Here is a 72,089-nt window from a genome sequence, read left to right as displayed (position 1 = left end):
CTGGAACTGACCAAAATCATCACTATTTCACTAGCATGTTTTCCATTCTATCGACTGATATTGAGAAACAGCCAGTAAAACCATAAAAACTACCCTAGAAAACGCCTCAAATTTGCTATTTCAAATGAAATACTATGTCAGAGATTTGTTTTTTCCATCATGCTTTGTGCAAGACAAGATTTTTTTTTATATATAGATATTGCACAGACCCATTCTCTCATGCCTAGCCCAAAAATTTACTGCTCAAATTATATTTAAGGTAGCTGTGCTTAACCCCTTCACTGTTGTAAGTCCCAAAATTAAGTGTTGACAATGCTGGGAATTAAAAACAAAAATTGTATGAAGTGGTAGAAAATCTTTCACAAGTCAACAATAATAAAAATACAGAATTTGATGATAAACTTAGAATGCTCAGGCGTAAAGTTGCCCATCTGGGCACTATTCATGCATCAGCAATTTTGCTTGATTTGGGTCCTATTGTAAGACTTTCTTTGCTCAGTTTGATGAAATTCTTAGCTATTTCACTAGTATGTCTTCCATTTTATCAGTTGAGCACAAGATGTCTGTTCAACTGTCAGAACTACACATTAAAGTGCACAGAATTTGGTAATTTGGCCAATTTTACACAAATTTAAAAAATAATTTAATAGTCCAAAATAAACATTAGGTATTCCAGTCACTAGAGCAACCTGTTTTCTATTTAATTACAAAAAACTAAGTTTTCCCTATTGCTTGGAGTAATAAAATAAAAAATGAATGGTCATAGTTATGGGCATCCCAGTAATTGAAGCAGACCTAACAAAAACCCATAAAACAGAATGGAGGGGATTTGGGGGGAGTGGGGGGGGCTTATCAATCCTCAGGAAAAATTGTGAAAATTCAAATATTTCTGCTATTTTGAACCTGATTTCAGGCTGCTTTTTGTCCTGAAACCAGGCAAAAAAAAAAAAAAAAAAAACTCCTCGGTCATTATTTTAAAAAACATGGTCAGAAGTTTGCTTTTTCAGTTGTACATCACATGGGACACGATTTTTTCTATGCACACTTATTACGCACCCATTCTCTCGTCTAAGCAAAAATTTACCGCTCGCAGCATATTTGAGACCACTGAGCTTAAAACGTAGATCTACATGAGTGATTTGCATCAATAGCTTAGATCTATACAAGAGAATGAAAGGGTTACAACATAATCTACATGAAGAACATTGGCATCAGTGACATCGATCTTTGTATTAGACAGTGAAAGGGTTATGAGCCCTTCCTTCATTAAATATAGTATTGCTTTCTTCTGGTTAATATTGACATTCATGAGCAAGAATGACTGCAAACCGATATGGGAGGTGTTAATGTCTGTGAAATTCCAAGGTTAGTTTTCAGTTTGGTGTACCAAGCACCCTATAAAGGTACCATGAATAATCAAATTTATTTGTAAGTTACTCATCAGTAAAGATGCTAGATAATTGAAGTGACCCAAAAAGAAAAACAAGTTTCTCTTTTTAACTTGAGTAATATATACAGGAGAAGGGGTTACTAGCGCCTTGCTCCTGGCATTTTAGTCACCTTTTACGACACGCATGGCTTACAGAGGAAGAATTCTGTTCCACTTCCCCATTGAGGGCCTTTTATTAATTTATGGCCATGTGCCATCTCCAGTTTTAAAGTGAAATAGCATATGTATTTTATGACCCACTATTAAGAACCACTACTATTTCTATGAAAAATTTCTGCACTGCCTTGCCTGTAATACCTTTAATGTATTTTTGCTGGTCTGGTGCTCTTGACCACATTTAAATCACACTTGCTTGTTTTTGATGAATGCATATTATTTTACTATTTTTTCTTATTTTCATACATGCTATTTTATTGCCATTTTAGCTGTTTCATGGTCACTTGACAGAGCTTGAATATTCATGGATGAGCAGATAAGTGAATGTCAAGTACTGAACATGAATTAGTGGATAAAGTAAAGAATTTCAGGATACAGACTTGAATAATCTCTTGCATCCTTGGAGATTCTTTCCAATATTTCTTCATGGCCTGCCATTTAACCCTAAAAAATTCTGTCTGTAAAGCTCTTTCTGCAGTAGCATTTGATATTTTCACATCTTCTAAGAGTCTCCATTTCCAATCAGCTTAGGCTTCTTGGTTGACACAGCCTTAGTACTGCAACTTGCTTCTTTGTAAAGCACCACCAATTTCTATGGAACTACTGATGACTCTTAGGGGGGACTCCTTTATTTGCCCATTCAGGTGTTTCATCCATTAATATAACTGACTTTTAAGCGTGTTTTAATCTATAGTTGCAAATATGTATTTTGTTATTAGGTAGTAGGTTGGTAGACAGCAACCATCCAGGGGGGTACTACCGTCCTGCCAAGTGAGTGTGAAACGAAAGCCTGTAATTGTTTTACATGATGGTAGGATTGCTGGTGTCTTTTGTCTCTCATAAATATGCAAGATTACAGGTACGTCTTGCTACTTCTACTTACACTTAGGTCACACTGCACACACATGTACAAGCATATATATACACACCCCTCTGGGTTTTCTGCTATTTTCTTTCTAGTTCTTGTTCTTGTTTATTTCCTCTTATCTCCATGGGGAAGTGAAACAGAATTCTTCCTCCGTAAGCCATGCGTGTTGTAAGAGGCAACTAAAATGCCAAGGGCAAGGGGCTAGTAACCCCTTCTCCTGTATATATTACTAAATGTAAAAGGAGAAACTTTCATTTTTCCTTTTGGGCCACCCTGCCTCGGTGGGATACGGCCGGTGTGTTAAAAGATGATGAGGTATCTTGTTACCCCAATATTCATCTCTATCTTGTGCTGCAGTTATCTTTATAGTACATTGCCTAAAGGTTATGTAGGTTGGTGGACAGAACCAACCAGTGCTGCTGCTGCTGCATCACTGGTTGGAAATTTGTTAACAGTTTTGCACTCTGACAGGATTGCTGGTCTTTATAATCTCGTGAACATTAGTATTTTGGGTAAATCTTGAAGACTTCTGCATGCATTCAGTATACACTTAGCTCTACTTGCCTGTGTTTCTTTTAATAGCTCACAGTACTTTTATATTTTCTTACCACTTTGATGCTAGGTATGCGATAAGATGATACTGGGTGGCACTAACAGATATATGCACTGTTATTTTCTTTTTACTTAATGTCATACTCTTATGGATCTTACTAGGTGTGGGACTTTACAGCATTTCGTATTTAGGTGTACCAGCAATTTTCTTCTTATTCTTTTCTAATTCCCTGATGTTTCTTGGCATAGAAGCTGGTGAAAGTGCGGGTAATCTTTATTTGAAATAATACAATGAGTGCCTTTTTATTTATGCTTGAAACAAGTAAGGTTTTGAATCTCTCTGCATGTCCACAATTATTTTTCCTTAAAATTATGAGATTAAGCATAGCTTGTACATTCATAAAGGAATTAAAGTTTTCACATTCCTGTCTTAGAAATTCCCTTGCTTTAGAGGTTATTCACTTCTTGATATAAGACTTTTGGAATGATTTCTATCTTTACTGAAAGTTTCTTTCTACATGTTATATCATATAAACAGCTGCCACTTGCTTTGTGTAGCCATGAAAACATTAATAGTAAACTTGGTAATAGTATTTTCAAAAGGCTATTTTTAGACACCTAATTTTGAATGTGGAAGATTTGTTGCATTATAATATATAGATACTTTAAATTTGTGAAATTTTGTATTTAAGATGCAAAATTTAAAGTAACAAGTTTTCAACAAGATTAGTAATGAGTTTCTCTGTTGACCACTTGTAATGTGTGGCAGGGTAGCAAGGTGGGTGGGGGAAGCGGCAACGGCACACCTCACAGCACCCTGCAAACATCCCACCCAGATTCTTGCGTTCAGGGCAATCCCAGCCACAACGGCAGCAGGACCATCAGCAGCGACAGCAGCAGCAGCGATGGCAGCACCGCCAGCAGCACCAGCAGCAGAGCCAGTCTTTCCAGCAGTTCTATGGCTTTAACAAAGAACACAGTTTACAACAGCTGCCACAATACACATATCAAGACAAACAAGAACCTTGGACCAGTCAGCCACAAGAAAAGCAAACAGGTGGGTACACAGAAGACTCAAGAACTGGAAAGCCTCAGACTGATGAACCACACACCAAGGAAGAGGGGGAGTCTAGATGGTGCAGGCAGACAGATACCCCATGTACCTGGATGTTACATGGAAGTTATGAACAGCAGCAACAACAGCAGCAGCTTACAGGACAAGGTTGCTGGGACTGGAGAATGGAATGGATGGCTGCCAGTGACAACTCTGGGGATGAGTGGGGGATGGAAGCCCCATCTGGGACATTCCTCCTCGTGCCTTCGCCATACTGGAGGAATGACTCCCCTTCCTGGCAATCCTACGTCCCAACAGACATCCCACCTGCTAATGTCCCCATCCTGGACATCCCTTGGATGGCCTCAGATACCATCACCCACTCACCCTTTCAACCCCAAAAACACCATAACCCATGCCAGTCACAGCAACATCAACAAAGCCATGTGGTTGCCACCACAGAGTCCTTCAACCCACAGCAGGACTTTGTCATGTGCAGGAGTTCAGGTACAGCAATCTTCCCAAGCTCCACAATCCCCAGAAGACCCTCAGGTATCCCATACCATCACACCATCAGTTCAGGCCAAGGGTACAGCTTCATTCTTGGAAGCAATTACCAACACCACCACCAACACCAGCTCAACTACCAGTGCTTCCAGCAACAAGACCAACAGTCCCTTGAGCAAGCAAATGCATTCAGTGAGCCCTTACCTGGCTCCCTACCCTGGGAGTGGAATCGAACAGATAACTTATGGATGTATGAACCAACAACCATTGCTAATGATGCCGTATTATCAATATGGAGGAACAGTAACACCATATTACCAGTGGGCAGCTCCTGTAGTGATGCAGTGGCAGTTAACCCCTACGCCTACAACACACCATTCGACCCCAACTTTGACAACGGTAGCACCAAAGATGTCGGGGACATGTCAGCCTCACTCAACTTGGTCTTTCACTCCTTGGAGTCCTGAGGATAAAGGAAATCATAGTCCTCAAAGCATAACCGTTAAATCTAGTAAGGGAATATTAGATTCGTCTAGCAATAATTTATACCCAGGACCAAGCCAGGGAAATACCACACTGGACAAGAAGAGTCCTCATAATGCATATAAAGTACAAACTCCAACTAGTTGTGCAAGCCTAAATACATATTGCGAGAAATTGTCTACACAGAAGAATACTGATGATTATGAGGTACCAAATTCAGAGTCTAAATATAAGCTCTTGCCCTCTCCTCACAAAGCTGCTTCCTCTCCTCAAAAGTTCCCCCAGCCAGTTCTTACAAGTCCTCCTGAGGTAGCTCCTGCCAGACTGTGTGTTGGTACTCGTACAGAAGGAAATATCAGTGTATTGCCACCTTTATGTGGTGACCGTTGCACGTCGATGCCCATTACCCCACCTCCGACTCCCCTGCTTGAAACAGACAATCTTTCGGCTGCAGTTGCTAAGCTGAATGGATCCTAAGTGCACTGCATGATGTCAGTCTTAGCTGACTAGGTATTATCAACACCAAAGCTTAAGATTTTGTTGTCTAGAAAGTTATTTGGTCAAGAATATCTTTGATACATGACTTACTAGAAGTCATCATAGGAGAGCATAATAGGACAGAAGGTATCTTCATTATGCATATTGTGTTCATTATTTTAAGGGCTTTAAAAAATCCTAGAAATCTGTGGTTGTGTTGACATTGTGAATAAATTGTGGCTCTTGTAATTGTGCCAAAGTCTTCCCTCCCAACCCCTTTGTCTTGGCAACTCCAGTGCACCCTTGATCTCTCTTCGTATGTTAAAACTCGTGTCTTTATACAGTGTAAAAAACAATTTTGCCTGTGCTTTGGCCGCTAGAAGGCATGTCTCAGCAAGTTTGCTCATTTGCTACTTATTTTTATAATTTAAGTAACAAAATTATTAGTAGCCGTTGAAAAAATATACAAAATCACTTTGGTAAAGAGCAAATTGTTTTCTGAAATGCTCTTATACTTATCAGTTTTATTTTCAGAGCACAATATAGAGTAAATAGATCTTTGCATGAAAGTGACCATATGCAGCACTTTATACATTATTTCATTGTTTAAAATGATTTGGCTTCAGCAAATTAAGTACTCTCTCTCATTTTCCCATGTTTAAAGCAGAGATTTGCATGTACTTTGCTGTGGTGATGGCATTAAACAGGGAAAAATGGTGGAGGGGGATCAAATGAACAATAAAAGAAGCAATGTTATGTATATGCTAAAAATGGTCAGTTTTCCTCTACATATTTTTTATTTTTATTTTTTTTTTTTCAAATTTCCAGTATATGAAATGAAGAATATTCATTTCTCAAAGGATGCTGGACCAGGGAGGGAAGCTATCACTAAGGCAGTAAAAGTTTTGTGTTGCTCTCCCCCTCGAAGTGTGTGTACATAAAGGCATTTGTAATAGAATTTCTAGAATCTCCTCTTCAAGTTGGCAATTCTGACAAATGGCTGACCTGCCATTATCCTGATAATTTGAAGACAGAGATTAGTGTAAATTTTTATTGACACAGCTTATAATTTTTAATGCCAAATTAAAAGCTCAAAGTTTGCATTAATTTTTGAGAGATTTTGGAAATTCTACTTTTGATATATTCTTATATGGTGGATGACAAAGGAACCAAAGATATGTATGATAGTTTGAAAAGGAATGTGATTTTTATATGTTAAAAAAAATTATGTGGTAAAGACTCAATTTTTACCTAAATTTTTTTAAATTGTAAAAAAAAAAAAAAATCCTTTATCAATATGTAAAATTTCCAACTGCTGTTAAGGAAAAGTGTTGTCATGGGAAAGTGCTGGGTTTTACTTATATTTCTTAGAAAATTTATTCAACTTCTTTAAACAAAGGGAGGCACACTTTGGTTAGTATACACATGCTGCAGATATCATTGTATTTTATGGAAATTTTATTGCCTTCACTTGTTGGATCATTACATATTTACTGATTAGATGTGTATAATATTGTAAAGGAAAAATTATTTTAATGTGCACTATACAATGCATGGGAGCTTTGGTGTCACATATACTGATGCATAGTCTCAACCTGTTCACAATAGTATAAAAAATTTAATTAATTTGCATTAGTGTTACTTTCCCTCCCATTATGTTTTCAGTGCAATATTGCCTTTATTTTATGTATGTTTTAAGCAGAGATCTATCAGTTTTATTTATTTCTATTTATACTATAAGCATATCATCCTTTAATATTCCCTATTGGTTGTGAGTCAGTGTAAGCTAGTGATGCTTACTGTAAGTTAAGGTTGTGCTTGAGAGAATCTGAGGTATCCTTTAAGATGTAGTGTTATTACACTTCTCACTAATGCTTGATGATTTACTGCTAGCCAAGTGTTAGATTTTCTACTTGCCCACTAGTATGCTACGATTGCAATGATGTATTGGTTACAATATGCTGGCATATTAAAAAGTTAACATTTGGACTTGTAAGAAAGCTACAAGCTCTAGTATATAGTGGTAAGTGTAATAACACTGCAGTGTGGTTGTTTGTAATATGAACCATTCATAATTTCAAGATGTGGATCTTTAATTTGGGGCATTTATACGGAAACATACACTGCCATGTGCAATGGTTTATTGCCTTAAGAAAATGTATACTCTTTGACAGTGGGATCATTTACAGCACAATAGGTCTTAATCTAGAAATGCTTGAGAAGCTAGAAACCTATTTCAGTACACTGTTAAAGTACTTAACATTGATATGTATTTAATGGTATGAACTTGTAAATTGGATCTGTTATATGTATTGTAATTGATCACTATGCCTTATGGATTATGCATATGGAATTTGTTTCCATTTGTAATGTAAAAAAAATTCTAGTTCTGGATACTGTAACTATGGGATAAGAGTAAGTGCCTGTGAAGCAAAGAAACCAGTTGGTTGTACTTCGTGTGAGTAAATCAAGTAAGAAGATTTTGTCTTTTATTTAGCTGCCTACAGTCTGACATTTAAAAGATGTTTTTATGTACAGATGTGTGAAGAGTTTACAGCCATAAACTGTATCTATATACTCAGTATAAATCTATATAAAAACTTTAATACAAATGTTAGGCCAAACCTGCAAAGAAATTATAGTAGACAGTAGTTCCATCAGGTGTTCAATTTAGTTTATTGAAAACTCGAAATAAAGGGAAATACAGAAACCTTTACATAGCTTATTCAACTGTTTGGCTATCAGGTGGTCTTCTAGCAGATCCACTGGTGCTGGAAGTACTGCTGGAGGCTGCCTGCAGGTGTGGGAGTAGCAGTTGAAGGAACAAGATTCCTGGCATTCTTTCTGGTTGGCTTGCCACCATTGTTAGGTGAAAGATTGCAGTGCATGCTCTTATCTAAATGGGCCGGCTCTCCTGGAAACCACACATTACCTCCCTGCAAGCAACTTGCCATAGTCAGCTGAACCTCCCTTTTTTTTTGGGGGGGGGGGGAAGAGATTGTTGAACTCTTTCAACTTCATTCAGCCCTAATTTTATCGAATCTATACTATGGCGACCAGATATATTCTGTGGCCTCTCCCGCAGCTCTTTTTAAACTTGATCCCATTCGTCATCAGAGATTGTTTGTCCAGGTGCTTTTCATTCATTCCCTATTGAGAGCCTATATGCAGTGGCGAATGTTAGTAAGTTTATTCAGGTATACACAAATATTTACATAGATTATCATACATAGCAGCATTTGTGTAGAGAACATAGGATAACCCAAAAAAGTAAGTGACTTATTTCCATTGCAGTCTTTGAATGATCAGTGCGATGCCCATTTCCTCCGTTATTTTGTCTGCTCTCATGACCTTCATGATCTTTCTACATATAGGATGGTAACCGACATTAGTAGAGGGCTATTATTTTTTCACCACCCATGTTTACTCTGCCCCTCTTCTCTTTGTCTTCACTCACTCTTGGCTTCTCTTCAATTGCCCCCTGTTGATATGTTTATCTAGCATCTAACTTTTCTCTCTACCCTCAGTAGGTTCCGATAGCTTGAGTGTTCTTCTCCACTGCCATATGTGAAAGCTCAAATACCTACAGTTGCTTCTTGCTCTTTTTCTCAACCACTTCCAGTCTCGTTCTCATGCCATTGCAGTTTACACTGATTGTTCTAAATCCTCTGACGGTGTTGGATTTGCAGCAGTGTTCCCGAACAGTGTAGTGTGAGGTCATTTATTAGACTTGACTAGTATTCTCACAGCTGAACTGCATGCAGTTTTCAGTGATTATATGTATTGCATCCATGCCTACCTCAACATTTGTGGTAGTTTCTGACTCCTATAGTGCTTTGCAAGCTATTAAAAAAATTAATTTGCCTCATCCCCTAGTTCTTCATATACAACTTTGGTTGTGCTGCATTTTTAGCAAAAATGAAATTTTCTGCTGGTCCCTGGTCATGTTGATGTTCAGGGCAATGAACAGGCTTCCCCTCAAGGGAGGTTCCTTGATACTGGTGAGGGGCTCTTGATCTAGGAAATTGGATCTGTGCTTTGGTTCCCCGAATTGAGCCTGAATACCTTCCTTTCCCCCTCCCCCACATACTCTAAAATCATGCAGATTTAATGCTCCCGTGATTATTATAATGAACAGGCAGACTCTGCTGCATGGTCAGTGGTACACGACCTTCCTGTTTTATATAGGCGTATTCCATTCTGACTTGCTGTAATCTCTAGCCACCTTTGCAATCATTGGCAACAACCTTTGGTCTAAGTTGATTAATAACAAATTACATATATTCTGTCAAGCAGTGTTTAGGATCCTGGTCCTCTTACCATCGATGTTTTCTTTTTGATTATAATAATAATAATAATAATACCATCGATGTTATGGTTGTGACCCCGCTTTTCCGTCTTCACATCAGGCACAAACATCTCGTGGAGAGGTCCCCAGTTATATTCTGAGATGAGAATTATCAGGTTCCAATTTCAGTTTGCCATATTCTATTGGATGTCCTATTAACCAATGAGCACACAGAATTCTCCTCCAACCTCATCACCATTCTAACACTTTTCTTCCTCGCTGATGGCCCTACCTTTGACACATTCACTGTCTGACTATAGTATGGCAGCAACAGATTTATTACCAACCTCTGATTATACTTCCTTTAGCACTCTTCACTGCCCTGTTGTACTCTCCACCCTTGCTAGTCTCAGATAAAGCATATTAAACAGCACGCCCAACCCTACAATGCTGTATAACCCTTGAGGGTTTAGCTCGAAATGGGTGATTTTGCTAAGCTTTGCTCGGTTCTCCCCTCAAGGAAGGTTCCTTGATGGTGGTGAGGGGCTCTTGATTTAGGGAATTGGATCTGTGCTCCAGTTCCCCGAATTAAGCCTGAATCCCTTCCACATTCCCCCCAGGCGCTGTATAATCCTCCAGGTTTAGCGCTTCCCCCTTGATTTTAATAATAATTTGCTCGGTTCTGGAGGCATCATCTAGATGCTGTGCCCCAGGTATAGTGCTGTATGACCCTTGTAGGCTTAGCGCTTTTTTTATAATGTGCTCCAGGTAACAGGTAGTTTTGGGTATGTAGTTAATTTTCATTTATTCTTGATGTACCCCATTTTTACTTGATATAAATGAAACAAAATCTTTCCTGTATCCCACATGATCATGGCACATTACAGACCAGCACAGCCATGTACCCTTCTCAGAACTGTCTCCTCTAAGTAATGTCCTGTTATCCAAACCCCCCTCAAGGAAGGTTCCTTGATGCTGGGGAGGGGCTCTTGATCTAGGGAATTTGATCTGCTCCAGTTCCCTGAATTAAGCCTGAATACCTTCCACATCCCCCCCCCCACCTGCGCTGTATAATCCTACGGGTTTAGCGCTTTCCCCTTTATTATTGTTACCCAAACCTGGTACTGGTGTTCTACCAGCCCTTCCTCCCCTCTGGTACACCTTCATGGCCTTTACTAAGAAATTTGATTTTCCCATGATGCAATGATTCACGAATTTTGTCAAGGGCAGAAAGTTTCAACCATCTACCAAGAAAACATAAACGATGATGCTGACATGGCTCCCAGTCATACACTAAAAAAATAAAACCTGGTAACCTCCCAAGAACAAAAGTTTTCCAAACACGACAATAAGTTTTTTTTTCATTTCCAACTATGAATCCTGATGTGTACCTGAATGACCACATACAAGATGCATATCGTCAGGGTGAAGGTTGATGATCAAACTGATAAACATTTCTCCACACCATTGGAAAGACCCCAGTGATAGTCTGCTGACACTTGACCCTCGATACGTGATTAGGAACTTCAGCACGGTATGACCCTAAAGGGTTTAGCACTTTATGATTATAATGACCAGGAACTGTTGTCCCTCGGACAACATGGATTGTTCAAGGATTACACGTGCTGCATAACCCTTGTGGGTTTAGCACTTGGTTTTGATTATGATTGTGGAAATTTTTTACACAATTTCCTAAATGTAGAACATATAAAAGAATAATATAATAATTGCATAGTAAAATGTGATGCTATTTGGACTCTTCGAGGAATTTCGAGTGAGGGGGAAGCAAAACAGCCGGGGGAGTGACGCCGCAGAGGAGACGCCATATTGAATTTAATGTGTTAACACTAGTTTGAATTGTGCAATGTAATCGGGTGTTCTCGAGGGTCAATTGATGTATATCGGCCTCACTCTGTAATTTAGAAATTGTTAGGTAAGACACATATGCAACAGTTAGGTATCTTTATTTCGAAACGTTTCGCCTACACACCCCTCAAGGAAGGTTCCTTGATGTTGGTGAGGGGCTCTTGATTTAGGGAATTGGATCTGTGCTCCAGTTCCCAGAGTTAAGCCTGAATGCCTTCCACATCCCCCCCCAGGCGCTGTATAATCCTCCGGGTTTAGCGCTTCCCCCTTGATTATAATAATTAGCCTACACAGTAGGCTTCTTCAGTCTAGTTAGTTTAATATGTTTATTATGCACCCCATACCCATCCTGTGGGCGGTAGTCAAAAGATTACAGAGGTACATAATTGATCCAGGGACTGGACTCCAAAGTTTTGATAGCTGAGCTTCTTCAGTCGAGAACAGAAAAGTTGATAGAAGCAGAAGAGACTTGGAGACGATGTAATCAGTCCATTACCCAGTTTTGAGGTGGTCAGTCCCTCAGTCTGGAGAAGAGCATTGTTCCGTTGTCTGAAACAATATGGAGTTGACGATACGATACGATAGGACTCACAGGTAAGGACCCACGAGGGGCGAGGGGCAAGTGGGGACAGTGCGAAGAATAGACGGTGAGAGGAATGTCTTGAGTCGAAGAGAGAAGAGTCAGGACTAGACCCAACTGCTAAGCCTGGATAAACAATAACGAAGACGACGTAAAAGACAACAGGGACTCTGCGGGTGCTGACTGCAACTTACTGGAAGCATATCAACTTGCAATGACTGGATATGGTTCAGGGACACGTTGCTGCAAAGGCGACGCAAACGCACACCGCAAGCACTTCAGCCCTAAAAACGCACAAAGACACAGCTATACGGCAATGGCACTTTTAAGTTATTTGAATTTTTAAGCAAAAGTCAGATAATTTATTTGTATTGTGGTGGAGGTGCCGGATCATGCTATTTGTGCTTGGGGATCAACTGCAGCAACACACCTAAAGCCAATAATAACCCAACAAAAAGCTGCAGTAAGAATAATCACTAAATCCCGGGCCTGGCAACACCCCCCCCCCCCACTCTTCATAGATCTAAACTTACTCCCTGTTCAGTACATCCACACTTACTACTGTGCAATCTACATCTACAGGACCTTAAACTCCAATATCAACCTTGACCTAAAACGCTTTCTTGATAGTTGTGACAGAACCCACAGGCATAACACCAGACACAAACATCTCTACGACATTCCCCATCTCCGACTAAACCTTTACAAAAATTCAATGTATGTCAAAGGCCCTAAAATCTGGAACACCCTACCTGAGAACTCTAGAACTGCAGACACATTCATCACCTTCAAAACTACCATTAGAAAACATCTTATCTCCCTGATAAACCCCATCAACTAACTACACGAATACCACCTGGTGGTTCACACTTACACTCACTCACCCATTTGACCATAAACAGAAATATTAATCTCAATCTTAAAATAATGAATCCTATGATACTCCAATACTGAAACTATGTACTGTGCCAAAACAAAAGCATTCACATTGCTAAACTCACAAACTAGTATTTAGTCACTTAGCCATAATACCAACTTACCTCATAATTTGTAATATTTTAAAATAAAGAATTAAACTAAGTATGCCCGAAATGCCTAGCCATGCTAGGCGTTCTAGTGGTACACTCTCGAATCATTATTTAACTACATGTAAACCACACAACAACCAAATTCTGTAAATTCAACATTGTAATCTTTATAGAGAATAAAATTTGAATTTGAATTTGAAAAAAGATTTACGTCATTGTAAGGACGTCTGAGAGTATCTGCTAAGTATGTAGTCCAGTAGTCATGATATGCTTCAAGTCTGTCAAGTTGTTTGTCACTATGTGTCTTCCAGTATACGTTCAAAGCTGGTGTGTTTGTCGTGAGGTGGAGAGATTCAGGTAACAAATTCGTCCCACCTCACCCCCAACACCCAACGTAATGCACGATTCTGGATACGTTGAAATTTTAGTGCGTTTGTCTTGGCGATTAACGTCAGAGCGAGTGGAAAGTAAGAGAGTAGAGGACGAATGAGTGCTTTGTAAAGATGTAGTTTTGTCTTGGGACTGGCTCCTCGCAGCTTATGTAACCTTGAGAGTGCAGTTCCCGCCTGTGTGGTCTTTGCAGTAATGTGAGATTTCAGGTTCAGTGTGTGGTCGAGGGTAACACCAAGGACAACTGTCGAGAAGGAGCGTGGGATGGGGGTACGGGAGGTGCTTGTTTTGAGTTCGACAGGAGTGGGGACATCACGCATTCTATGGAAGTAAGTGATTTTCGACTTATTTGGGTTGGTTTTGATTCGCCATAATAATTCCCAGGCGGTAATCCTGTCGACCTCTCTTTGTGTTCTGCGTGCAAGGAAACGAAAGTTTTCATGTGTTGTGAGTTGAGTGATGTCGTCTGCGTAAGAAAGGGTAAGTGTGTTTGGGTAAAGAGGTTCAGGTAAATCATTCGTGTAGAGTATATATAGGGTGGGAGACAGGACAGAACCTTGGGGTACACCCGCTTTTAATGTGAAATAGTCCGAATAATGATCTCTGAACCGTATACGCATCGTTCGGCCATCTAAAAAGTGACATAATAATTTCATCATATTTACAGTTAATTCAAAGGATGTACAAAGTTTGTATTTTAATCCTTCATGCCAAACAGTGTCAAAAGCTTTCTCTACATCTTTGGCGACAAGGGCGGAGGTACAGTTCTGGGCTTTATCGATACGTACATAGTTCAGGATTATATTCAAAACGTCTTGGGTAGATCGTTGTTGTCGGAAACCGAATTCGTCTTTCAGTAAGCAAGTTATGTGTCTCTAGGTGGGTCCTGAGTCGCATATTTACAAGTCGTTCAAAGGTCTTACCCAAAATTTCAAGGAGGCTAATAGGTCTATAGTTCTTGGGGTCAGTCAAGTCTTTCCCAGGTTTTGGTATGAGACATGCAGTTGCAGATTTAAAGAATGGGGGGAAATAGCCAGATGCAAGAGAGGCATTAAAGAGGTCAGTGATAGCAGAAGCAACAGAAAGTGGAAGGTGACGAAGGACTGAATGTGACAGACCTGAAGCACCTGGAGCTTTTTTAGGAAGGTGTGTTAGTAAGGAGTGAACATCATTTACAGTAAAAGGAGAGTTTAGAGGATGCGTGGAAGATAGGGTGTTTAGGTTTATGATTGGATCAGGATTGGTTAAATCTTCATGGTTGGATACCCATCTCTCTATGTCTAATGTATGTGCTATGACAGCTTGGTCTGGTGGATGTGGGTGGAAGATGTTTTCCCATATGTCTTTGAAAATATGTACCGCTTCAGCAGGGTCAGAGATCTGTCTGTTGTTGCTGTTTATGTGTCTAAAGGTTGTGGATCGAGGGGTGCCTGTAAGTTTCCGAATGGATGACCAGAATGCTTTGGGATCTCTTGTACGCTGTACATCTGTGTTGTTTATAACTGATTGCCAATGTCGGGCGTGGTCATCGTCTAGGCTATGGATGATATGTGTACGTATATATGGAGTTGAAGTGACAGGATGGAGCCTTATATAGCGCCAGGAGGTGAGACGTAGGTCACTACTTACTCTGTCTCCCTACGATCCCCGTTGGGGAGGGGAACCTTTACCAGCGTTGTCTTCACCTTGACTTGCACGATGAGCTACGCAAATCGTGTCAAGATCAAGCCAACAAGTGGTACCGTTGATGATTCAACGAAGATTGCTCTTGCAACTGTTGTTCAAGGAACACTGAAAGTTAAATTCAACACCATTTTGTCTCTGAAAGAAGCATTCATTGTTGTGTGTCACGATGATGCTGAAGCAGAGAAGCTACTCACTACAGATGCCACCACTACACTTACTGCTCAAGGGTTTACTGTTATGTCATCTCCTGCCCTCAAGGCCAGGAAATCAGTATTCCTTAAAAAACTGGACAAGATTCTGACGTCTCTATCACCTGCAGAACTCAAGACATCCATCGAGACTCAAAATACTTGGGCTACTGTTGACAGCATCACAAAAATCCCGAATGCATCGTCCATGCTCAAGGTCACCTTCACCGACGTTAACATGGCTGCCACTGCCCTGAACGAAGGTCTTGCTGTTTACTACTACTTCATCAGTCCAACTTACATCGAAGCAGAGAGATATCAGTACATCCAACACTGCTGGAACTGTTATTCTTACCATCACACCACCAAAGCATGTCCAGTAAAAGACAAGAAGTTCTGCACTACATGTGGTAGTGAGGGACACACCTTCAGTTCCTGCACCATTGCTACTCCACCACAACCATCGTGCTTAAACTGTAAAAGTAACGACCACCATACACTGGCAGCAAAATGTCCTACACGAAAGGATATTGTGAAGAAAACACAAGAAGCAGCAAAGAAAAAACCTACTAGCAACACACCAACGTATGCAGCAATTGCAAAAATCCAAGCTAATACTACGAAATTACTTCAAGCTACTACTCAGCCAGCCTCCACCATCATCACTCCTCCAGCTTGTGACGTAACCAAGATCCACTACTGTCTCATATACGCTCACATGCAAAATATGGCTGTACCTGGATCTTTTAACTCGACCATCAACGAGTTATTTGCACTAAATAATATGCCATCATTTATATTCCCAGCATCTCCACCTTCGGAAGAAATACTAAAATTCACCAAGGACTTAATCAACACCTCTACGCCTGCAGCTCCAACACCATCAACAACTAGTGACGTCACTCCAACAACGTCCAATGAGAAGTCTCCATCGCCTCCACTCCTAAACGAGACCGACCAATCAGAAGCCTTTCCACCAGAAACATCCTCTCATTCGTCCATTGAAGAAGAAGAAGAAGAAGAAGAAGAAGAAGAAGATGAAGATGAAGAAGAAGAAGAAGAAGAAGAAGTTGAAGTGGAAAATGTACCTTCACCAGCACCAGAACCATTTGAAGGTGACGATTATCTTGATTGGCATGGAATAATTTTCTTTACCACAGACAATTATCCTCAAGACATGGAACCAGCTGAACTCAAATCTCACCTCATCCAAAAAACAGTCAAGTTTCTTGTAGATACCGAAGCTACTTGTGGAAAAAAAGCTGCTAGAACTGAACTTGCAGACCTTATAAAGCATGCTGAAAACTTAATCAAAAACCCTCACTATCGACACTCGTTAACTCGTCTCTTTAAACTTCCTCTCCAACGATTTAAACGTTTTGACAATGGAACATCACTCAGTTACTTAGAAAAAATGCAGAAAAAAACACCACAAGTCTAGATAACCACCAAGCCATTATGAAATGACCAATCAACGTTGAGCTCCTCCCTTGTCGCCTGCAGCCACCAATCACCATCAAGAAGCAGTAATCTTCCATCCAGCAAGTTGCAGTCAGCTCCTACAGAGTTCCTGTTGTCTCTACATCGTCTTTCGTCATTGTTATCCAGGCTTAGCAGTTGGGTTTAGTCCTGACTCTTCTCTCTTCGACTCAAGACATTCCTCTCCCCGTCTATTCTTCGCACTGTCCCCACTTGCCCCTCGCCCCTCGTGGGTACTTACCTGTGAGTCCGATCCTGATCCTGATCCTAGGTCACTACAAGAGGCAAGAACGCAGATGTTGGGAGGTCAGGTCCCTCTCAAATCCAGCCGTTCTCACTAGTAGAGGTTGTCGAAGTTGATTGCAGGTCTGTACCAAGATACCCTTGTGTTGCAGTGTCTGACAGATTGAACATTAAAATGGTATAAAATACCGACAGGTTGTTAGGTAAGACACATATGCAACAGTTAGGTATCTTCTAGTGACCTACGTCTCACCTCCTGGCGCTTTATAAGGCTCCATCCTGTCACTTCAACTCCATATTGTTTCAGACAACGGAACAATGCTCTTCTCCAGACTGAGGGACTGACCACCTCAAAACTTTAAGGGTGATGGACTGATTACATCGTCTTCAAGTCTCTTCTGCTTCTATCAACTTTTCTGTACTCGACTGGAGAAGCCTACTGTGTAGGCGAAACGTTTCGAAATAAAGATACCTAACTGTTGCATATATGTCTTACCTAACAACCTGTCGGTATTTTATACCATTTTAATGTTCAGTTTAGAAATTGCTGACACATTCCTGCTGAAGAATTGGGATACACAGTGTGGAAAACCCTTACAATTCGGCAACAATGACAAAAAATATAGGAAGCCATTTGTAATTTGTGAACACTGGTTGTCATGGGAAATTCTGCTAATTGGCATCTTCCAAGCCAAAGTGGGGGGTTTTGGTCTGAATTTGTAATTAGGAACCTGTGTTAATGTCCCCTGCAGCTTGCTGAAGAATTGGGACAGGAAATTTGTGGGACCTCAAGAATTACATGTGGATGGCGGATGATAAGGGATATGAACATCACTCACAGGGATGTACACCATTGGTCCTTGCATTTAGATCTCTAGCTAGGCAGTGTAGGGTCTAGGTGTTAGCAGGGCCAGATTAAGAAGTCTCCGGGCCCTAGGCTATTCAAATTGGCAGGGCCCCTTTGAGTTACGGGTAAGCGAAGCGACCCCTTCCAGCTTGGGGGTGGGGGGGGTCGGTGTGAGCCTGTTTAACCCTGTAACCCTATCAGGTACCTCCCTTAACATTTAGAGGCGAAAACAAACATCCATTCACATCAATGTCTATCAACAACACTTCAGTTAATTTGTCACAGTACAAGTCTAGATAATGTGTAATTACTACAGAAAATTGGAGAGGAATCTCCCATACTCAATTACCTGCATTTCAGAGCCTGATCAACCAGAGGCGAAAACAAACATCCATTCACATCAATGTCTATCAACAACACTTCAGTTAATTTGTCACAGTACAAGTCTAGATAATGTGTAATTACTACAGAAAATTGGAGAGGAATCTCCCATACTCACCCATTAGCGGGAAAACACAGCTGTTCTGATGTAAACAAAGGCGTGTTGAGTGTTGCCATCTATGGTTAGGTTTATTTATTTTTATTTTATTTTATTTCATTATTTTTGTTTTGATTAATTTTTAAAAATCAATTTTACTCTCCAAACACTTGAACTTTTTAGGTAGGGACCCCTTTGCACTTGCACCATATGCGCAGTCTTGGATGAGCCCCTGAACCCCTTGGACCGCGGGGCCCCCAAATGCGCAGGGCCCTAGGCAAATGCCTAGTTTGCCTATGCGGTAATCCGGCCCTGGGTGTTAGGCAGGTGTTGTGGTGTGATCCATCTACAGTAATTAAATGGTATACCAATTTCTTTGGTGTACCCAGCAAGCCTAATCATATACAGTCCACAACTTTAATTTACCAGAGTAACTGGTTTTAGTATTGTAATTATTAATTTAATGTCAGGTCTAGCTTTTTGTGAGAGTGGTGAAGAAGTGGGCATCAAGTGAGTTACAGTTCGATGACCTACTGTGACTTAAGTCCCACTTATCTCACCCACATTACTTGCACATAGCAATTCAGGTAATGCCCTGTAAATGTCATGCAGGTAATTTGCTCACATAATAATTCATAATGATTATAAAAGAATATATAAAAGAAATTAGAATTAAACATCTCCCCATTACCAGAAGAGTTGTGATCTATGTCTGCTCTGCTCATGGACCAAGTTAATTCACGATTAATACCTGAGAGAGGGTTTCGGGGGTCATCGCCCCCACTGCCCGATCTGTGACCAGGCCTGATCAACCAGGCTGTTACTGTTGGCAGCACGAAAACCAACGTACGAACCACAGCTCGGCTGATCAGGTACTGACTTTAGATGCCTGTCCAGAGCCTTCTTGAAGACAGCCAAGGGTATATTGGCAATCCCCCTTGTGTATGCTGGGATGCAGTTAAACAGTCTTGGGCCCCTGACACTTATTGTGTTGTCTCTTATTGTGCTAGTGGTGCCCCTGCTTTTCATTGGGGGGATGTTGCATCGCCTGCTAAGTCTGTAACTTTCATAGGGAATTATTTTTGTGTGCAAATTTGGTAATCCCTCTAGGATTTTCCAAGTGTATATCATGTATCTCTCCCACCTGCATTCCAGGGAATACAAATTGAGGAACTTTACCATTCCCAGTAATTTAAGTGTTTTATCGTACTTATGTGTGCCGTGAATGTTCTTTGTGCATTTTCTAGGTCAGCAATTTCACCTGCCTTGAAAGGCGCTTTTAGTGTGCAGCAATATTCCAGTCCAGATAGAACAAACTATCTAAAGAGTGTCATCATGGGCTTGGCATCCCTAGTTTTGAAGGTTCTCATTATCCATCCTGTCATTTTTCTGGCAGATGCTATTGATATAATGTGATCTTTGAAAGTGAGATCCTCTGACATTATCACTCCCAGGTCCTTTACAATAGATTTTTGCTCTATTGTGTGGATGGAATTTGTTTTATACTCTGATATAGAACAAATTTCAATCACACAATAGAGCGAAAAACTAATGTAAAGGACCTGGGAGTGATAATATTAGACGAACTCACTTTAAAAGACCACAACAATGTATTTACCACATCTGCTAGAAAAATATAGCTAAGCTGAATTATAGTGATTTTAAAATTCATTAATATACATAGGGCAATGCTTGCTAGTGAGGGAACACCGGCTACACAACAGTCCTGCAATGTTGGTGCTACTTCCACCCACCAAAATACTCCCAGTCACAGGAAGAATGTCCAGTCTAGAGAAACACCCTGAAAGGGAAAATACCTTAATACTGGTGAAGGGCTTCATTTACGTTATATATCCATCCGACATCTAACTTTTCTCAAGCCCCTTGGAGAGTTTCTACGATTCGTGTCTGTTCTTCCCACTTCCGTGCGTCTCGATCCCCTTTTCTTAATCACTTCTGATCTTATTCGAATGCCGTTGCGGTTCATTCTGTTGGTTCTAAACCCTCTGACTTGTCAATTTTGCTGTAGTTTTTCTGGACAGTGTTGTACGAGGTCATTTGTTAGACTCAGCTAGCATCTTAGCTGAATTGTATGTCATTCTCATCGCTGTTATACATATTGCATCCCTGCCTACTTCGGCATTTTTAGTAGTTTCAGATTCCTTTAGTGCTTTGCAGGCATTCCAAACATTTGATTCCCCTCATCCAATAGGTCTTCATATACAACTTGGTTGTGCTGCATTTCTAGTAAAAACAAAGACAGTTTTCTGCTGGGTCCCTGGACATGTGGATGTTCGGGGCAACAAGCAAGCAGACTGCTGCGCGGTCACCCCTCAAGGAAGGTTCCTTGATGTTGGTGAGGGGCTCTTGATTTAGGGAATTGGATCTGTGCTCCAGTTCCCCGAATTAAGCCTGAATGCCTTCCACATCCCCCCCCCCCAGGCGCTGTATAATCCTCCGGGTTTAGCGCTTCCCCCTTGATTATAATGCTGCGCGGTCAGCTGTTCATAATCTCATTTCATATATAGGTATTACATTCTCGGACTATTTTGAAGTGATCTCTAGACAGTAACAGCCTGGTTAATCAGGCCCTAATCCACCATGAAGCCTGGTCACAGACCGGGCCGCGGGGGCGTTGATCCCAGAAACCCTCTACAGGTATACAACGTTGCCACCGTTAGCAGCAGTGGTGTTCTGGGCTGATTCATAATAAATTGCGATGTTAAACCTTGTTTAGGTTTCTGGTCTTTTTATCATCGCTGTCGTGTTCTGCTAGCGTTTCTTTTTGATTACAGTACTATTACTAATAATTCGCTCTCCTGCCTTCGTATCGGACACAAACGTCTGTCTCATGGGTATCTCATGGAGAAGCACCCAGTAACACAGAGAATTGTCAAGTCTAGTTTTCAGTTTGCATATACTAGTGGACTGTCCTGTCTACCAGCGACCACGCAGAATTTACCTCCGGCGTCACCACCCCTCTAATACTTACTTCATGTAACCTTGCCGACAGCCCCACCTTAGACGCAGATTCCCTCTTGACTTTTTGTCAGCAACAGCTTTATTACACCAACTTTGATTATATTTTTTCATTAGCACTTTTTACTACCCCTACCAACTCTGCTTCTTACATACTCCTCACTCTTCATGCCAGTGACAGGTAGTGAGGCGGCCACGGGAAGCAGGGAGTTATACGCCACTGGAGGCAAATATTTTATATTTTCAATAGCTATCTTTTTTTACTATCCACTCAAGGAAGGTTCATAATAATTATATTTTTACTATTATATTTATACTGACGAATGATCACAGAAACATGACAATTTTAAGAATTTTCACATTACTGAACTGTATGACCCTGGTGATTTAGCGCTTAGTTTTGATTATAATAATAATCCACATTACTGAAAAGCAATTAACTCTCGGGAGCCGGAAGGATGGGCTCAATACACTTGTGCCATGGAGGCCCCAACTCCAACAACAATAATATATAATAATATCTTTATTTAGTACAAGTACATGTACAAGGTATACAGTCCTAGCTGACATCAGTGACATACTACTATACAGAAACTCGCTTATTATGTAGAGCATTTCGGGCAAATTAGGTCAGTTTTGTCCCGGGATGCGACCCACACCAGTCCACTAACACCCAGGTACACATTTACTAATGAGTAAACAGGGACAGCAGGTGTCATGGAAACACGTCCTAATGTTTTCCAACCATACCGGAGATTCGAACTCCGGACCTCAGTGTGTGAGCTGAGTGCGAACTCCGGACCTCAGTGTGTGAGCTGAGTGCGCTAGCGATCGAGCTACTGGACACTATTATATCAGTTTTATACTGTACTTTTTAGAAATAGGGATTATCATTATCAGTGTCCTCGGACTTTTGTGGCGGTGGTGGAGTGCGGACGTCTTGCTCTACCCCCTTGTCTTCAACACCAGTGTCTGATCCCCCCCATCCCTATTTCTTTCCTTGACACGTTTGTCCTCATCAGACATAATTTTTTTCAAGGCTGTATTCACCCCCAAAGTGCTTTGAAGCCGGTTCTTGGTGCAGGGAAATGGAGCTAATCTCTCCTTCCTTTGATCAAATCTGTCTCCTATTCTCCAAACGCTTAAAGACCCATAAGCTGTTAGTGATTCCACTATGATCGTAGTAACAATAACCAACAATTTTTTTTTGAGACATTTGGAGGTCCTGGATGTCTGCGACAACCTTTGTGGTGCCTTGTCTCCTTGGTCTGACCTCGCCATCCATGACATATATTTCCCATTCTCCGTTGGACGCTTGTCCTCATAACCTCATAAGGTATATTTTTTGAGATTGAATTCTATATTTCATTGTGTACATTACCTGCATGATTTAATTGTAAAATATGAAATTACTAATGTTTCTAGTGTTACTCTTAGTTATGTAACAATGTCCAGTGAGTCTGATGAAAACAACAATACAAATACAAATAGAAATATTTATTTCCTTGTAAAACTTACAATGTGTGGTTTACATATTATAAGATTTAAATTATAAAGATGGCCACTATCGTGCCTAGGCACTTGAGGCAGACTAATACTAATTCTTACGCTATTTTGATATAGGTTATATTGAGCATATTATTGAACATATTATTAGGTACTTAATTAGATATATTCTCAGTTAGGTACATACATAATTAGGTTTAAAATAGTTAGGTATTGAAATCATTTAATATTAGTACAAATGACAGATTTAGTAATGGGATTCGATTTTTCTTGGCATGATACATTGTTTTTATTAAATTCATACCGGAGGAGTATCTTATACTAACTTAGGATTAACTTAAGATTTAATAAGACTAAAATAAGACTTAATAGGTAATAGCTGTGTAATCCTGCTGTTTACCGCCCACAGATGAGCATAAGATACATAACAAACTAGCCTCTCAGGCGGCACAACAACAAATAACAATAATATTCTACCCACAAGGTACATCACAGGTCGGGGCACCGTTCATCACCTCAATTGTCTGCTCAGCTAATAGTGTACGGTTTTGGTAGTAAGCCGGTTGCTGACTCAAATGGATGTAGGTGTTCCACTCTGCTGAAACTTAAGCAAGGGAATCCACCTGATGTAACTGGTAACTTCTTGGTTTCGTTTCTATTTTTAACGGGAACTTCACTGCCCTGCACTAGGTAATATTTCTTCCCCGGATACCTGAAGCTGTGCTTGGTACGGCGCAAGCGTCAGTGGCCCTGTAAACTCTCACTCAACAAGAAGTGGTGGGGACTTCTCACTTAGTTTCACCTTATTTACATGGTCATAATATAGCTAGTGAAGCAGCTGCATTGGTATTTAGCTTCAAGGCAGCTAACCGTGACCCGCTGAAGTCTCTAGAGCAGCTGTCAGGAAAGATCTCGCCAGCTAATTTAGGTAAAAAGGGATTAAGGGCGATGAACTTGTGTACTCAGGGCGTCCCTGGGTACACGACCTCCCATACTTCCAGGATGCCATCACTCAATCAAGTTTATTCTCTATAAGGATTACAATGCGTGGTTTACAGATTTTGGTTATTCAGTACTACCCCAGCTCTTACGAGGTTGTTAGTCTTTATTTGTTACTGACAGGCTATTTTTTTCATCGAAGTGCAGTGAAAATCTGTCATATTATGGCTTTATTTTGTTATGTTAAATCTAGTAGGATTACTGCACCATTTTGAGGGTGAACATTTTATTTGGATTAGGTAACTTGAGGAACAGGTAGACATTAGTTACACAAATTTAGGTGATTGCAATTATCATATATAGTAACGTGTGTGTAAATTACCAAGGATAACCCATTAAGTCAAATTGACTTATTTCCAATGGGGTCCATAACCGGAGGGTTAGTAACCCCAGGATAACCCAATAAGCCTATGTCATCAGACTGTCATAGTTCTACTGGCACCAAGATGCGACCCACAATAGATACAGTAATTATTTACTGCTAGGTAAACAGGGGTAGCAGGTGTAAGGAAACATGTCCAAGTAAGTTTATATTTAGGTTAAACACTTGCCATATCATATATTTCATTTCTGTTTGTAAATGCTCATCACTGTTTTGCACTGGCTTCTCCATGTAAATACTACTGCTTCTTTGTTACTTCAAATAATTGAGTCCCTTGCCATTCGACATAAGACCCCAGTACGTATTGACAACTGTAATGTGCAGAGTACAGTACTACATTGAACTACATATGCAAGTGTTATTAGTATAACAGTACCGTACTATAGAAAGGGAGGGAGGCTTTAAACTCTACATAGCATTAAGCATGCAGTTTGGGTACACCACAGTGCTCTAATATTTTGAAAGTGAGGCATAAATAATAATTGATTACAAACAATGGAATAAGGTAATGTCATTTGTGAAGCCTCATGTATGTACCATTTTGGGCGAGATTCAGGCTAAAAAATTAAAGAGTATGTACGTAGATGTGAGTTGCAGTAAAAATTAGTAATTGTACTGTACAAGTAACTGTAATATACACTACAACCTCTAAATTTACAGAAGCTAGGTTCCAAGAGAGGCCCCCACATCCCCATAAATCCAGAATCTGAGAATACTACTAAATACTGTCTAATATTTGTTTTTCAATATTGGACTCTTACTTGTGTTTTAGAGGCAATATCACTAAAAACTGATATGACCTCACTAATTATATTAACAGTCATAGGAAGGACTATCCAGGATGAAAAGGGATGTGGCATTGAACACCCAGTGAGCACATTTTACTGGCACACCTATGGCTGTTTTCAGTGTGAGGATCATACATCAAGTTTAAACAAAATGGGCACTGCAGAATCCCCATGAATAATCAGAAGTATTTGTAGGAGAGCCCTTCAGAGATAATGTTGGATAATTGAAGCACATGCAAGCATGTGTGAGCGTGTTAGATAGGAGTGAATGGAGACGAATGGTTTTTGGGACTTCACGAGCTGTTGGAGTGTGAGCAGGGTAATATTTTGTGAAGGTATTCAGGGAAACTGGTTAGCGAGACTTTAGTCCTGGAAATGGAAGTAGAATGTCTGCACTTTAAAGGAGGGGTTTAGGATATTGGCAGTTTGGAGGTATGTCTAAATTGTCATATCTGAGCGCCTCTGCAAAGACAGTGATTATGTATGAGTGATGGTGAAAGTGTTGAATGATGATGAAAGTTTTTTCCTTTCTTTTTGGGGTTTTCTTTCTTTTTGTGTCACCCTTCCTTGGTGGGAAATAGCTAATGTGTTAAAAAAAATGTTTGGAAAGCAGTGGATTTGTTAGCTTGGTGGCTAATGCTCTCACTTCACACGGTGAAGGGTCTGGGTTCGATTCCCAGCCAGAGTAGAAACATTGGGCGTGTTTCTTTCCACCTGTTGTCTATGTTCCTCATCAGTAAAATGGGTACCTGGGTGTTAGTCGACTGGTGTGGGTCTCGTCCTGGGACACTGACCTAATTTGCCAGAAATGCTGAGCACAATAAGGGGCTTTCTATATAGTCAGCTAGGCCTGTATACCATGTACATGTACTTGTAGTAAAATAAAGATATTATTATATTATTTTTTTTTTTATTATCACACTGGCCAATTCCCACCAAGGCAGGGTGGCCCGAAAAAGAAAAACTTTCACCATCATTCACTCCATCACTGTCTTGCCAGAAGGGTGCTTTACACTACAGTTTTTAAACTGCAACATTAGCACCCCTCCTTCAGAGTGCAGAATGCTATTAACAAAGGTGTACCCAATTACTGTACATTCCTAATATTTACAGATACACAAAGAAAAGCCTTGTCACTGGGAAAACTGTCATGCCCATTGCCACAATGGACAAATCAGGGCCAAATGCTGATGTGGAGATGACTGTTGTGAGTGATGATGACACTGACAAGGGTGAGTGTTGGCTACAAGATGCTTCCATCATACCTGATAGTCTCATCTCTTAATAAATCTCATTTCTCCATATCAAGGGCATAATTACATCCAATGTGTTTTAATATTTACATACACCCTTTCATGAGTGTTTTACAACGATAGGAAAGTATATTCAGCACTGAAAAATAGATATTAAAAATATCTGTTTCCAATATCATTAGGTCATATCATATGACCTCTTCAGCTGAAGAGGCCAAGTGATATGGTGCAATCATACTTGGTCCAAATCTTTGTTAACAGTTGTTTATCATATACTCTCACATGTCCTTGACATTTAGTACATTTAATAACTAAATCCATGCATCAGTCTGGAAATCTGTGCTTCTTTCTTCCCCTCAAGGAAGATTCCTTGATGCTGGTGAGGGGCTCTTGATCTAGGGAATTGGATCTGTGCTCCAGGTCCCTAAATTAAGCCTGAATACCTTCCACATTATCCCCTCCCACAAGTGCTGTATAATCCTATGGGTTTAACACATCCCCCTTGATTATAATAATATGCTTCTTTCTGTAAATCTGTGGCTTATTCTGTAAATTAGTTTGTATTGAGAGCTGCACAGTACTGTCATTGTCAGGGTTATTTGTGTAGGAGTTTTATCATTTGGTGATGAGAGATAGCATTACATGACAATAGGTTAAGTAGTGTTAATGTCTGATTTTCTTTTCAGGTCATCATGTTCATTTTTCTGAAGACACGGATGAATTAGGTAACACAGCTATAACCATTAAAGAAAAAGCAGTAGGCTCTGATTATGAAGCTCATGTTGGCTTCCTGCAGGTATGTAATAGATGAAACTCCAGTAAGTTTCTTATAGAAAAAGAATAATCTAATTAAAACTTTAACTCTCTTGACACCAGTTAGTTCATTAAAGATATGTGCTTGTAAGTCTGCTGTTGATCTGTGTCTAGACATACAACTCATAGAAAAAAAGAGCTTCATGATTTCAATAAACCACTATGTAATAATTTAGATCATAAGAACATAAGAAAACAGGAACACTGCAGCAGGCCTGTTGGCCCATACTGGGCAGGTCCTTCACAAATCCATCCCACTAAATATTTCTCCAACTCATTTTCGACGCTACCCAAGCAATAAGCTTTGATAAATTTATTTACTCGTGCAAGTCCCACTTAAATTCAACTCTTCTCACTTGTGTATTTGTCCAGCCTAAATTTGGGTAGCAAGGTTTTACCTTCAGTAACCCTACTAGGCAGATTGTTCCACTTATTAACTACCCTGTTTCCAAACCAGGGTAGTGTTTTTATTCCCCATGTGGCTGACAGGGTAGTGGTGATCAACTAATAAGTCTAGTGGGTCATCTGATAAAACTAGTGTCTGTATTAAAGGAAGGCTACATTGTATTATGTAATATAAATTATTTGAATAAATAAGGTTATTCATATAAATTAGGAACTAGCAGTTTTCACTAAAAGTTTTTTCAATTAAGATGGTTCTGTCTTAGCATCTCTAATTTTAGTACAGTACATGTAAATTTATTCCTTAAGTTCTTTTATTTTTCAGCTTTCCCATCGGTATCAGATTTCTGTCATTTTACCACTGAATGATGCCAGTGATGGATACGAAATAGGAGACTTTCGCAGCGTTTATTGCCATGCTGAAAGCCTACAGGTAAGCTAATTGAAGCAGGTCCCCAACTTATGACGTTTTTTTTGTTTAGGAAAATTGTCTGTAAGTCGATTGTTTAGAACTCAGAATCTATTTTCCAAGTTACTGTGATAGTACATTTTGTCAAAAATAAAATGCTTAATAAAAGTTGTTTTACTGTAAATATTGACTCATTAAATAAAAGTTTAAATTGTATTATATATGCCATAATACTTGAATTTGTATTGTTATTTTAACAAGTCACAGCTGTGCTATAGTATTTTATTTCAACAGGAAATCAAAACTGGTGGACTTGAGGTAACATTTCAATTGTTAGCTCATAAAGAAAAGTTGATGCGGGAGAAGATAATCTTACAGAGGCCCACAGGGGGTGAACTCAAGCTTACTATTCTTGCTCGAGTTTTAGGTACGTAATGACACGATTGCAGACAAAACACCGTACGGATGGGGATTGAGTTTTACAGCACACTTGCCGTGATGTTTGGTAACTTTAATAAACAGGAAACCCTTGGTTTAATGTACTTTAGAAATAGAGGACAAAATCTGCTGGGTCACTTGATTCAGAAACAGTGGACAGAGTCCGTTGGAATTGCCAATTTCTGACCACTTTACTGGATAGTTGAAACCAGTAAATGGGTAGTTTCTTGTACTCATTCGATAGAACAAATGGAGTTCTAGCAAAATAGTTATGATTTTTGTCGACTGATACATTGGAATTGGCTGAAAATAGGGCTCAAAGTGGGCAAAATTGCCCATGCATAAACATTGTCGAGACCATTAACTTTGCAAGAGCATAATTCCGTAAGTTTTCCATCAAATTTCATACTTTTGGTGTCATTATGATTAGGAAAAGATTCTCTATCATTTCATAAGAAAAAATAATTTTTATTTTTTTGAAAAATTTTCAACTCTGAGAGCATGTTTAGGAAAGGGCCTCTTGACCCTGAAAGGGTTAAAGTGCAGGCACTGTACTTCCCATTTCCAGGACTCAAGTCCGGCTAACCAGTTTCCCTGAATCCCTTCACAAAATATTACCCTGCTCACACTCCAACAGCTCATCAGGTCCCAAAAACCATTCGTTTCCATTCACTCCTATCTAACATGCTCACGCATGCCTGCTGGAAGTCAAAACCCCTCGCCCACAAAACCTCCCTTCAACCTTTTTGGGGACAACCCCTACCGCGCCTTTTTCTCCTACAGATTTATACACTCTCCAAGTCATTCTAATATGTTCCATTCTCTCTAAATTTCCAAACCACCTCAATAACCCCTCTTCAGGCCTCTGACTAATACTTTAAGTAACTCCACACCACCTCCTAATTTCCACACTACGAATTCTATACATAATATTTACACTACACATTGCCCTTAGACACGACATATCTGCTGCCTCCTGCCGCCTCCTTGCTGCAGCATTTACAGCCCATGCTTCACACCTATATAAGTGTTGGTACCACTATACTCTCGTACATTCCCTTTTTGGCCTCCATGGATAACGTTCTTTGTCTCCACAGATTCCTTAATGCACCACTCACCTTTTTTCCTTAATCAATTCTATGGTTAACCTCATCCTTCATAAACCCATCCGCTGACAAGTCAACTCCCAAATATCTGAAAACATTCACTTCTTCCATACTCCCTCTCTCCAATGTGATATCCAATTTTTCTTTATCTAAATTGTTTGATGCCCTCATCACCTTACTCTCATCTATGTTCACTTTCAACTTTCTACATTTACACACCCTCCCAAATTTGTCCACTAATGTTTGCAACTTTTCTTTAGAGTCCCCCAAAAGCACAGTACCATCAGAGAAAAGTAACTGTGTCAACTCCCATTTTGTATTTGTTTCCTCATAATTCCCAATATTGATACTTATATTTCCATCCACTGGGACACTTATCCTTGCTTGTTGTGACAGTGTATCAAAAATTTTCTTTATGAATAGTGATGCAAAAAAGTAATTAGTTAATAAGTAGTTTGCCTCCTTGTCATTTTCCAGGATTTCCCATCATATTTTCCCTTCAAGAAGTAAAATCTACACATTTTTTTTTTCAACGCACTAGCCGTCTCCCACCGAAGCAGTTTTCCCTTCAAGAAGTAACATCTACACTTTTTTTTTTTTTAACACGCTAGCAGTCTCCCACCGAAGCAGTGTGACCCAAAAAAAGAAACATTTTCACCATCATTCAACACTTTCACCTTCTTTCTTTCTTTCAACAAACCAGCCGTATCCCACCAAGGCAGGGTGGCCCAAAAAGAAAAATGAAAGTTTTTCTTTTTAAATTTAGTAATTTGTACAGGAGAAGGGATTACTAGCCCCTTGCTCCTGACATTTTAGTCGCCTCTTACAACACGCATGGCTTACAGAGGAAGAATTCTGTTCCACTTCCCCATGGAGATAAGAGGAAATATATAAGAACTAGAAAGAAAATAGAAGAAAACCCAGAGGGATGTGTATATACATGCTCGTACATGTATGTGTAGTGTGACCTAAGTGTAAGAAGAAGTAGCAAGACGTACCTGAAATCTGCATGTTTATGAGACAGAAAAAAGACACCAGCAATCCTACCATCATGTAAAACAAATACAGGCTTTCATTTTACACTCACTTGGCAGGAAGGTAGTACCTCTCTGGGTGGTTCCTGTCTACCAACCTACTACCTACACTTTCACCTTCATTCACACACAATCACTGTCTTTGCAGAGGTGCCCAGATGTCACAGTTTAGATGTCACTCTCATCTCTTGCTGTAAACTACTCTTGAAAATATTGTACAGTGTAGTTAAAGCACCACAGCATCTTCAACACTGCACAGATCCAGGAAGCTTCTCCAGCCATTGCCTTCAAAAGTTAATCAACTTTTCATACTGTTTAGACAAAATCAAATGTGGCTTCTGATTCTTCAAATGTATCAAAAATATCAAGATTTCAAAATCTGTTGGTAGTTGTGTTGATGATATAGCTAGACTGTGGTGCTTGTAGCAGGGATTCTTGTTAAGTCTAATAACCTGTGTGTGGATGATAGAATGATTGGCACTGTTATTGATTTGTCAGTCTGATTGACTAAATAGAAAAATCTAAATTACAAAATAGTCCAGTTTACTGGTTTTATTAATGAATAACTTCAAGAGTGTATCAGTCTGTAGTGGAAGGAAGGCGGGGTAGGGGTCGGCCTAGGAAGGGTTGGAGGGAGGGGGTAAAGGAGGTTTTGTGTGCGAGGGGCTTGGACTTCCAGCAGGCATGCGTGAGCGTGTTTGATAGGAGTGAATGGAGACAAATGGTTTTTAATACTTGACGTGCTGTTGGAGTGTGAGCAAAGTAACATTTATGAAGGGATTCAGGGAAACCGGCAGGCCGGACTTGAGTCCTGGAGATGGGAAGTACAGTGCCTGCACTCTGAAGGAGGGGTGTTAATGTTGCAGTTTAAAAACTGTAGTGTAAAGCACCCTTCTGGCAAGACAGTGATGGAGTGAATGATGGTGAAAGTTTTTCTTTTTCGGGCCACCCTGCCTTGGTGGGAATCGGCCAGTGTGATAATAAAAAAAAAAAAAATGCATTTTTATTTATAAAATCAGTGTTATGTATCAGTAATCTCATATAAGTTTTTAATTGTCTTTGGATGTAGGAAACCTTACAAAAATTTCAGCAAAATGGTAACTACCTTTCATTGCAGGTAAAGGAAAAGGAACACCAATGTTACGTGACTGCATAAAGTGCATCAGTGTTGAGCATGATGATGAGTCGGAAGCCTCTGACTGGCAAGGCTTCACCTAGGTGTTCAAGTACTGCACACAACTTTGCTCAGATTCTCCCATAATTTTGCTGAGAATTCATCCCATAATTGTGCCAAGTATTCTCCTCTTATTGTTATTTTTAAGGTCTGTATTTTGTATTATGTTCCAGTAGAAGTACTATGTAATTGTATCCTCATCTATAATATGTTGGTTGCATATTAGCTGCAACTGTATAGAATAAATTATTGTCTTTTAGACATTTCCTAATCTGTTATATAAAACTTATTTTCCCATTCCCAATCAAGTGGTTATGTAATTTCAACTCAGCAGTCTCTTATGGTTATACATTACTTACCTTAATTCATTATTATGAGTTAGTTGCTCAGTGATATTTTGAAATAATTTTGATGAATTATCTTGGAATTCTTGGTAAGAAACTATAGTACAAAGACAATCTAACATTTGCCGAGAGTTAGGTTCCTAAAAGTTCATGAAGATTAAAAAATCTGAGACCACCATTAGATTCTGTCTGAGTGGAGACAGGACACACATTGCAGGACAAGCCTTCATTGGGAAAAATGTTAATCTTAATACTTGTAATAAAGAATGACAAGACAGAAATTAGGTAGGGGTGTAGGAGATCCAGTGAGCACATGTTCAGTGAAATCCTATAGTTGGTTTTCAGTTTAGAGGTCATGTACCAGTCCAAAATAAAATGGGCACTATAGAAAAACTACAAGTAATGAAAGCAGGGAACCCTTGAGCAAAAAGGTTGAATAATAAAAGCATGTGAATTTAAATGGTCTTGAATTCCATGGCTTGATTGTATGATGTTTCATAATGCAGCTCCCATGCATTTAGGACAAAGAATAAATTCATGGAAAAATTGTACTCTTGGTAAAAATTAAAGCAGTACAGAGAGGTAATGCATATAATAAAGCTGAGGATAGTTGAAGTACAGTATGTATGTACCATACATCATATTGAAAATAATTTAATTTAATTGCTTATATCTCTGCAACCAATATGCATATTATTTTAATGCATAAAATAATAGCAATATTATTTTCACAAATAAATACTCTTGTTTATAATCTGTTTACAGTTTAGCTAAGCAGTCTGTCACAGCTTACATGCGGAGCTAGGATTACCCATGAGGTTTGTGCAGTGATTAATACTTTGGTAGTGCATAAACAAAATAGAGGATAAAATAGTTGAACACTATTAATAGGGCATCTTCCAGGTCAGGAGCTTTGAACAGCAGCAATGCCATTAAGTTAGAAATCATATTTTGTGTTAAAAGAGCTTAGACCTGTTAATTTTTATATAAAAGGATGACTTCCTTTTAAAACTGAGTTGTCATTACATAGTTTGCTAGGGAGAAGTGAAGCATTTCACCTTCACTATAAAAGTCTAATCCATATAGTAGAATTTGCATGAGTTATATACAGTATACACAATATATTTGTGTTGTTTTAAGTACTGTACTACTTTTCCAGCCTATTCTTGCACCATGTGTGAAAAATGTTCCAATTTAAAAGTTTCCTGGCATTCTTCAACCATCTTGTTGCCTAATGTATTTTGGCCATTTTTTAATTATACTTATTGTAGATAATATGCACCTATATAGATTTTAGTGAAGTAACTTAACCCAGACTAACCTTACCTAAAATAAAGAAAATGGTGTATGAAAATTTGCAAGAAGCGTTAGGAAACTGATGTTGGGCACCATGTTAGGAAACTGATGTAGGGTAAGTTGAGAGTAAGTTGCTACGTATATAGCAAGTTAAGTATTTACTGTAATGTTTTTACTAGGAGTCATCACGCAAGCCAGTGTCTTGTATTCTTTATACAGATACTATTTCAATTAAGTAAACCCTTGATATAATGGAATAATAGGGAGGGGCAAGTGGATGGTAATGGCTATTGTAGTAGGTAGAAAAAGATTGTTCATTGTGATAGTAACAATAACAGACAATTCTGTAGCCATTGGACTTTGTCCGTTGTTTCTGAGTCGATTGACCCAGCAAATTTTGCTATGTATTTCCAAAGTCCATGGAGGTTCATTATATCGTGGGTTTATTTTAATAAGCACAATGTGTGAGATTGCTTGGATATATGGAGTTGTTGTGGGATTGCTAAGTGAGGGTTTAGGAGGGAAGGTTTTTGACTAGAGCATGGCAGTTCATTATAGTAGATTCCTTCAACATTCCCATGGGGTCTTTGTCTATAGCTAAACTAATTGAATACAGTAACTGTGATGCAGTTGTATTGAGCTAAAGTAAAAGTCCAGTTGTTTTTTGGAAGTAGTCTGTTGACTAATTTTAAGCAGAAATTTATTAAATTATCAATATTGATGTAACATATTTTTATATAAAAAAGAAGCATACACATTAAGGTTATACTAATGAATCTGGTATCCAGATAGTATATATAATCTATCAAGAATGAGTACATTAGTCTGTTGTTGAATCTAATCTAACAGTAAGATAATTATTCAAGAACTAATACATTAGTTTGATGTTAACCCTAACCTAAGAGAATTTCGTGTTGAACCTAACCTAACAACTTAATCAAGGATTAGTACATTAGTCTAATGTTGAATGTAAATACATAGAATAACTCAGGTCTCTTCATGACACCACTCACACTCTTTGTGGACACTTGTCATATTGATATTTTTATGACATAAGTGTACCATTTAATCTCAGCCATAAATCAAATATTTTTTGCCCAGTGATGTATAATAATGGCAGTGATGTACAATAATGTCAGGAGAAAAGCTGTAATTAATTTTGGAATGCTGGACAGTACTATACTGTAGAATATGTATTAGTTTTGCAGTCTTTTATACAGCATACCAGTTCACCGTATTTGGAATATATCTTCACACTATTGTATATTTTATCTCATTTTCATTAAAAATATATACAGTAATTCATGAAAATATGATAGGTTATCTCCTCAATTTTAATGGTTTATAATGTTTGAAAACTTTAAATAAAAAGTACTCTGTAAGAATGATGAGAAATGCCAGTAGCACACTGCAGTTGGATACATTATATACATAATGTATAAAAGATTGAGAGAGACGTGCTGATCACATTTTTGGACTACAAGTTCATATTTAACATTTTCTGATTTTTGGAGTAATTTCTGTGATTTGTGTTTTGCTGGTAAAATGCCTAAGAGAAAAGCACAGCTTATGGTAAACCTCAGTGCATGGGAATCTACAATTGGCTTTTGCAAAATTATTTTGTTTCAGATTCGATATCTAAATATCATTTTGCTCTGGTGGATATTGACATTAATAAGAATGACCAGAACAGAAAGATTTAGACTTGGTGAAACCAACGAGGACATTTTAAATGAAATCTTATGGTAGTTTTCAATTTAATGGTCACACCCACAAAAATGGGTGCATTTGGAAAAATGAGAATCAAATTTATTCATGGATTACCCACCCATAAAAAAGTTGGATGAAAAAATTCCTTTAATTGTGAGCCCCTGTGAGTTTGTGGGGTTGACTGCACTCTGTGCCCTTTTCTTATAACTGGATTGAGCTATGGTTGAGAATATGTGGTAGTACTTTCATCACCTTATTTGATTCTTCATTTGCTTGTAATTTTTTCCTTATTCGTGCATTAATTAAAGTACTACAGTGGTACCTCGAGTTATGAACTTAATTCGTTCCAGAAGGCTGTTCGAGTGCTGATACCAAACGAATTTGTTCCCATAAGGAATAATGTAAATTAGATTAGTCCATTTCAGACCCCCAAAAATACACTTACAAAAATACACTTACATAATTGTTCGGGTTGGGAGCTGTTCAAAACTCGAGGTATCACTGTACTGTATATCTGTTTAATATAATGACAAACTATTGATGTTTTTCTGTGTAATGGTTTATAATAGTATAGAGTTATTGATGTTGTGTCACAATATAGAGAAGTGGTTCCCAAACTGGTGTACACATTCCCAGGGATGCACAAGGTCTTCTGAGGATGTACGAGAAAAATCATGTAATGGTGGACTGTATATTTTAAGGATTTCAATGAGCACATTTATCTAGTGGTGGGATAAAACTTAGGCTCATTATGGAATTATCATCACAACTGACTAATGAACAAAATGAATACAATTGATTGAAACTCAGTGTACCTCTGATCTTTGCTGGTTTGGAATCTGATAAGCACAGTGCAGTAACTGTTAGTGATTCTGGGGATTATCTTCTCAAGGTCTCAAACCAGGCCTCCTAGGTTGGAAAGGAAATATTATAGGATTAAGAAGTAGGGTATTAAAAACACACAGGAAAGTAAAGGTATGTGTACAGTACATGTATAGTAAATGTAAGTAGAAGTTTGTAAGATTTACCTGTCATCTTACACGTTTATGAGACAGGATGAAAAGATCAGCAATCCTGCCAAGGTGTACATCATTTAACAGGTTTCCATTTCACATACATTTAACAAGCTGATTTTACCTGCCTGGATGGATGCTCTCTTCCAACCTACTACCTATGATTAAGTGAAAATGTGACCTGTTTCTCCTTTAGTTTTCATCTCCCACCAAGATAGGGTAACCCAAAATAAGAAACACATTCACCATCACTCATTCAATAACTGTCTTGCCAAAAGTGTTAATTGTTACTGTCATGTATTAATGTAAATATGTATATTATTATCTTATATTTTCAAATGTGATATTTGCTACAGAGGAGGCTAGCATTGCCATCAGTGCTAGTATTAAAGAGGGCCAAAGAGATGCACAGGAACAGTGAAAAGGGGAAACAAAATGAATTGGTATCATTTGACCTGAGGTTTACATAGATTGGTGATACCAAAAGTAAGTCCACAGGTTCTAGCTAAGAGCTGTCTGAAGCCCTCTTATTTACATTGCCACCTACAAACTAGATATAAAAATATATATAAGACATGCCAGTGGATTGTTTCAAATGTAATTTGGAATGGTTAAGAAAACTAACCTACTTTACAGAATTTTTTTCAGCTTTGAATGAACTGAATTTAAGTCTACAGGATGTTACTCCTACAGTGTTCAACACAAGATATGGGTGAAGCATTGATAAAAAATTATATTCTATATTCATCATATGCTTTCCAACTCTAGAAGAATTTATTGAAACAAATTAAATTGTCATGGATGAGCATGTAAAAGGCCTCAAAACTGAACACCTCAAGCACCTGAGTCATCATCTATGGAGGAACTTTTTACCTTGAAACCTATCTCAAACCTCAATATGCAGTCCATTTCAAGTGTCTTCCCTTCCCCTACCTCTAATTTCATGAGCAGGAGCAACTAATGGAGTTACTGTCTGATGGGGGACTGCAAATACAGTTCAAACAAAAATCACTTTTTGATTTTTGGACACAAGACATGGATATTTAGATTTATCTAAGCTAGCCTTGAAAATATTGAAGCACTTTGTCATGACATATCTATACTAGGCCAGTTTTGCACCTCTCACAGCATTGAAGAAGAAAAAATATCACCAATGGATGGATGCTGAAAAAAATATACGAGTGAAACTCCTTACTTGCTCCCAACTTTGCTGTTCTGTGTACTGAAATGCAGGACCATCCATTGCATTGATAGGTAAGTTTTTATTGTTATTGCTATCCAAAAGATGTCATAAAATTGTTTGTGTGAAATATGCACAATTATCCTTCAGTACAGCTAAAGGTGAGGGAGAGTGCAAGGACTTGGTCATTGTTTGGAAAAGGTACACTGATACAGAGAATTAACTTTATCAACCCAATTTGCATTGATATGCATTTGCTATATGGTTTTAAATGCTGTATCAATTTTATCATTTTTTTTTTAATATTAAATGCTGCAGTAGGCTGTCATTATACACAGAGGTTGCAACACCTTACATGTGGCAGTTTGTGTAATATTCAATTTAATATTTAGACATTACCCCCTATAATAAAGAATTAAGTATCAATACTGTACAGGGATAAAAGTCAGTTGCCTTCATCAGCATTGTAACTATTGCCACTATGCATCTACATGTTTCATAGCACTGTACAGTACTTTACATACTGCTATTTGCTCTTACCTCTTAAAATTCACCAAATAACATTGCAGTGTGTAATGTCAGATTGCCAGCTATGTCCTCATTTTTTTCCATGCATTCCAAGAAAAAAATTAACATTTGCCCAAAGAAAACAGCTCTTTAAATAAATTTCCATCACTTTATTTTTGTACAGTGCTTTGTTTACTTTGGTAATTGAGCTTTGGAAGTTGTTGTTAGGTTTATTGACTATACTGTACAGTGCTCAACAGTCATTAAGTATGCAGATTATGTACACTGATATATATACACCCAGGGCCCCTGGGCAACAGGCAGTTGCCCAGGGGTTCCCACATTTTAGGGGCCCCTTACAAAAAAAGTAGCCTATACTACTAGGAAAATTATAATTTATAATGGATAATTAAAAATGTACCATAATAGCATCAGTCTTCTGATGTTTAAATAGCGTGATTGAAACAAATTACTTGATTCTCAAATGTGTATGGATGATAGTAAGGAAATTATGGTATGATGGGCCAATTTACAAATCTAAGGTTCTTTAATGATCAAGTATTACCATCTGTTAAAATAACCTTTTCAAGACCTTGAACACTAAGTAGTACCACATACCTACACTGTGTGAGCCATGCTCAACTTTTGTGTTCAAACTAGGAAATTCTGTAGCTACAAAATAAATAGTAATATTAATGTAGTAGGATTAGCAACAATAATGATAACAATAATAATAATAATAATAATAATAATAATAATAATAATAATAATAGCAATAACAGTCATAATAATAATAATAATACTTTAATAATCACAAGAGTGATTGGGGGTTTCCCCCACAAACTGCCCAGGGGCCCCTACGTGAGTAAATCTAGTTCTGTATACACCTCTCAGTATATACATACAGTACTTTAACCTCTAATGTAGGGAGAAAAGCAACTCGATATAAACACCCAGAAATACACTTTTTAGTGTATACATTCTCAAGCATTAGGAGAGGTAGCCAGGAATGGAAGCTCATCACATATGTATTTGTACCAATTTACAACTTGCTGGCACAAGTGACTTATGAAATCTTTTTTTGGGTTTGGACAAATCTAAATATTTTTAATGAAATACAGGTACTGTACAGTGAAATCCCACTTGTCCAAGGTACCTGGTGAACCTGAAGTTCTTCCTGCTTTGATGCTGATAGACTTTGATCTGAGGAATTGGTGCTGCTTTGCCCTTTCTTGGATCAAACCTGATTGTCTCCTATTTCCAGATGTTGTATGATCCCAGTGGGTTTAATGCTTCCCCATGAATATAATAATTGTAATGCAATGATTGCTTGTTTATCCAGATAAAGTATCATTTATTTAGCAGAAGAACTTTCCTTATGCCAAACTCATTTGCCTTTGCAGTCACACACATAGGCATACAAAATCAAACAAATAAAAATAAAATTACAATATTATTCTTCATTGTCTATAAATTAGACACATGTGCAACTCTTGGGTATCTTTACTGAGGAAACGTTTTGCCACACAGTGGCTTCATCAGTCCATACAAAGGAGAATGGTGAAGAACAGGAGTTTGAGGTAATCAGTCCCTCAGCCTTGAGTTGATGTGGTCAATCCATCAATCTTGAAAAGAATACAGCATATCTGTGGAGAAGTAGCTTATATACCATAGGCAGGAGAGGTGCAGCAGTCATAGGTGGTATCACCTACGGTTTGCCACACAGTGGCAAAATGTTTCCTCAATAAAGATACCCAAGAGTTGCACATGTCTAATTCATCAGCGTGTCAGTTCTTTGAACCATTCATTGACAATTGTCTATAAAAATGAAAGCAATGCAATATATTTTTTTCTGGAAAAGATGCTCGGTCCATGTTTCTTATTTTTCAAATGTATTCCATACGGTCAAGGAGGTTATCCTTAAGGAGGTCAATAACAGTAGGAAAGTGACTGATATTGATCATTACTTCATTACAGCCTAATATATATAGAATAACTTGTCAATCATGGCTCAGCATTTGCAAGGCAAAGTTTTGCTTTTACTGTACTAGACAGTATATTTTAGTTTATTAAGCTACTAGTATAAGCATTTTTCTTAATACAATAAACTTGTAGTGTTCATACTGCATATAGTTTTCAGAGGTCAATACAGGTACTGCCTTTCAAAAAAGGATTTCTTGATGCTTGTGAAGAACTTTTGATCAAAGGAATGAGAACTACCCTGCCCTTCCTCATATCAAACTTGATTACCTCTCATTCCCTAGGTGCTGTACAGCCATTACAGCTTTAGCTGTCCATAAATATAAGGTACTGCACTGCACATAATCGTGTAACAAGTAAATCTTTCCCAGCAAATATCTTGCCATCTGATGATGATGATGATGAACCAACAGGTGTAAGTAAATTAAGGTAAAATATTTGTTTTCAGTTTACATTCTAAAAGTGATTTTGTTATGGAAATAATCAAAATATGTAATGTTTAATCTAATAAAAACACTTATTAGGGGACTCAAAAATAGGCTCACTCATTTGCAATTTTATCTTGAATGAGATTGATCCAGCCTAATTAATCTAGATAGGTGGGAATTCACTGTATATGAAAACTGTTGTTTACTGTAGGAATACTGTATGCAGTAGTATATTATATTGTATAACATAGTATTTTTATGTACGAATTCCATGATAATGGATTGAACTTATTATACCGGGTAGTAATTCTGCTCGTTGTTTTGTAATGCTGAGTATAATTTCTTGAATCAGTATTATACAGTACCCTATTCATATATAAATTTGGCACTGTGTTACCCCTTCAGGCTAAGTAGTGCTTCTTCGTGAATATAAAAATAATGATCACATATATGAATGCATGCTGTACCTTACATTGAAAAAGTAATTTTAACTCCAGTATTCTTTGCTCATTTATATTTTTCAGGAATAATTTATCATCTCAGGATTTGTATATAGTAATTTGAGGCAAATGGAATTTTTATTACCTTAATTTTTATATGCTTGCCACAATATTTATAGATGGATATAAGAGGTTAATATTTTAAATGCATCCTCAGATCAGATTTTTTTTTCTCCCAAAATACATTTAGGCATGCATCTTCATACATTGTTTCTATATTATAGCTATATCTATAAACTGAGGAAGAACTTCCAAACAAATACAGTGGTACCTCGAGTTTCGTACAGCTCCCAACTCGAACAGTTAAGTAAACGTATTATTGTAAGTGCTTTTGTAAGTGTATTTTTGGGGGTCTGAAATGGACTAATCTAATTTACATTATTCTTTATGGGAACAAATTCATTTAGTAGCGGCACTCGAACAGCCTTCTGGAATGAATTAAGGCCGAAACTCTGGGTACCACTGTACTAGAAAGTGTCTTCACTAGCCGTGGTAGAACATGTAATGGTTAATAAGAGGCGATAGTAAATGATACATACAATCACTAAGAACCCAATACTGTACGTCAAATTAAAAATTCAAGATGGAACTCCCTGCACCAGTTTCTACAAATAGGTATATTAATCAATTTATGCACACAGGAGCATCTTTACACAAAACCATATAAGATCACACATCCATACTCATAGATGTAGATAACTATGCCCACAGTTATTTTGTGTTGTGATTAATCAGAAGATTTATAGAAGCACCTTTTTCAAATGTTAATTTTAACATTTGCATCATGTTGATAAGCAAGCCAGGTGACCTCAGTAAACCATGGAAACACTATCATTGGTTATTTCTGTGTACTGTATATTGTCACCACAGCATTACTTGCTTTTCTTCTATATTTTATCTGTTTACATTTTATTATTATATTGTCATTATTATTATTATTATTATTATTATTATTATTATTATTATCATTATTATTATTATTATTATTAACATATCGGCTGTATCCCACCAAGGCATGGTGACCTAATAAGAAAAACTAAAATTTTCCTTTTTTTTTTTTTTTTAATTTATAATTTATACAGGAGGAGTAGCTACTAGCCCATGACTCCCAGCATTTTAGTCGCTTCTTACGACACGCATGGCTTAGGAAGGGAGAATTCTTTCCATTTCCCCATGGAGTATTATTATTATTATTATTATTATTATTTTTTTTTTTTTTTTTTCAACAAGTCGGTCGTCTCCCACCGAGGCAGGGTGACCCAAAAAAGAAAGAAAATCCCCAAAAAGAAAATACTTTCATCATCATTCAACACTTTCACCACACTCGCACATTATCACTGTTTTTGCAGAGGTGCTCAGAATACAACAGTCTAGAAGCATACACATATAAAGATACACAACATATCCCTCCAAACTGCCAATATCCCAAACCCCTCCTTTAAAGTGCAGGCATTGTACTTCCCATTTCCAGGACTCAAGTCCGACTATATGAAAATAACCGGTTTCCCTGAATCCCTTCACTAAATATTACCCTGCTCACACTCCAACAGATCGTCAGGTCCCAAGTACCATTCGTCTCCATTCACTCCTATCTAACACGCTCATGCACGCTTGCTGGAAGTCCAAGCCCCTTACCCACAAAACCTCCTTTACCCCCTCTCTCCAACCCTTTCGAGGACGACCCCTACCCCGCCTTCCTTCCCCTATAGATTTATATGCTTTCCATGTCATTCTACTTTGATCCATTCTCTCTAAATGACCAAACCACCTCAACAACCCCTCTTCTGCCCTCTGACTAATACTTTTATTAACTCCACACCTTCTCCTAATTTCCACACTCCGAATTTTCTGCATAATATTTACACCACACATTGCCCTTAAACAGGACATCTCCACTGCCTCCAACCGTCTCCTCGCTGCTGCATTTACCACCCAAGCTTCACACCCATATAAGAGTGTTGGTACTACTATACTTTCATACATTCCCTTCTTTGCCTCCATAGATAACGTTTTTTGACTCCACATATACCTCAACGCACCACTCACCTTTTTTCCCTCATCAATTCTATGATTAACCTCATCCTTCATAAATCCATCCGCCGACACGTCAACTCCCAAGTATCTGAAAACATTCACTTCTTCCATACTCCTCCTCCCCAATTTGATATCCAATTTTTCTTTATCTAAATCATTTGACACCCTCATCACCTTACTCTTTTCTATGTTCACTTTCAACTTTCTACCTTTACACACATTCCCAAACTCATCCACTAACCTTTGGAATTTTTCTTTAGAATCTCTCATAAGCACAGTATCATCAGCAAAAAGTAACTGTGTCAATTCCCATTTTGAATTTGATTCCCCATAATTTAATCCCACCCCTCTCCCAAACACCCTAGCATTTACTTCCTTTACAACCCCATCTATAAATATATTAAACAACCATGGTGACATTACACATCCCTGTCTAAGACCTACTTTTACCGGGAAGTAGTCTCCCTCTCTTCTACACACCCTAACCTGAGCCTCACTATCCTCATAAAAACTCTTTACAGCATTTAATAACTTACCACCTATTCCATATACTTGCAACATCTGCCACATTGCTCCTCTATCCACTCTATCATATGCCTTTTCTAAATCCATAAATGCAATAAAAACTTCCCTATCTTTATCTAAATACTGTTCACATATATGCTTCAATGTAAACACCTGATCTACACATCCCCTACCCACTCTAAAACCTCCTTGCTCATCCGCAATCCTACATTCTGTCTTACCTCTAATTCTTTCAATTATAACCCTACCGTACACTTTTCCTGGTATACTCAGTAAGCTTATTCCTCTATAATTTTTACAGTCTCTTTTGTCCCCTTTCCCTTTATATAAAGGGACTATACATGCTCTCTGCCAATCCCTAGGTACCTTCCCCTCTTTCATACATTTATTAAACAAAAGTACCAACCACTCCAACACTATATCCCCCCCTGCTTTTAACATTTCTATCATGATCCCATCAGTTCCAGCTGCTTTACCCCCTTTCATTTTACGTAATGCCTCACGTACCTCCCCCACACTTACATTCTGCTCTTCTTCACTCCTTAAAGATGGTATACCTCCCTGACCAGTGCATGAAATTACTGCCTCTGTTTCTTCCTTAACATTTAAAAGTTCCTCAAAATATTCTCGCCATCTACCCAATACCTCCATCTCCCCATCTACTAACTCCCCTACTCTGTTTTTAACTCACTCCAAAATTTTTTTCTTATTTTCATTAAAATTTCTTGACAGTGCCTCTCCCACTCTATCATCTGCTCTCCTTTTGCACTCTCTCACCACTCTCTTTACCTTTCTTTTACTCTCCATATACTCTGCTCTTCTTATAACACTTCTGCTTTGTAAAAACCTCTCATAAGCTACCTTTTTCTCTTTTATCACACCCTTTACTTCATCATTCCACCAATCACTCCTCTTTCCTCCTGCCCCCACCCTCCTATAACCACAAACTTCTGCCCCACATTCTAATACTGCATTTTAAAACTATTCCAACCCTCTTCAACCCCCCCACTACTCATCTTTGCACTAGCCCACCTTTCTGCCAATAGTCGCTTATATCTCACCCGAACTTCCTCCTCCCTTAGTTTATACACTTTCACCTCCCTCTTACTTGTTGTTGCCACCTTTTCCCATCTACCTCTTACTCTAACTGTAGCTACAACTAAATAATGATCCGATATATCAGTTGCCCCTCTATAAACATGTACATCCTGGAGCCTACCCATCAACCTTTTATCCATATATATATATATATATATATATATATATATATATATATATATATATATATATATATATATATATATATATATATATATATACATATATATATATATATTATATTATATATATATATACATATATATATATTATATATATATATATATATATATTTTTTTTTTTTCAACAAGTCGGCCGTCTCCCACCGAGGCAGGGTGACCCAAAAAAGAAAGAAAATCCCCAAAAAGAAAATACTTTCATCACCATTCAACACTCTCAACACACTCGCACACTATCACTGTTTTTGCAGAGGTGCTCAGAATACAACAGTCCAGAAGCACACACATATAAAGATACACAACATATCCCTCCAAACTGCCAATATCCCAAACCCCTCCTTTAAAGTGCAGGCATTGTACTTCCCATTTCCAGGACTCAAGTCCGACTATATGAAAATAACCGGTTTCCCTGAATCCCTTCACTAAATATTACCCTGCTCACACTCCAACAGATCGTCAGGTCCCAAGTACCAGCCTTGTGGTCAGACGATCCAACGTAGCTGAGGGGTTGACAAGTGACTATGCCTTCTGCCAGATCACTCACTACTGGGTCAAGGGAGGAGCCAGAGATATGAGTAGGGAAATCAACAAAGTTTCTCATGTCAAACACTGCAAGAAGGTCATCAAAGTCCCTCTGTATAAGGTGCTGGTTGAGGTCACCAACAATTATAATATGTTGACAGTTGTGTTGTAGCAGAAGGGAGTCAATATTTTCCATTAGGAGGTTGATGGGGCCCGCATGTTGCCACTGAGGTCTGTACATTGCACATGCTAGTACAGAGGTACTAGTGTTTATACAGAGCTTGAAGAACATCATTTCAAGATGTGTAGGGGTGGCAACATCAATGTGCTGGGCATGAACACTTTTAGAGAAGCACACAGCAACACCACCTCCTTGCCCTTGCCTGTCTCTTCTCATCCATGAGGTGTAGCCAGCAATTCTTGCAAAATTTTCTGGAGTCCTGTCATCCAAAAATGTTTCAACAACAGCTATCATGTCGGGACGTCGAGTGTTCACAAAACTATGTGTGAGCTCTCCAACATTAGTGATGAAACCTCTAATGTTGGCCGACAGGATGCTGATAGACTGGCTCCTTTTCTTTTATTTTCTTACTAGTTCTTATTCTTGTTTATTTACTCTTATCTCCATGGGGAAGTGGAATAAAATTCTTCCTCCGTAAGGCATGCGTGTCGTAAGAGGCGACTAAAATGCTGGGACCAAGGGGTTAGTAACCCCTTCTCCTGTATATATTACTAAATTTAAAAGGAGAAATTTTTGGTTTTTCTTTTGGGCCACCCCGCCTCGGTGGGTTTAGTGTACCTGGGACTTTGTGGCTGTGACTTGTGGGATCCCCACAATATGGATTCAAACTAGTTCAGTGTGAGTACAGAGCAAAGCTTATGTAAAATCTAGGTGTTGTACAGTGCATTCATAATTATCTGATTCTTTGAATAAACAGAAAAATGGATTGGAGGCTCTGTTTATTCATTGACAGTTGTTTATTATAACTTAATCTAAGTTCATCTGATCCTTCGTTTAGTATCCATACCTTCACTGAATTCACTGGGTTATAGCCAGATGATTTCTCTCTCTTTTTATACAGGAATTATTCACTGGAAAGCAAACAAAATTTTTCATGCAAGAAGTACTGTATCTGTACAACATTGATCAAACATGACCTACAGGTATATAAAAGAATTCACTTTACATAAGACAATAATATAGAGATGGATTTTTCATTATTGTGCTGTGTCCAAGGCTTGAATGTCCCTAGATGCTGCTTTTCTTGTATCTATCTTTAAAAATACCACTATTATTGTAAGTCAAGGCTGCTTTTCTAATATTACTGCTTTAACTGTGGAAACCATTATACACTTAATTTTACAATAATGCATTGAAATTAAATGTAAAATAAATGACAAGTACTGTATGCATATCTGTGTATTCATTTAGCTTGGGCATATAAATTCAGTATATTTAAGTACTGATAAATTATCAGCAATACCCTGTATGTCAATAAATACTCAAAAGTTTATATTGACAATTAATACCCTTAACCTATGGATACTTATATGTACATATTCCTAAAATCTGGATAATAATATTTGCTTCATTGGCAATTAGTCACTGATGATGTAGTCATTGATCTGTTTCTGAATATATGTACATGCTTTACTATGGTTATTATGAAGTAATTTATCTTTCATGTGGGGCAAGGTCTTTGATGCTTTGATCCAAGGAATTAGAGCTATTTTTCCCTTCCTTGGATCTAACCTAATTACCTACCATTACCCAGGCACTGTGTGACACTTACGGATTTATATATGTAATAATCACATAGATTCTGCACATAACACATTTTGAAGTACGGTGGTACCTTGACTTACGAGTTTAATTCGTTCCGTGACTGAGCTCGTAATTCAATTTGCTCATATATCAAATAAATTTTCCCCGTTGAAATTAAATGCCATTAATCCGTTCCAGCCCCCCCCCCCCCCAAAAAAAAAAAAAAAGTTTTTTTGTTATGGGTTTTAAATAAGAAAAATGTATTTATAAATAAATATTGTATAAAAACATAATAAAAAGAATATAAAGAAATAAACTGGTTTTATAAAGTGTATTTGCCTTGAATATCAGACATTTGCTTACGTCGGTGGAATTCTTGAGTCTCGAGGGGCAGGAGAAAATACATGTACATATTTCAACATAATGCTAATATCAACTCTTTGGCTTATTTATCTATCACAATTGATCTTATATGACATAATAAACACTAAGTAACATAGAAACATGATATATACTCTAGAATGAATAAAATAGGCCATAATATGGTGAGTGTCAAGGACCATTCCGAGCACATAAAATCATTACTGCTCCTTCCTATAATATGTTCTTTGATCCTGGGTAAGAGAAAACAGAGTTTTTGAGAGGCTAACTGCACTAGATCACTAGTTTCCTAGTGAATATCTCGGAAGCAAGTTACTGACTTAATTCATAAAGTCCACCATTTATTAAAGTAAATGCAATAATATTCAAATTCAAATTCAAAGTTTATTCTCTATAAGAATTACAATGCTGAGTTTACAGAATTTGGTTATTGTGTGGTTTACATGTAGTAAAATAATGATTACAGAGTGTACCACTAGAACACCTAGCATGGCTAGGCATTTCGGGCAGACTTAGTTTAATTCTTAATTTTAAAATATTACAAATTATGAGGTAACTTGGTATTATGGCTAAGTGACTAAATACTAGTTTGTGAGTTTAGCAATGTGAATGCTTTTGTTTTGGCACAGTACATAGTTTCAGTATTGGAGTATTACAGGATTCATTATTTTAAGATTGAGATTAATATTTCTGTTTATGGTCAAATGGGTGAGTGAGTGTAAGTGTGAACCACCAGGTGGTATTCGTGTAGTTAGTTGACGGGGTGTATCAGGGAGATAAGATGTTTTCTAATGGTAGTTTTGAAGGTGATGAATGTGTCTGCAGTTCTAGAGTTCTCAGGTAGGGTGTTCCAGATTTTAGGGCCTTTGACATACATTGAATTTTTATAAAGGTTTAGTCGGACACGGGGAATGTCGTAGAGATGTTTGTGTCTGGGGTGTTATGCCTGTGGGTTCTGTCACAACTATCAAGAAAGCATTTTAGGTCAAGGTTGATATTGGAGTTTAAGGTCCTGTAGATGTAGATTGCACAGTAGTAAGTGTGGATGTACTGAACAGGGAGTAAGTTTAGATCTATGAAGAGTGGGAGGGTGTGTTGCCAGGGATGGGATTTAGTGATTATTCTTACTGCAGCTTTTTGTTGGGTTATTATTGGCTTTAGGTGTGTTGCTGCAGTTGATCCCCAAGCACAAATAGCATAGGTGAGGTATGGATAAATAAGTGAGTGGTATAGTGTGAGAAGGGCATTTTGCGGCACGTAGTATCGTATCTTGGAGAGGATCCCAACCGTTTTGGATACTTTGTTGGATATGGGTGCTGAATTTCAGGTTGTTGTCAAGGTATAGGCCTAGGAATTTGCCCTCATTATGTCTGGTAATTAGTGTGTTGTCGATCTTAATGTTAATTTGTGCATCTCCTGCTCTGCTACCAAACATAATATAGTAGGTTTTGTCAGTGTTAAGCGTAAGTTTATTGGCTGTCATCCAAGTCGATATTTTGATTAGCTCCTCGTTAACAATGGTGTTGAGGGTGGCAAGATTAGGGTGAGAGATGACATAAGTCGTGTCGTCAGCAAAGAGAATGGGTTTCAGGTGTTGGGATACGTTTGGAAGATATTGACAGGAATCATAAAAAAATGATTGTTCTACAATTGGTTTGTGGAATATGTATTGGAAATACGTATTCCAAATATTTTGGGATTTGTGCGGGAGTAAAGGGCAAGATATTTTGCAAATATCAAAAAGCAACTTTATGTTTTTGTAGAATAACTGAAGATAGTTGCATAATTACCTCCAGTGAAAACATAAGTACCAAGTCCCAAACCACCTTTCGTTGTGCCATTTAGGCCGGGGTTCTTGCCAAATGTCATTTTTGGTAATTTTTTTTTCATTTGTTTTTTGGGGTATATGAAGCTCGCTTGTAACTCTGATTTTGGCTTGCAACTCAAAGCAAAAAATTGACTGAGTGACAGCTCGTGACTAGGAAAACTCGTAAGTTGGGGCACTCATAAGTCAAGGTACCACTATATATTATTTTTGTTATAAGGTACTGTACACACAATGACCCATATGGGTTTATTGCCTCCCATTCTCCTATTAGTGCTCCCTCATAAATGCACAGTAATAATAATGTACATAGCTTTACACTTCAAGATTCTTGGCTAATTAAAGGCTCCTCAAAGGAGGTTGCTTGATGCCAGTGAGGGGCTCTTGATCCAAGAAATTGGACCTGATCCCCCCCTTGAGTTGAGCTTGATTTCTTCCCATTCTCAGGGCACTATGACTTATGGGTTTAGGGCTTCCCCCTATGAATGTAATACCCTCAAATTAGGTTCCTCGACACTTTGACTCTTGATTCAAGGAATCTGATGTGAGCCTGATTAACTCCCATTATTCAGGCACTGTATGACTCCTAAGGAATTAGTTTCCCCTAAGAGATAAGAGATATATTAAATTATATGTCCTGCATATAATTTTATATGCAGGACATGGGTCTGAAATTTAATATTACAGTCAAGGTGGAGACCTAGAAATTTGCCCTCAGCATGTCTTGTAATGGGTGAACCATTTATCAATATGTTTAGCTGGATATTTAATGCTCTGTTTCCAAAAATCAGGAAGTAGGTTTTGTCTATATTGAGAGTAAGTGTGTTGATCGTCATCCAGTTTGATATTTTATGTACCTTACTGTTTACAGTGTTACTAAGTATAGCCGGGTTTGGGTGGGAGAAGAGGTAAGTGGGTTCATGTGATGTTATTAACCCTATAGAGTTCCTCTACCCTAAACAGGGTACATTTTTAAGCCTACTTCGAGCTTTGCAGAGCCTGATCAATGCACAGAAAATTAAGATTGCCATTAGGCAATAAAGCAGCTCTTCATCATCCTCAAGTAACAAATCAGACAGCCCTAACTCTTTTTCCAAGTCGAGTGAGGAATCAAAATGTGAAGTAGTGTAGTTCCAAACCTGGGAAAATTTCTCCCAATTATTCACAAGCACTTTGAAGTACGTACAACAGTGACTGTTTGGACTCACATTCAAAAATTCATAAAAAATTACCATACAGTAATAATTACAAGAGCAAAAAGGTCTTAGAATAAGCTGTTCTACAACATACCAGAAACCCATTCAAATCCCTTTGATAATTTTATGACCAAAATCTAAGAGATTAAGGTGCACAAACTGATGATGATGCCTCGAGCAATCCTCATGGCCCATTCTACCTCAATCTCTTGCTACCCTCTACCTCTGCACTATCCTTTGCCCCGCTGCACTCCATGACCTAATAATAATCAGTCTTCCTCTTGCTACACAATACCCCTGCACCCTTTCCTGCCCTGCTGCACTGTATGACCCTTGTAGGTTTAGCGCTTCTTTTTGTTTATGATAAGGGATTAAGATTAATTCCTACCCTTTCACACTTCAACCCTTGCAGCTTTAGTGCTTACCTGGAGTTTACCTGGAGAGAGTTCTGGGGGTCAACGCCCCCGCGGCCCGGTCTGTGACCAGGCCGCCTGGTGGATCAGAGCCTGATCAACCAGGCTGTTACTGCTGGCTGCATGCAAACCAACGTACGAGCCACAGCCCGGCTGGTCAGGAACCGACTTTAGGTGCTTGTCCAGTGCCAGCTTGAAGACTGCCAGGGGTCTGTTGGTAATCCCCCTTATGTATGCAGGGAGGCAGTTGAACAGTCTCAGGTCCCTGACACTTATTGTATGGTCTCTTAACGTGCTAGTGACACCCCTGCTCTTCATTGGGGGGATGTTGCATCGTCTGCCAAGTCTTTTGCTTTCGTAGTGAGTGATTTTCGTTTGCAAGTTCGGTACTAGTCCCTCTAGGATTTTCCAGGTGTATACCTGGAGTTTACCTGGAGAGAGTTCCGGGGGTCAACGCCCCCGCGGCCCGGTCTGTGACCAGGCCTCCTGGTGGATCAGAGCCTGATCAACCAGGCTGTTGCTGCTGGCTGCACGCAAACCAACGTATGAGCCACAGCCTGGCTGATCAGGAACTGACTTTAGGTGCTTGTCCAGTGCCAGCTTGAAGACTGCCAGGGGTCTGTTGGTAATCCCCCTTATGTGTGCTGGGAGGCAGTTGAACAGTCTCGGGCCCCTGACACTTATTGTATGGTCTCTTAACGTGCTAGTGATACCCCTGCTTTTCATTGGGGGGATGGTGCATCGTCTGCCAAGTCTTTTGCTTTCGTAGTTAGTGATTTTCGTGTGCAAGTTCGGTACTAGTCCCTCTAGGATTTTCCAGGTGTATATAATCATGTATCTCTCCCTCCTGCGTTCCAGGGAATACAGGTTTAGGAACCTCAAGCGCTCCCAATAATTGAGGTGTTTTATCTCCGTTATGCGCGCCGTGAAAGTTCTCTGTACATTTTCTAGGTCGGCAATTTCACCTGCCTTGAAAGGTGCTGTTAGTGTGCAGCAATATTCCAGCCTAGATAGAACAAGTGACCTGAAGAGTGTCATCATGGGCTTGGCCTCCCTAGTTTTGAAGGTTCTCATTATCCATCCTGTCATTTTTCTAGCAGATGCGATTGATACAATGTTATGGTCCTTGAAGGTGAGATCCTCCGACATGATCACTCCCAGGTCTTTGACGTTGGTGTTTCGCTCTATTTTGTGGCCAGAATTTGTTTTGTACTCTGATGAAGATTTAATTTCCTCATGTTTACCATATCTGAGTAATTGAAATTTCTCATCGTTGAACTTCATATTGTTTTCTGCAGCCCACTGAAAGATTTGGTTGATGTCCGCCTGGAGCTTTGCAGTGTCTGCAATGGACGACACTGTCATGCAGATTCGGGTGTCATCTGCAAAGGAAGACACGGTGCTGTGGCTGACATCCTTGTCTATGTCGGATATGAGGATGAGGAACAAGATGGGAGCGAGTACTGTGCCTTGTGGAACAGAGCTTTTCACCGTAGCTGCCTCGGACTTTACTCTGTTGACGACTACTCTCTGTGTTCTGTTAGTGAGGAAATTATAGATCCATCGACCGACTTTTCCTGTTATTCCTTTAGCACGCATTTTGTGCGCTATTACGCCATGGTCACACTTGTCGAAGGCTTTTGCAAAGTCTGTATATATTACATCTGCATTCTTTTTGTCTTCTAGTGCATTTAGGACCTTGTCGTAGTGATCCAATAGTTGAGACAGACAGGAGCGACCTGTTCTAAACCCATGTTGCCCTGGGTTGTGTAACTGATGGGTTTCTAGATGGGTGGTGATCTTGCTTCTTAGGACCCTTTAAAAGATTTTTATGATATGGGATGTTAGTGCTATCGGTCTGTAGTTCTTTGCTGTTGCTTTACTGCCCCCTTTGTGGAGTGGGACTATGTCTGTTGTTTTTAGTAACTGTGGGACGACCCCCGTGTCCATGCTCCCTCTCCATAGGATGGAAAAGGCTCGTGATAGGGACTTCTTGCAGTTCTTGATGAACACGGAGTTCCATGAGTCTGGCCCTGGGGCAGAGTGCATGGGCATGTCATTTATCGCCTGTTCGAAGTCATTTGGCGTCAGGATAACATCGGATAGGCTTGTGTTAACCAAATTCTGTGGCTCTCATAAAAAATTCATTTTGATCTTCGACTCTCAGTCTGGTTAGCGGCTAGCTAAACTGTGAGTCATATTGGGACTTGAGTAGCTCACTCATTTCCTTGCTGTCATCTGTGTAGGACCCATCTTGTTTAAGTAGGGGCCCAATACTGGACGTTGTTCTCGACTTTGATTTGGCATAGAAGAAATACTTTGGGTTTCTTTCGATTTCATTTATGGCTTTTAGTTCTTCCCGCGATTCCTGACTCCTATACGATTCCTTTAGCTTAAGTTCGATGCTTGCTATTTCTCTGACCAGTGTCTCCCTACGCATTTCAGATATATTGACCTCTTTTAGCCGCTCTGTTATTCTTTTCCGTCGCCTGTAAAGGGAGTGCCTGTCTCTTTCTATTTTACATCTACTCCTCCTTTTTCTTAGAGGAATAAGCCTTGTGCATACATCGAGTGCCACCAAGTTAATCTGTTCTAGGCATAAGTTGGGGTCTGTGTTGCTTAGTATATCTTCCCAGCTTATATCGGTTAGGACTTGGTTTACTTGGTCCCACTTTATGTTTTTGTTATTGAAGTTGAATTTGGTGAATGCTCCCTTAATTTAAAGATGATTCTTAATTTAATTTAAAGGGATTCTTGATTAATAATATTTCTACAAGTACATGATATGACTGATGCAGACCTGGCTGACATCACTGGCATACTATATAGAAAACCCATGGTCATGCAAAACATTTCGGGCAACTTTGTTCCCCGGATTGTGACCCACAATAGTCAGCTAACATCCAGGTACCTAGTTACTGCTAGACGAACAGGGGCAGCAGGTGTAAGGAAACATACACAACGTTTCACCCGTGCCGGGGATCGATCCCGGACCCCTTGGTGTGTGAGCTGAGGATACTACCAAGTCACGAGTACCCTTTCAGATTCAAAATCAGTTTTTTATTTCTTTTCATGCGATACAAAAATAACGTAGTTTACATTCAAATTCAAATTCAAAGTTTATTCTCTATAAGGATTACAATGCTGAGTTTACAGAAATTTGGTCATTGTTTGGTTTACATGTAGTAAAATTGAGATTACAGAGTGTACCACTAGAACGCTTAGCATGGCTAGGCATTTCGGGCATACTTAGTTTTATTCTTAATTGTAAAATATTACAAATTATGAGGTAAGTTGGTATTATGGCTAAGTGACTAAATACTAGTTTGTGAGTTTTGCAATGTGAATGCTTTTGTTTTGGCACAGTACATAGTTTCAGTATTGGAGTATCACAGGATTCATTAAGACATCAATAAGACATCGTTAGGCACAAAAGAAAGCCACTGGTATGCCGGAAAAATAATCCCCCCCCCCAGTACCAACAATACCACCAGTCCGATGACATTCTTCTTTGCAAATATACAGGGTCTAAAGCCAGCAACAAACAAAATACCTTTCATCCGTGGACTGCTTGCAGAGGCAAAGGCAATGTTCGCGGCTTTCACTGAGACCCACATAAAGGATCACTTGGACAACGAAATATGGATCGAAATATAAACACATATGCAGTATAATGTGATACTTTATTGACTACGTTTCGCCCACACAGTGGGCTTTTTCAAGTCACAAACAGAACTACCTGGGGTGGGAGGAACGCGAGTATTTATAGTCAGGTTCAGAATGCTGAGGTCAGGTGGAGAATGCTGCATCTGACTTCCTTTGTAGCATTGTTTAAGTCGTCTGCACACTCTTCAAGGTAGGTCCGAGCTGTAGCGGAGAAAGGTGGTTTGATGTTGGCAATTTGAGGAGGAGTAGATCTTGGTAAGACCATTTCTTCGATGCAATCACGAAGAAAATTGTGTCTGTTGCGAAGTGAGTAAGCTTTTAGAAGAAGGTCCAGGTATTCTCTGTGTGAAGGATCCATTTCTACTGCAGTGTTTGACACGATGGAAATAAATGGTATAAAATACCGACACAATGGAAATATAAACACATATGCAGTATAATGCAGCATTCTCCACCTGACCTCAGCATTCTGAACCTGACTATAAATACTCGCGTTCCTCCCACCCCAGGTAGTTCTGTTTGTGACTTGAAAAAGCCCACTGTGTGGGCGAAACGTAGTCAATAAAGGATCACATTACACTGCATATGTGTTTATATTTCCATTGTGTCGGTATTTTATACCATTTATTTCCACCGAAATATGGATCCCAGGTTACAACCTATACAGATGTGACAGAATGAACAGGCAAAAGGGAGGGGGGGTTGGCCTGTACATTGCAGAGTCACTTGTTTGCACAGAACTGCTTAATGCCTCAAATGATGTAGTGGAAGTTTTAGCAGTAAAGATCGAGAACCAAAACCTAGTCATTGTGGTAGTCTACAAGCCTCCGGATGCAACATCCCAGCAATTCCAGGAACAGCTGTTAAAAATTGACCACTGTCTGGAAAAAATTCCAGCTCCTGCACCCAACATCTTGCTCCTGGGGGATTTCAACTTAAGGCACCTAAAATGGAGGAATATAGCAAATAATATTGTTGCAGTAATAACACCAGGAGGCAGCCCTGATGAAAACTCACACACACACACGAGCTTTTAAATCTCTGCACAAAATTCAATTTAAACCAGCAAATAATAGAGCCTACTAGACTGGAGAATACACTAGACCTCATCTTCACTAACAATGATGATCTGATAAGAAATGTCACCATATCAAAAACAATATACTCAGATCACAACATAATTGAGGTTCAGACATGTATGCGCGGAGCCCCAGACCGACATAATGAGATTAGTCACGAGGGTGCATTCACCAAATTCAACTTCAATAACAAAAACATAAAGTGGGACCAAGTAAACCAAGTCCTAACCGATATAAGCTGGGAAGATATACTAAGCAACACAGACCCAAACTTATGCCTAGAACAGATTAACTTGGTGGCACTCGATGTATGCACAAGGCTTATTCCTCTAAGAAAAAGGAGGAGTAGATGTAAAATATAAAGAGACAAGCGCTCCCTTTACAGGCGACGGAAAAGAATAACAGAGCGGCTAAAAGAGGTCAATATATCTGAAATGCGTAGGAAGACACTGGTCAGAGAAATAGCAAGCATCGAACTTAAGCTAAAGGAATCTTATAGGAGTCAGGAATCGCGGGAAGAACTAAAAGCCATAAATGAAATCGAAAGAAACCCAAAGAATTTCTTCTCCTATGCCAAATCAAAGTCGAGAACAACGTCCAGTATTGGGCCCCTACTTAAACAAGATGGGTCCTACACAGATGACAGCAAGGAAATGAGTGAGCTACTCAAGTCCCAATATGACTCACAGTTTAGCAAGCCGCTAACCAGACTGAGAGTCGAAGATCAAAATGAATTTTTTATGAGAGAGCCACAGAATTTGGTTAACACAAACCTATCCGATGTTATCCTGACGCCAAATGACTTCGAACAGGCGATAAATGACATGCCCATGCACTCTGCCCCAGGGCCAGACTCATGGAACTCCGTGTTCATCAAGAACTGCAAGAAGCCCCTATCACGAGCCTTTACCATCCTATGGAGAGGGAGCATGGACACGGGGGTCGTCCCACAGTTACTAAAAACAACAGACATAGCCCCACTCCACAAAGGGGGCAGTAAAGCAACAGCAAAGAACTACAGACCGATAGCACTAACATCCCATATCATAAAAATCTTTGAAAGGGTCCTAAGAAGCAAGATCACCACCCATCTAGAAACCCATCAGTTACACAACCCAGGGCAACATGGGTTTAGAACAGGTCGCTCCTGTCTGTCTCAACTATTGGATCACTACGACAAGGTCCTAGATGCACTAGAAGACAAAAAGAATGCAGATGTAATATATACAGACTTTGCAAAAGCCTTCGACAAGTGTGACCATGGCGTAATAGCGCACAAAATGCGTGCTAAAGGAATAACAGGAAAAGTCGGTCGATGGATCTATAATTTCCTCACTAACAGAACACAAAGAGTAGTAGTCAACAGAGTAAAGTCCGAGGCAGCTACGGTGAAAAGCTCTGTTCCACAAGGCACAGTACTCGCTTCCATCTTGTTCCTCATCCTCATATCCAACATAGACAAGGATGTCAGCCACAGCACCGTGTCTTCCTTTGTGGTTGACACCCGAATCTGCATGACAGCGTCTTCCATTGCAGACACTGCAAGGCTCCAGGCGGACATCAACCAAATCTTTCAGTGGGCTGCAGAAAACAATATGAAGTTCAACGATGAGAAATTTCAATTACTCAGATATGGTAAACATGAGGAAATTAAATCTTCATCAGAGTACAAAACAAATTCTGGCCACAAAATAGAGCGAAACACCAACGTCAAAGACCTGGGAGAGATCATGTCGGAGGATCTCACCTTCAAGGACCATAACATTGTATCAATCGCATCTGCTAGAAAAATGACAGGATGGATAATGAGAACCTTCAAAACTAGGGAGGCCAAGCCCATGATGACACTCTTCAGGTCACTTGTTCTATCTAGGCTGGAATATTGCTGCACACTAACAGCACCTTTCAAGGCAGGTGAAATTGCTGACCTAGAAAATGTACAGAGAACCTTCACGGCGCGCATAACGGAGATAAAACACCTCAATTACTGGGAGCGCTTGAGGTTCCTAAAACTGTATTCCCTGGAACGCAGGCGGGAGAGATACATGATTATATACACCTGGAAAATCCTAGAGGGACTAGTACCGAACTTGCACACGAAAATCACTCACTACGAAAGCAAAAGACTTGGCAGACGATGCAACATCCCCCCAATGAAAAGCAGGGGTGTCACTAGCACGTTAAGAGACCATACAATAAGTGTCAGGGGCCCGAGACTGTTCAACTGCCTCCCAGCACACATAAGGGGGATTACCAACAGACCCCTGGCAGTCTTCAAGCTGGCGCTGGACAAGCACCTAAAGTCGGTTCCTGACCAGTCGGGCTGTGGCTCGTACGTTGGTTTGCGTGCAGCCAGCAGTAACAGCCTGGTTGATCAGGCTCTGATCCACCAGGAGGCCTGGTCACAGACCGGGCCGCGGGGGCGTTGACCCCCAGAACTCTCTCCAGGTAATTTCGGGTAAGAATGCCTCGCTTTCCCCAGGCGTTATATGAATCCTATGGGTTTAACGCTTCCCCTTAATATAAAAAATATCCAGCGGAGATTTAGCCAATATTTATATACCTCGAACTAAGTAACTTTGTTCAGGCACAGGTACACCTAAGTACAATTATCATACATAGTGTAAAATTACCTAGGATAACCCCATAAATCAAAGTGACTTATTTCCATTGGGCCGCTTGGGCATTATTATTATTATATTTAGGGGAAAAGGGCTCAACCCGTAGGGGTCATACAGCACAATTTCTTGGATCAAGAGCCCTTCACCGGCGTCAAGATAGGGCTCAACACGGTGTCAGTTCTGGTGACTCTATAAATCCCCAACAAAGCAGCTTACGACAGTAAGGCTTCATTCATACTCATTACACTGGTTTTAGATTTTACAATTGTCTTATATAGTTAATTACGTATAAATTACATCCTATAAGTAAAGTTTATTTAGGCACAGGTACACATTAGTACAGTTATCGTATATAGTGTAAACTACCTAGGATAAACCAGAAACAAGTCAAAAGAAACCTGGAACCTCTAAACAAACCACGGTTGCTGAAGAACAGAGGAGGAAACCTCTAAGTAAATTGACCCCTCAAGGGAAGGTTCTTGACGCTGGTGAGGGGCTCTTGATCTAGGGAATTGGATCTGTGCTTCGGTTCTCTGAATTGAGCCTGAATACCTTCCATACCCCTCACATGAGCTGTATAATCCTACGGGTTTAGCACTCCCCATGATTATAATAATAATAATAATCTAAGAAAATTGAACATATAAAAAATAGGCAGTAAGTTTTTGGGCTTCAGCGTCGATCTTAGTGAGCTGATGTAAATAAGTTTATTTAGGTACAGGTGTACATAATTACAGTAATCATATATAGTATATAGTGACATAGGTTTAAATAATAAGATATTACAAGGATCCCAGTGGAAATAAGTCACTTTGACTTTTTGGGTTATCCTAGGTAATTTACACATATGTTAATATGTAAGTAAGTTTATTCAGGTATACACACAGTTACATAGATTATCATACATAGCAGCATGTGTAGTGAACCTAGGATAACCCAAAAAAAAGTCAGACGAAGTGGCTCATTTCCATTGGGGTCCTTGTATGTATGATAATATGTGTATCTGTATTTATGTGTACCTGCAAAACAAACTTAGTTACCTAAGAGGCATCAATCATATTCCGCTCAGCAGATATTCTACAGTTTGAAGAGAGACCAGTTACTGACTTGACAGGCAGGTGTGTGGACCCTCCACTTTGTCTGGGCTTAGACAAGGTGCACCTGTCCTTAGTGGGAATTTTTTGCCATGTTTTAATTTTTTAAGAGAACTCCTGTTCCTTTTCATTTCATTACCCAACTTAGGGGATTATTTTTTCCTCAGACACTGTGAAGGAAGGTTCAGTATGGCATAACTTATGATGGCCCTTTAAACTTTAAATGTGAAATAGGTTTTTATTTAGCTTTATCAATTTTACAAGCTAAAATCTGTTATCCTACCTCATTTCAAAACCCAGCCCAATCAAATCAAATCAAAGTTTATTCTCTATAAGGATTACAATGCAGGGTTTACAGATTTTGGTTATTGTGTGGTTTACATGTAATAATCTGAGATATACTGCCACCCCCAAGGATATCACCTGCACCAGTTGGCTAACACCCAGGTACTGGCTTACTGCTAGGTGAGCAGGGACGGCGGGTGTAAGGAAACATGCCCAATGTTTCCGCCCGCACCAGGGATCAAACCACGGACACTCAGTATGTGGGATAAGTGTGCTACCAACTACTGGTCTTGTATAGTAACTCGTATAGCAATTAACCTAGGATACAAATACAGAAAAAGAAGTCATTATTTCAAAATCACTGTACCAACAAAACATAGTAATCTGCAAGCCCATGGAATGCACAGCATTTCAGGCAAAACCTAGATTATACTTATAATCTAATGGTTTTATTTTTTATTTCTTAAGGATGTACAAATCAATATAGTCAAACACTTCGAGAATCCCAGTGGATCCTTGATGAACCCGCAACAAGAACAGACAAGAAGATTCGCTTTACTCTGAATGTTGGTGACAAATTCTTCATATTACTCTTGAAATTATTGCTTTGTTGCCTGAGCAGCTAGTGTATTGTTCTCATCCTTTAAAATATTTTGCAAATTTTAAACTGAACTGTTTTAATTGCAGTACCTGTCAGTGAAGCAAGCCTAGAATATTACTTTTTTAAAATATTGGTAAACAGTATGCCATTTTCCATTTGTCATCTAATTTACCACCTTGGTAATTTGGACATTTTAGCCATCTTTTTAAACCATCTTTTAATTAGGGCTTGTAAGCTTATGCTGTTGTCTACTAATTTATCTTCTTGTACATTAGTGAAATCCTGTACAATTTCTGAAATGGATAGCTTAGTTTTATACTTTTATAAACTCTATAGTGCTTTTGTATATGGTCCAATTATTATTTTACTGTTATCTTCCAATAGTATAGTAGCTTCTGTGTTTCCACTTTAGGGATTTAAATCTTCTTCATTTCAGTTGGCTGTTTAGGGTTCAACGCTACATCATCTAATGTAAACACACAGCAACTTCTTAGTAAAACTCTTGACTTAATAAAACTTGATTTAATGGACTTCAGAAAAAATTTTTTTTATTATTATTAACACACTGGCTGATTCCCACCAAGGCAGGGTGGCCCAAAAAAGAAAAACTTTCACCATTATTCACTCCATCACTGTCTTGCCAGAAGGGTGCTTTACACTACAGTTTTTAAACTGCAACATTAACACCCCTCCTTCAGAGTGCAGGCACTGTACTTCCCATCTCCAGGACTCAAGTCGGCCTGCCGGTTTCCCTGAATCCCTTCATAAATGTTACTTTGCTCACGCTCCAACAGCACATCAAGTATTAAAATATATAGGACAAAATCCACTGTGTGACATAGTCACACTAGTGTGACTTGTAGGACCATCCTCCCTTGATGCACCTCATAACTGCAGAAGGTTGCCAGAAATCCTCAAGAGGGTAAACAAGAGATTTTCTTATCCTCTACAGAGCCATCCATATTGTATATAACTAGTGGTAAAGAAGGTCATATGAAACAAATGAAAAGATGTCTACTCTTGGCACTCTTAAGTAAGATACTTTATTTCAGCATGATACATTGTGTGTACAGAGGTGAATGACATTTAGGTGTGCATGCAGAAAGCCCCCTACAAGTCACACTAGTGTGACTTGTAGGACCAGTTGACAAGTCACACCAGTGTGAATTGTCAATGGTCCAAGTTGGACCGAAACATTGTCATATGGGGTTATTTGTGTATTGTTCCAGTCACAGTATTGTACATTTTTGTTCTTCTAAAATTATATTTTGTTACTTTAGAGTTACTGAACTGTAATTTCTTGGGTGGAGAATGTGAGTGTAGCAGATATTTTCCACAGTACTTTTACATCAGCTAATATACACTACAGATATTTCCAGGGTTAGACTTTGATATGAATTGTGGTAGGATAAGATAGCTTAAATTTGGAGGTTAATTTTCATCCTCTTTATTTTCAGGTTAATGATGAATGTTAAGCCTATACTGCAGTTAATTGTGAAATGCACTAGGGATGCAGGGCTTCACACTTGTGCACCACTTCAACAAATACAGAAATTAACAAGGCTGCGAGTTATAGATAACAGTGAACTTGGGAAGTCGGCAATGTTGGAAGGTCGGCCACCAAAATGTATTCACATCTATAGCAAGATAAGATTTGGCTATACAGGTAGGGGAAGCTTATTTCTGAGGTACAGTAAATCGTTTTAGCTGATGACCTATTTCAGTTTCTCCAAAATATTGATTGTTACCACACTTGAAAATATAGCACCTTATTCATTATCAGGTATTTATTATAACTAGATAATATGTGTGATAATATGTAGATAATATGTATGATAATATGTGTGATAATATGTAGATAATATGTATGATAATATATGTGATAATATGTAGATAATATGTGTGAAAAACCTAATGGTGCAATTTTAAGAAGCAGTGTTGGTTGGCTATGCCATTGATAGGATGGATAATGAGAACCTTCAAAACTAGGAATGCCAAGCCAATGACAATTCTCTTCAAATTGCTTGTTCTCTCTAGACTGGAATACTGCTGTACTTGAACTGCCTCCTTCAAGGCAGGCAAAATTACTGACCTGGAGAGTGTACAAAGAACTTTCACAACGCACATAAGTACGATAAGGCACCTAAATTACTGGGAACGGTTGAAGTCCCTTGATTTGTATTCCCTGGAACGCAGGCGAGAGAGATACATGATAATATACGGTTAGAAAATCGTAGAGGGATTAGTACCAAACTTGCACACGAAAATCACTCCCAATGAAAGCAAAAGACTCGGCAGGAGATGCAACATTCCCCCAATGAGTACACTGAGTATGAATACACTGAGAGACAACACAATAAGTGTCAGGGGCCCAAGACTGTTCAGCTGCCTCCCAGCATACATTAGGGGGATTACCAATAGACCCCTGGTTTTCTTGTGTTGTTGGGTTCAGAAACTAAATGCATATGGTGTGAATATACATTATTTTTATCACACATATTCAGGTGATGCGTTAAACCTGTAGAGATCACAAAGTGCCTGGGAAATGGGAGGCAATCAGGTTTGATACAAGGAAGGGGAGGACAAGTCTAATGCCTTGAGTCAAGGGCCCCTCATCAGTTTCAAGGAACCTCCATTGAGGGAGGAGGGTGTAAATATACAATGCAGTGTGGTAATAATACAGTATAATCATTTTATGCACTAAATCCATTTGGGTCATACAGTGCTGTGGGTAGGGGTTTTCAAGGTGATAGGGGTTAATGGAGATGAGGTTAATGCAAGTGTAAGATTGAAGTCATAGTTGGTAGAATAGGTTAATTCCATTAAAGTCAGAGAGTGAGTTTGCATCAAAAGTGGGACTTTCAGCAAGGAAGTCAGTGAATGTGTTAGGGCAATGTAGATGTTGGATGTGAATCCTGATAGAGAGGACACTATTAAGATAGGGCAAACTAACAATGCAACATGGCAGTCCTTGCAGAGTAGTGCCATTTGTTTCTACATGTGGTTAACTATGGTTAAGTATCCTCTCAAGGGTATTGATTTACATTTCCTGTGGCTTTTTAGGGTAATTATTATTATTATCATGGGGGAGTGCTAAACCTGTAGGGAATATACAGCACTTGTGGGGGGGGGAGGGATGGAAGGCAGTCAGGCTTAATTTGGGGAATTGGAGCAGATTCAATTCCCGAGATCAAGAGCCCCTCACCAGCATCAAGGAATCTCCCTTCAGGGTTTTAGGGTAATGACCTATATTATTATAATAAAAAATGAAGCACTAAACCTACAAGGGTCATACAGTGCAGTAATGATCTATAGCTCCTGACCCTTTTGAGGATATTAAGCTACATATCATTGTATGACTTCAGATTTGGCACTTTTTTCAGAATACAGTGTAATAACACTGAAGTAATAAGAAACTGCAGGTGCTAGGCTTCTTGAATGTTGAGGTAAAGCATCGAGAGCAGGGGTGTGTCACACTTGTGGGTTTAGTGCCTAGTTTCAGTTGTAATAATAAAGCACCTGGACTTCTCATGGGTGTTGATCTCCAGCACCTGGACCTCATGAAGGGCTCCTTAGCATTATAATGGAATTAAGCTGTAATTCCTCTGCCTCTTGAGGGTATTGAAACAGCTATTAAGACTTGTATGCATTGATCTACAAAGGGCTGTGGTTTTTGTGATATGGAGAATATACCTCATGGACCATGCAGCATTATTAACCCTTTCAGGGTCCGTGCCGTAGATCTACGGCTTTATGTTCAGGGTCCAAACCGTAGAGCTATGCCATGAGCTCAGCTCACTCTGATAAGCTGTGAGCAGTAAATTTGGGCCTAGATATGAGAGAATACATCTATATGGTATGTGTGCACCACATAAATCAAATCCTGCAGCACAGGACTGAGACCGTAATTTTCGATTAAAACAGCGACTTTGCAGTGTTTTTTCGTATGTTTTTTATAGTTGTATTTGCAATTTCTTGGTCTCATTTGATAGAATGGAAGATATACTACAGAAATAGAGATGATTTTGATTGGTTTTGATACTGGAAATGGCTTGAAACTGAGCTCTAAGTAGCAGAAATGTTAAATTTTTGCCGATATTCAAGAGTAAACAAATGACCTCACAAGTCTAATACATGACACCTGGTGGGTATAATATACATTCACAAATGTGGTGATATTATTTATACAATTATTACAGTATTGCATAACAGTAAATCTTCTATTTTTTGGTTTGAATAAAAATTCATTATGTGAATAAAAAATCAAAATGGAATTCATTTGTAAAGCCTGAAAACTTTACTGATGAACAGAGGAAATGTTAGTTTAGTGCCAGGAATGCCTGCATTGTTTATTCTGAACCCTGTTTTGAAATTGGAATATTTTGAACTTTGCATTAAATTGGCCAAATTACCAATTTCCGGTCACTTTATTTTGTTGTTGAAACAGTTGACTTGGTGATTTCTTGTGCTCAATCGATAGAATAAAAGTAATACTAGTGAAATAGCAAAGAATTTGGTTGACTGGATTACTGTAATTGTCCTAAAACGGGAGTCAAAGTTGGCAAAATCGCTGATGCGTAAATATTGCCGACACATCAAAATTTGTGAGAGCATAATTTTGTCAATTTTCCATCAAATTTCGTACTTTTTGTTTTATTGCCTTGAGAAAAAGATTCTCTACCATTTCATAAGAAAAAATAACAAAATTATTTTTTGAAAATTCTTGGACCCTGGTGCACACTTTGAAATTTGGCCTCTGGACCCTGAAAGGGTTAAATTACATTGAGCTATGTTTTCATTGTTACACAAAAGACTAAAACAAGTGAAACCCAACTACTAGGAAAAGGGATGCGGGAAAGTGGAAAATTACTGGATAACAATACATAGGAATGGTAATATGGCCAGGTCTGAAAGATAAGTGTAAACAGAGAGATTGACTCCTTTTACTGCCACTGTCAAGGGGGGAATTGTTTTGATGCTGGTGAAGAGCTCTTGATACAAGGAATTGTAGCTGCCCTTTCCTTCCTTGGATGAGATCTGATTACTTCCCATTCCTCCCTATGGATTTAGCACTTCCCCAAGAATATAATACTGTATGTAATCCTTGTTACTACTTAGAATGTGAATCCATTTTAGAGATCTTTCTTGTACAAGTTCCAGTTGTCCATATAATGAGAAAACAGGTAGGAGAAAGATAAATTTCTGGGATATATTTCATAGCTATGTATGAAAATGTGAAAAAAAATAACATGTCTGTAGTATGTTATGTGAAATATAAAAAAAAAGTAGGAAATGAGAAAATGCCAGATATTCTGGGGGTGCCAAGTATGAATACTGATAGGGTGGGACATCCACTTTGGATTATTATAATAAAAAGAAGTGCTAAACCCACAAGGGTCATACAGCACTGCCATCCACTTTGGAGAGGAATATTTTTTCTTATTATTTTTATATCCTAAGACTTGGGAAAATACTTCAAGCATTTTTTATGTCTTTTAGTCTCTTCTCAAAAATCACTTACTCACCCACAATTGTATCTCATATGTGTCTCATTATTGTATCTCATAAATGTCAACCTGTGACCCAATCAAACTTTGTTACTATTTAACTTCATTACCTAACAGAATACTCCATTCTACTGATTACACAGCAACACAGTAAATGACCATATGACCTGTCTTTGTAATACTCATTTGTACTAAATTGTTATCTGTTTTAGAACAATTTTTGTACCACTGAATATATCATTGCTTAGTTAATCTTAAGTTAATTTTAAGCCTGCCCATAATGCTCTGCTAACAAGGGGCTTTGGCATGTTGCACTTTAAAAATTGTATTCCTTGTACTTCTCTGTATCATGTTCAAATTAAATAAATAAATAAATACTGATTGTACAGCAATGCATGCAACCATACGACCTGTTTTTGTAATACTCATTTGTGCTTAATTGTTATCTGTTTACAATGTTTTACCACTGAATACTTCATTGCTTAGTTAATCTTAAGTTAATTTTAAGCCTGCCCGTAATGCTATGCATTCAAGTGGCTTTGGCATGCTGCATTTAACTGTATTCTTTTGTACTTCTCTGTATCATGTTCAAATTAATAAATAAATAAATTGCATCTTTTAGAAATTTTGTTTGGACAATCTAATTAGGTTAGTAAATGCTTGGATCGTGCCCTAGACTTCATAATCATTTGATCTCAAACTTTTGGTGAGCAGTGTTTTTTTTTTTTTTTTTTTAGTGAGCTGTGTATATTGGAGTGATGTTTATTTAATGGAAAAAAGCCTTATCTCTTTATGTACAACTTTCATTTGCTAAGGCCATTGAATATCTTATAATGGTACTGTATGTCCTAAATGCTGAAATAAGAGTATTTTTTTTTTTATTAACACACTGGCCGATTCCCACCAAGGCGGGGTGGCCCGAAAAAGAAAAACTTTCACCATCATTCACTCCATCACTGTCTTGCCAGAAGGGTGCTTTACACTACAGTTTTTAAATTGCAACATTAACAGTAATGCATATAATTTAATGCATTTTTAATAGAAGCATGCTTAATTATCCATTGGAAAACAAAAGTTGCTCTTTCTTACCTCATTTTCTTTCTGCCCATTACATTTTTCTTTGTTCTATCTTACTCGGATCCTTTCCTTCCCTATTTTGCCATTGATCTTAAAGGCTCAACAAAAAAATATATCTAATTAATTTCATACAAACATTGTATTTGAATTTTAATAGTGTTGAGTAACCAGTAAGTCCTGGTGCCTTTCAGTTCTTATGAATCAATTCATTATGACAAATTTAATACTGAAGATTGAAAAACAGGTGCATAGCTTTGTTCCTGTACAGGTGCTATATGACCCTTTGAGGTTTAGTGCTTCTGTAACATCAAAAAAGTATTGTAATCACAGATTTAGTTAAGCACACACATAATTGATTTAATATTCACTCCAACTTTCATTTTTCACCAGGTGACAAAGTGTTGGTTGCCATCAAAGGTCAGAAGAAGAAGGCCATACTCACAGGATGCCATCAGAATCAGAAGCCACTCATGCCCAAGTTTGACAGTAATAACATTGTTTTAATTGATGATAATGGGTCACCACTTGGTACCAGGATACTTTTTCCCATTCCAACCATGCTTCGTCACAAACTTGTAGAAATGTCACGGCCAAAAGGAGCTGATTATACAAAAATTTTGGCAATTGCCACCAGGTTTGTGTAACAAGCATATTTGTAACCATACAAAATAAATTATGTACTGTACATAATTTCCAAAGTAGTCACAATGTTTCCTGATTTTTACATAGAGCACTGAAATAATGGATTAAAATATTAACATAAACTATGTATTGTAGCAAAAAGTTCATTAAAGTGTTCCAATTATTAAGATGTAAATATTTTTATCTCAGTATTATCACTTACAATGATGCTCATATATAAAATAATTTTTATCTACAGGATTATTTTACAGCATGATTTAATGATCATAACAGCAAAATATTTTCCCAATAAGAGCATGTTTTTCAAAGTGGGTCATTTCTTCACTGTTGTTGGCAACACACCATTTGGTCCCAGACAGTACATTGTTATATACTAGAGCATATTACCAATTTTGGGATAATTTAAATTTATGGCATTGTAATAACTAACAAGCCTATATTTTGCAGAAAATATTTGACATTGAGAAATACTTATAGTAGTTAACAAGCTAAAGAATGGAAATAATTGTATAATTTTAAATCATTTTTATTTTATTAGTTCTGCTTCAAATATCACACTAAGCAATCACTAAGATTACATTTATCTACAAAGTTGATAGAACTGGCAATAATAGTAATTATAAATTAAGAGCAAAGTAAAACAAACATTTAAAAAAATTAAAAGCTAGAAATAGAAATTACCTATGAATTGAGATACTGAGTTATTATTATAATCATAAGAAGTGTTCAACCCATTAAGGTCATAAAACAAGAAATATTGAAAATATCAAGAACTCATAGAATGTGTGACATATTTTTCCAAAGGTAGAATATATGAGCAGTATGGCTACTTACTAATGTAATTTGATGTGTTTATGACTGGGTATAAAAGACAATATGCAGAATATGATGGAAGTTTATAACTATAATTGTGGGTATGAATACAAAACATGTGGAATACATCTTTATTAGGACAATGTGCCATACATAGGCTACTGCTTTACACACAGTATATACTCCAGAAAGTTGAGGTAAGAACAGTGCAAGATAACCTGCAGAAAAAAATAAGGATTGTATGCCACAGGTTGATGTGGGTAGTGGAACAGTATTATTACAATCAAAACTAAGTGCTGAACCTACAAGGGTCATACTGCAGTGGAACAGTAGAGTTAGCCTAATGGTCCATTAGGTTTAAACTTTTGATTTTGGACTAGGTACAGTGGGCCCCCAGATATCATATTATTATTATTATAATAAAAAAGAAGCGCTAAACCACAAGGGCGCCCAGATATCATAGTCATCAGATTTTGTAATATTCGGTAATCATAACGTCTTTTCATCAAAATATTGGCTTGGTGATTGTCATTTAGCTCAGTAATAGTCATTCATCATGAACGTTGACGAGCGGCCCCACACACCATTCACAGTCAGTCTGCCATTGTTTATCAGCGAGTGACCGTCACCCCCCGCGTTCATACAATACATTTTATAATACTATTCCATTCTGTTTAGTGCTTGCAACTGCTAAGTAAGCCACCATGGGCCCAAAGAAAGGTCCTAGTGCCTGCCAGCCCTTTGGTAAAGGGCTAAGAGAGAGGGAAGAATGTGCCTTCTTCAGTGATTCTGCGATATGTAAGATACTAAAGCAGCAGGAGTTGACAAAGGCTATAGCCCCAGCCAGTGAAAAAGTGTAGCATTAACAGTGTAGCAAGTAAGTTAAGTGGTTAATCGACAGAAAAAGGACAGCATTAAATTGACTCCTCCAATACTGTTGGAGTTATATAGGGCGACTGACAATACCGCTGCCTCTGCTGCCGCCATCACCACCATGTAAGGCTTATCTTTCAGTGGCCCTTATACACCCAACAACAACACAACACCACTTATCACATACGTAATGACATATTTTATTCATTTTAGAGTATATATCATGTTTCTATGTTAATATTGTTTATGTCATATTAGATGAATTGTGCTAGATAAATAAGCCGTAGAGTTGATATTAGCATCATATTGAAGGACTACCTTGTCCCGACTCCAAACACACCCTGCCGCCACCCCAATTCCTAACATACACCAGAAACAGACCTCTCTGGAACACTTTTTTGAGCGACAGGGGTCCAGTGACTCTCAAACTGGTCCTAGTGGCATTAAAAACAAAGAAGGGGATTCCCCTTCCAAACAGTAATTTCTCCATCCTCTCCCCTCCTCGTGTCTTCAATAAAGGTAAGTGTCATATTGTTATTGTTTTATTCATGTCTCATTGTTTTCGGTGTAGGTAAATGTATATTTCATATAAAAAATATTTTTTTTAATACTTTTGAGTGTCTGGAACGGATTAATTGGATTTACATTATTTCTTATGGGAAAAATTAATTTGGAAATCGTCAAATTCAGCTTTAGTCACACTCTCTGGAACGGATTAATTACGATAACTAGGGATCCACTGTATTTTCTTTGTAAGATGACATGTGTCAAGGATCTTGCTAGGCTGAAAGCACCTTGGTTTTTAGTCTATAATGTGTTGTGCCAATGAGCTCTGCTTTCAGGCAATGTCTCCTTCAATAGTAAGCTTGGTGTCTTCCACACTGTAAGATATAAATGCTTTTCCCAGCGAGTGATGCACTCGTTTGTGTTGTTGGTCCTAGAAGCATTACTGGTGTTCCCGAATTCTGGTGTCTTGGCTACGTAACATTTTTGCTATACATATATTGTTTATCATGACAGGCATATGGATGTGTGTATGCACTAGCACTATTGTTATTCAGTTGTGCAAGATTTGGAAATGTCAAGAATGGTTTCTGGCATGACAACTGCTCTTAATTAATGCCACTTCTAACTACTTAAAAACAAATTGATCTCAAGACATCCCATTTTTTATTCAGCCTGTTCTTTAATAACATGAAACTAAAGAACAGTAAAAATATGGTAAAAATAATTAAAAAATAGGGAAGCAAACTGATGTAATAGGGCAATTACTCATTCTCATATTCCACCTCAGTGATTTCTTCTTGAAAATTGGATTAAACCCTCGTTGAATGCTAAGTGATGAGCACTGTGGAAGTTAATAGGCTGTATTTCATCTACATCATTGGCTCACAATGCCAACCAGCATCTCAAGCTAGTAATCTTTGTATAAATGGCTTTAAAAAGTTGACAAGTTGATAAATGAGACATTTGTGCAACACTTGGGTATCTTCATTCTGGAAACATTTTGACAGCCACTGACTTCTTCAATCCAATAGAGAAGAACAGTGGAAGATGAGTTTGAGGTAATCAGTTCCTCAGCCTGGAGTTGATGTGTTCAGTCCATCAGTCTTGATAAGAAAAGATTGATGGACTGAACACATCAGTTTCAGGCTGGGAGACTGATTACCTCAAATGCCTACTCATCTTCCACGGTTCTTCTCTGTACTGGGTTGAAGGAACCACTGGCTGGCAAAATATTTCCAGACTTAAGACAACTGCAACAGAATATACAGGCATCACATTTGATACAAATACCCTTTGATATTCCTCGTGTTTGCCTGAACCTCTTGAAACTCAATGGAAATTAAAGGGCCAGTTATTATTATTATTATAATAAAAAAAAAGTGCTAAACCACAAGGGATTAAAGGGCCAGAAATATGAAATAACTTGGCAAATGGAATAAAAAAGTGACAATGAATTAAAACAAAAGCTGTGATTAATGTATTTCCCTGAAACAATTTGTTTTCTTTTTAATTTAATCACATCTCTAAGAATTATTGCATCATTACCCCTCGAGGGAGGTGCAATGATGCCTTGCCTTCCTTGGATTAAACTTGACTGTCTCCCATCCCCAGTGCACCCCATGAAAATAATGTACAGTAATGCTCCTATATTATACATATTTCTGTATATAGTGATATATTATGCATTACATATATGTATATAGCCAAAAAATCTACTATAATGGAAATATATTCTAAAGTTCATTGTTGTATGTTTGTTAACTTCATTGTATACAATTATGAGTCACATTCAACTAACACAACAGAAATTGTACATCAATGTATTTAATTTCATATAATAAAATTCACTTTTATACAACTCAGTATAATTTGTTACTGAACAAGTTATATCGGGATAATCAATATCGACAAGGAAACCTTTGGTCAACACACACACACACATTACTATATAGTATATATGATAGTCAACCTACCTTCATTTTATAGTTCACTTCTTGTAGGATTCCCAACATGAATTTCTTAACAGTCCATGCAGTTGGAAACCATATTTTGCTTTATTTTAGGTTTGGTTGAATTAAGTTACACAAACCTATAAAACAGCACCATCAAAAACTGCTTGCCTCCCTACCCCTCTTTCCTTCCACCCCAGATACATACTCTTCATCCTATTGTGCTCCATCCTCTCTACATGTCCAAACCACCTCAGTATCCCCTCTTCTGAACTCTAAAGTAATATTTTTTGTAACTTCACACCTATATATATGTACTATCTTCTATTTTCCATGTTCTTATTTCTTTGCATAATATTCAGTTCACATATTGCTCTCAAGCAACAGTGAGGACCCCATTTTCATTTACTCCTTGCACTCCAAACTTGCCTACAACACTTTCTCCTACTTTTGAATTTGGGTCACCCACAAAAATTATTCTCTAACTTGGTTTGGAATTCCCTAAACATTCATTTTCTCAAAAAAATCTCTCCTCTACATTCCTCTCACACCTCACTTTTACTCTAATCTACATAA

General features: G+C 38.4%; 4 protein-coding genes across 12 annotated transcripts in view; 3 read left to right on the top strand and 1 right to left on the bottom strand.

Moving 5' to 3' along the window:
- The window catches only part of LOC128704081 (mucin-2), a 71,999-nt gene extending 63,972 nt beyond the window's left edge, over window positions 1-8,027 (top strand). Inside the window, exon 8 of one of the 2 annotated variants that reach the window (XM_070099066.1) lies at window positions 3,796-8,027. In XM_070099066.1, the coding sequence (XP_069955167.1) occupies window positions 3,796-5,547 (1,752 nt within the window). In that variant the 3' untranslated portion in view covers window positions 5,548-8,027. The remainder of the gene's footprint in view (window positions 1-3,795) is intronic. The other variant, XM_070099067.1, reaches the window with a different exon arrangement.
- Window positions 8,028-23,585: 15,558 nt separating this feature from the next.
- On the top strand, window positions 23,586-44,269 carry LOC128704082 (adipose-secreted signaling protein). Of its 4 annotated transcripts, none has more exons than XM_070099059.1 (6): window positions 23,586-23,740; window positions 26,388-26,506; window positions 27,214-27,323; window positions 28,068-28,175; window positions 28,446-28,578; window positions 31,847-44,269. In XM_070099059.1, the coding sequence occupies exons 2-6, from the start codon at window positions 26,425-26,427 to the stop codon at window positions 31,945-31,947; spliced, it is 534 nt and encodes a 177-aa protein (XP_069955160.1). In that variant the 5' UTR covers window positions 23,586-23,740; window positions 26,388-26,424; the 3' UTR covers window positions 31,948-44,269. The 4 variants fall into 4 exon arrangements, with proteins under 4 accessions (XP_069955160.1, XP_053655078.1, XP_069955161.1 ...); XM_053799103.2 differs by lacking the exon at window positions 23,586-23,740 and adding an exon at window positions 23,840-24,033; XM_070099060.1 differs by lacking the exon at window positions 23,586-23,740 and adding an exon at window positions 23,841-23,882.
- A 14,128-nt stretch (window positions 44,270-58,397) lies between these two features.
- Window positions 58,398-67,538, top strand: mRpL14 (mitochondrial ribosomal protein L14). Its single transcript, XM_053799106.2, has 4 exons — window positions 58,398-58,414; window positions 59,238-59,283; window positions 61,603-61,811; window positions 67,120-67,538. The coding sequence occupies exons 3-4, from the start codon at window positions 61,607-61,609 to the stop codon at window positions 67,371-67,373; spliced, it is 459 nt and encodes a 152-aa protein (XP_053655081.2). The 5' UTR covers window positions 58,398-58,414; window positions 59,238-59,283; window positions 61,603-61,606; the 3' UTR covers window positions 67,374-67,538.
- A 2,670-nt stretch (window positions 67,539-70,208) lies between these two features.
- LOC128704174 (uncharacterized) overlaps window positions 70,209-72,089 on the bottom strand; it is a 119,158-nt gene continuing 117,277 nt past the window's right edge. For all 5 annotated transcript variants that reach the window (XM_070099064.1, XM_070099062.1, XM_070099061.1 and 2 more), the window contains one exon: window positions 70,209-72,089. This exon is cut by the window's right edge and continues 1,431 nt beyond it. The gene's annotated coding sequence lies outside the window, so the exon portion shown is untranslated.

The sequence above is a fragment of the Cherax quadricarinatus genome, chromosome 66 (genome assembly GCF_038502225.1).
Source record: "Cherax quadricarinatus isolate ZL_2023a chromosome 66, ASM3850222v1, whole genome shotgun sequence".
In the NCBI taxonomy this organism is placed as follows: Eukaryota; Metazoa; Arthropoda; class Malacostraca; order Decapoda; family Parastacidae; genus Cherax; species Cherax quadricarinatus.
The sequence above is the reverse complement of the archived record's forward strand: the minus strand, read 5'-3'. Positions and strand labels throughout refer to the sequence as shown.

What these genes read in the sequence shown, in the direction of transcription:
- LOC128704082 (XM_070099059.1), top strand. Translation starts at nt 26,425, where the DNA reads ATGCCCATTGCCACAATGGACAAATCAGGGCCAAATGCTGATGTGGAG. An exon ending in GCCATGCTGAAAGCCTACAG is followed by an intron (nt 28,176 to 28,445) that starts GTAAGCTAATTG and finishes TTATTTCAACAG; the next exon opens with GAAATCAAAACTGGTGGACT. An exon ending in TATTCTTGCTCGAGTTTTAG is followed by an intron (nt 28,579 to 31,846) that starts GTACGTAATGAC and finishes CTTTCATTGCAG; the next exon opens with GTAAAGGAAAAGGAACACCA.
- mRpL14 (XM_053799106.2), top strand. Translation starts at nt 61,607, where the DNA reads ATGATGAATGTTAAGCCTATACTGCAGTTAATTGTGAAATGCACTAGG. An exon ending in GATAAGATTTGGCTATACAG is followed by an intron (nt 61,812 to 67,119) that starts GTAGGGGAAGCT and finishes ATTTTTCACCAG; the next exon opens with GTGACAAAGTGTTGGTTGCC.